The sequence below is a fragment of the Oratosquilla oratoria genome, chromosome 16, assembly GCF_046742065.1.
Source record: "Oratosquilla oratoria isolate Oo_2021 chromosome 16, ASM4674206v1, whole genome shotgun sequence".
NCBI lineage: Eukaryota > Metazoa > Arthropoda > Malacostraca > Stomatopoda > Squillidae > Oratosquilla > Oratosquilla oratoria.
The window spans coordinates 36,641,596-36,713,399 of record NC_134792.1 but is presented as its reverse complement, the minus strand read 5'-3'; the positions used below and the strand labels follow the sequence as shown (position 1 = coordinate 36,713,399).

The 71,804-nt window shown below is 42.6% G+C and overlaps 5 protein-coding genes across 16 annotated transcripts in view; 1 reads left to right on the top strand and 4 right to left on the bottom strand.

Annotated features, from left to right (window-relative positions):
- LOC143033901 (beclin-1-like protein) overlaps positions 1-15,109 on the bottom strand; it is a 21,026-nt gene extending 5,917 nt beyond the window's left edge. The window contains exons 1-8 of one of the 6 annotated variants that reach the window (XM_076199527.1): positions 14,955-15,104; positions 14,472-14,566; positions 10,749-10,874; positions 9,276-9,427; positions 8,947-9,159; positions 3,861-4,048; positions 2,484-2,757; positions 1,674-1,900 (exon numbers count right to left, since the gene is read on the bottom strand). In XM_076199527.1, coding sequence (XP_076055642.1) covers positions 1,674-1,900; positions 2,484-2,757; positions 3,861-4,048; positions 8,947-9,159; positions 9,276-9,427; positions 10,749-10,874; positions 14,472-14,550 — 1,259 coding nt within the window. In that variant the 5' untranslated portion in view covers positions 14,551-14,566; positions 14,955-15,104. The other 5 variants (XM_076199528.1, XM_076199529.1, XM_076199530.1 and 2 more) reach the window with 5 other exon arrangements.
- Positions 15,110-30,151: 15,042 nt separating this feature from the next.
- LOC143033898 (uncharacterized) lies at positions 30,152-31,727 on the bottom strand. Its single transcript, XM_076199518.1, has 3 exons — positions 31,321-31,727; positions 30,434-31,077; positions 30,152-30,283 (listed from the first exon to the last, which is right to left on the bottom strand). The coding sequence occupies exons 1-2, from the start codon at positions 31,725-31,727 to the stop codon at positions 30,543-30,545; spliced, it is 942 nt and encodes a 313-aa protein (XP_076055633.1). The 3' UTR covers positions 30,152-30,283; positions 30,434-30,542.
- A 41-nt stretch (positions 31,728-31,768) lies between these two features.
- On the bottom strand, positions 31,769-33,386 carry LOC143033897 (uncharacterized). The gene is made up of 2 exons (XM_076199517.1): positions 33,171-33,386; positions 31,769-33,043 (listed from the first exon to the last, which is right to left on the bottom strand). The coding sequence occupies exons 1-2, from the start codon at positions 33,174-33,176 to the stop codon at positions 31,769-31,771; spliced, it is 1,281 nt and encodes a 426-aa protein (XP_076055632.1). The 5' UTR covers positions 33,177-33,386.
- A 3,977-nt stretch (positions 33,387-37,363) lies between these two features.
- LOC143033896 (uncharacterized) lies at positions 37,364-47,319 on the top strand. 2 transcript variants are annotated; one of them, XM_076199516.1, is made up of 3 exons: positions 37,364-37,657; positions 43,073-43,164; positions 43,873-47,319. In XM_076199516.1, the coding sequence occupies exons 1-3, from the start codon at positions 37,628-37,630 to the stop codon at positions 44,159-44,161; spliced, it is 411 nt and encodes a 136-aa protein (XP_076055631.1). In that variant the 5' UTR covers positions 37,364-37,627; the 3' UTR covers positions 44,162-47,319. The 2 variants fall into 2 exon arrangements, with proteins under 2 accessions (XP_076055631.1, XP_076055630.1); XM_076199515.1 differs by having other exon boundaries at positions 37,381-37,657; positions 43,070-43,164; positions 43,873-47,317.
- Positions 47,320-51,906: 4,587 nt separating this feature from the next.
- LOC143033900 (beclin-1-like protein) lies at positions 51,907-67,662 on the bottom strand. Of its 6 annotated transcripts, none has more exons than XM_076199523.1 (9): positions 67,349-67,662; positions 65,872-65,992; positions 59,877-60,002; positions 57,956-58,107; positions 57,323-57,535; positions 56,151-56,338; positions 55,188-55,461; positions 54,379-54,605; positions 51,907-53,339 (listed from the first exon to the last, which is right to left on the bottom strand). In XM_076199523.1, exons 3-9 carry the CDS (start codon positions 59,983-59,985, stop codon positions 53,231-53,233), a joined length of 1,272 nt encoding a protein of 423 aa, XP_076055638.1. In that variant the 5' UTR covers positions 59,986-60,002; positions 65,872-65,992; positions 67,349-67,662; the 3' UTR covers positions 51,907-53,230. The 6 variants fall into 6 exon arrangements, with proteins under 6 accessions (XP_076055638.1, XP_076055636.1, XP_076055637.1 ...); XM_076199521.1 differs by having other exon boundaries at positions 67,402-67,662; XM_076199522.1 differs by having other exon boundaries at positions 67,431-67,662.
- Positions 67,663-71,804: the final 4,142 nt, after the last annotated feature.

The window sequence follows — 71,804 nt, the reverse complement described above, 5'->3', positions numbered from 1 at the left end:
GGAGAGTCTTAGACATGAGGCTGCAAATATGGTACACCAATGTAAGCAAAACAAAAGGAACAGAAAACAGGATGGCGAAAAAATAAATAAAAGTGGCCTATACTAATATAAACAGATTAATCTCAGAATTGAGTGAACTAAATGATTACCTGTCAGAAGAAAAACCAGACATAATGGGAATTGTGGAGACAAAATTAAGGGCTCCACTAGCACCAAATAGTGTTGGACATGGGTTATATAATTATTAGATTAAAAACAGAAATGAGAAACAAGGCAGAGGAATCTAGTTTTTGGCTAAGAAAATGTGACAAAGGTTACAGAGGGTGAAAACAATATGGAAATAATCATGATAAAAAATGAAGACAGTGACATGAAAAGTAGAAACTTTGTGGTGATTAATGTACCCCCAAAAATGGGCTCTTGAAAAGAGGGTGAACATTAAAAAATGTTAGGAGATACAAGGCATTCATTAAATGAGATGCTCAAGGATGGAAGTAACCTGGTACTTATGGGAGATTTTAACTGCAAGGTAATCTGTTGGAAAAAGATGACAGTGAAAGGTGGAGAGAATCTATGGGGAAATGTATTACTTGACATGACGTTAGAACACACAATGACATAATGGGTAATACCAGATATAGAAGTAATGAAGAACTATTGAGACTAGATTTAATATTTACAACCTGAAATTGTGGATAAGATTGAATAAGACACCATTTAGAAAGAGTGACCACATACTAAAAGAGGTTGAACTAAAGGAGGAAATACATATGTAGAGGTAAATGAGAAATACAGAAAAGGAAGACTGATGTACAACAAAACAGACTTTGGGAAACTGAAGAAATTATTTCAAAATGCATATTGGGAAAACTTTTTCAAATAAGAGACAATGTAATTTTTCTAGTTCCTCCCAAAGTCACAATCAATCAATCAATCCATACCCTCCTCCATTTTCAACAGCTCACTAAAATATTCACTTCCATTAACATCTGTTCATCTGCATCTTTTATCTTTTTCTCTCTACCTGACCCACCCCCATAAACTAGATATAAATACTATTGCATCTTTTTTTAAAGAAACTGTTAAAAAAAGTTCTAAACACTTGATGTTGCTTTTGTCTACTAAATAAAAACTATTTTACTGGTGGAACCAATGACAGGTACCTGCCATTGATGGTTATGCAAGACAAATGTCAGAGATAACCATTTCATTACTGCTCATCTTCAAATCCCATCAATGTTTCACCTCCATCCGGAGATGCAGCCCTAAGGTGATGGTACTTGGTGTCTGGACAAGGTCCAAGACCTCTACCAACTTTCTGTAGCTTCCCTACATTCTTTCAAGTAAGTAGAGCTGGTAACCAGCTACTGCTCCCCTCATGGCAGAGGAACTGATTTACACTTATATTACAAAGACAACAATCCAACAGTTCTTCCAAGAGGGATCTATGGGAGGGACCAAGGACCATTGCTGACTATTGTGAGGCTGTTGGGTTTACAGTCGATGAAATTCAAGCCAGCAATTATAATTAGTTTGCCAAGGAACCTCCAACAAACTATAATACATTTATACATTCTTCTATTACACATAGCAAGATATCCAAATAATTCAGAAGTGGGTATTCACCCACTAGTGAGTAGTACTGCTCTACATGGTATATTTACAATACTTACTTGATACAGCATGTGATTTCACTGCTAGAATCCTCAATGTATGCCTTGTTGACAACCTTGTATGGTAGATAGAAACGATCAGCCTGACCACCTTGTCCCTCTACATACTGCTGGAACTCTGACAGACATTCAAGGAAGGCCACCATAGCAGCATCATACTTGGCATTAACAAATAAACGGAAACTTCCATAGTTGTAGAGAGGTAAATTACCCGAGTTATCCAGTACCTGCAATAATTTATTAGTCAACTATTGATATTAATCTTAAAATAATGCAAATATAAATGGCGAGATATTCATGCCAGGAAAAAAAAATCTAACTTTAATGACTATGGCATGTTGTAAATGTACTAGCAGAAACTCAAGATTATAAAAGACAAGTTCATAAGAACAGTCAGCTTATGTGCCATTACTAACGAAGCAAAATGGCTACAACTGAGAGGACATCCTCACTTTTTTCACTACCATCACAATTGTTTATTTCACTTTTTGTGAAAATTACACCTTGTTTCTTCCCTAACACTACTGCCAATCCATCCATAATAGCCCATGTAAGGATTAATTATCTCAAGAACTGTTCATACAACCATACAGTGTGTGCAGACACAAGCAAGGAATTTGTTTAATGAATGACTTGCTGTCTTTGTCTGCAGACAAACATGAACACTGCTGGTTTGTCTACATAGATGGTGAGTCCATCACCAAACATATTTCTCATTTGTGTATACAGACACTGTATACTCATGTGGATGGAAATTTAATTTATAATACGTTTGTAACCCACAGATGAGTCTATAATGTTAAACCTTACCTCAATATATGACTGGTCTCCATATGGCACTAATTTGTACCTCTTGAAATTGAGACCAATTTTGCGTGCTAGAGAGGCAAGGAGCAATGTGGTTTGGCCCCAGGCAGCATTTATCTCATTCCATGAAACTGATGACGTAGGTAATCGGCCAAGTCGTAAGTTGTTAATGGTACCAAAGTGTCCTGAATACCATATGTGAAAAGTGGCATTGAAAACATTGGTATGTTTCAACTTTTCCAGTTGTGTCTGTGTATATGATAGCTGGCTCTTCAGGCTGTAAGAAAATCATGAAATATAGTTAAACAAAATGAATTTACCAAAAGACAATCAATTAATTGTTGCCTCAAGTTTCACAGACTGGAAACTCATAGCAGCTGGCAATGGTCCTTGGGCCCTGCCATCAATCTCTCTGGGAAGATAGCTTAGACTGATCTTTGCACTGTATTGGTGTGAGACTTTCTATGTCACTGGCTGAAGGCAGGAAGAGGGGAACAGTCACTGGATGTCGGCTTTTCTCGTGTCTAAAGGTGGAGTAAATACATGATGTGATCCCATGGGATGTACATAAGAGAGGTTCACCTCTCCACCACCTACCTCCAAGATTTATTATTTCTATATGGGGGTATAACCTCCAAGGGGCTGACTGTCAGTTTTTGGAATAGAGGCAATGTATCAATCAAATTTTACTGCTTTCTATTTCTTTCACCTCAGAGAGTTGACAACCAGCAACTCCCCTTCTCTTAAATGATGTTGACAGACCCAAATCCATCTATCTATACACTAAGAGCTTTTTACCCCTTATAAGGGGGGTAGCTAAATCAAAGGCACGTGCCTACTCCCACTCATTCCACTCCCATCCACCACCCTTTCCCCACTTTCATCTTGGCTCCCCATGGATGACGGATCATCACTGTATCCTGCCCGATGTCCTGGGTCAGAAGCAATGTAACAAGACACAGTACATCCACAGCAAGGCCATTTCATTTAATTAGTGATCCCCCTTCTCCATCCCCTCATGCAGAAAAAGAGAAGATGGGGAGAAATCCCTTTGGGCTGTGTCAAAATATAACTCACACATAAATATCCCCTAACTCCCCTACCCCTCCCTTCCTTGTATAACAGTATCATCTATACACAGTCACTCTCCACTCACCCCTATCTCCTGCCTTCTCCCTTCCTTGCTCAACAGACATCCCCCTCTTTCTCAATGCCCCCTTCCTCTAGCTACCATGAAGCCATGCAATTCTGGGCAAAGAAAATTAAGGCAATAATTAAAAGATTGAGGAAATCACAAGTACCAGTATTGATCCTTGTGCATTTCTACTTTTACTTTCTTAACACTTGAATATAATCAAAATTTTCCAAAATGATTCTCACCTATGGTTTTCCTCTTCCATGTGCATAACTTGACTCTTATGGGTGCAATATTCACGCCAGAAGCGCTCTTCTTCATTACGTAGTCTTGCTTGAACCTGCTGGTGCTCTGCAAGGACTTCCTGTGCTTTAGCTTGTTCCTTCTCTACCTGAGCTAATTCTGCTATCAAACGTTTCTCTTCTTCCTCAAGCTGATTAAAAAAGTGATGATAGAGATCATAAAGAAATTATGCATGCATCTATATAACTTAAGTAATTTTTCAAATAGTATTACTTGTCTTTTTTTAGGATGTGGTATACATATATATGCATGTGGGTGTGTATTTACCTAGTTGTATCTTGTGGGAAGGGGAGCTATGTTTGTGGTGTCCAGTCTCTGTATTTCGCAGTATCTAAATTGTTCTTAAATTTGTGTATGGTTTTTGGACACATTACCATTTCATCCAATTTGTTCCATACATCCACCATTCTGTGGGGAAAGCTGTTCTTTTCCAGGTCTTTTCTATAACTGTCTTTTTGGATTTCTTTCCATGTCCTCTTGTATTTCTCATATCCCAATTGAGTAAGACTTCTCTATCAAGGACTTCCATACCTCTCATATGTGTGTGTGCATGTGTATATATATATATGTCACATCCTTAGTGTGAATAGAATCCTGTGGTTGTGCTGTACAATGCCCTTGTGTGAATAAAGTCTCCTGTTTGTAATTTTAGGGCATGCCTTGTGTGAATATATGTTATAAATTTGTATTGTATTTTATAATATTAATGTGTATATCTTAAAATATTAAGCATTGCGCAATACCCGTCTTTTGGAGTGTGCCTCATTACATATTATGAGATGATGCCAAGATCAGTAATGTACCATAACTTGGTGGGAAAGCCCACTCTGCTTCCCCATTGGCTGAAGATTTTTAAAATACCACTTTATATACGTTTTGCCATACTTGAAACATAAGCTCCCATTCCTGGGGTATAAAAGGGCAATGCAGAGAGTGACCTGGGTACAGAGACCAGAGAGACATAGAGAAGAGAAGAGAGATATCCAGAATGCAAACAGAACAAGGAGGACAAGAAAAGAAGCTGATGCCCAGGGCCCATCTGAATATATGTAGAAATTATTCTATATTCATCGATTACAACAACTCCCTTAAACAAGTCTTTTGGACCACAACTATTACCCGTCTCCACGTGAAGTGCACAGCCTTCATGTTTTCCTGAATTGTTTTGGACATCTGACTGCTGCTGGACTATGTGTGATTCAACATGCCCTCACTGTTATTTTCTCAATTACAAAACACCATCCAATATCTTACATGTCCTTGACTACCAGATACTTCACCTACTAGAAGAACTACCAGAAGCTTCCCCTACCAGAAATTACTGTACATAATCTTCACCTCAAAGTACCTATTTGTCCCCGACGACCATTGGTGCAACCTCACAACCAGATTCAAGACTTGTCTACACCATAATCAAGACTTTGTTTCACCAACCTGTTCTTAAGTGCACACCCGGCTACTCTACTGGGTAAATAAGTTTGTGTGTATATTCTATGTCACATTGCTTGGGTCAAATGCAATACAGTGAACAAAAGCTCTTCTACAGCAGGGCTCAACAGGCTTAACTGGTTCACCCTCTGCTTCATCATCTGGCATCCTCCCTCCTCTTCCATTCGAAACAATCTATGAAGCAGATGAGAAAATTCCTTCCTGTTACATCATCCCTTCATCCATTCACAACCTTCCCCTAATTACAGTGATCCCCCATTATTTGCAAGGGATATATTCCAAGACCCCTCGTGAATAGCAAAAAAAGCATTAAAAAGGCCTTAGAATATCCATTTTGATAGTATAAATCTTGTTTTAATGCTTTTATATTGTTTTATGATGTAAATGCATGTTAATGCTCCATATTTAAAGTTATCTTTTAAATATAATTATAAATTTTATATTAACCACTTCAGTACAAATCAAATTCTTGTGTGTAGCATCGGCTGCCATATGAACAATGCATCACACTACTCACATTATAAAATATAAAGTCACTGCTGTATTACTCATTCTCTTTTACTCTGAGTAATAATAAACACAGAAAACATGATCAAACCAGTTCACAGAATCCAGGGGTAACTCATGTATAACTAAAAAAATATATATAATCAAGATCCTGGTGCTGGCATCCTTGTATACCCAATCATGCCTCATGATGCCTACTTAGGTATCATCATACCAAAGTGGTTAAAATAAACCTGTCCTCACTAATAATGAAAGACTGGTTGAATATTGCACCCTGATTGGCTACTCTCAACTTTCCAGCCAATAGCATAGCCAGAAATATTGATCATAGAGATGTTGGCATCCCATACCACATCTCTATTGTTTATATTTAAATTTCATATTAGTTTACGTTCTGTGTATTATTTTGCTCAATGTATACATGGATGGGGTGGTGTAAGAGGTAAATGGAAGGGTAATGGGTCGGGGACTGGGGATCATTATGGAAATGGAGAAAAGTGGGAGCTAAGCCAGTTGCTGTTTGCTGATGTCACTGCACTTGTAGCAGGATCTGAGGAGCAATTAAGGAAGATAGTGACAGAATTTGGGAGGGTGTGCAAAAAAGAAGGAAGTTAAAGATAAATGTGGGTAAAAGAAAGATGATGAAATGTACAAGGGGAGAGGATGGTAGCAAATTGGAAGTGAGTATTAAGGGAGAGAGACTGGAGAAAATGTATAGCTTTAGATACTTGGGGGTGAATGTGGCAGGAAAGGGAGGAGTGGAAGTAGAGGTAGAATGTAGATTGAGAGAAGCAAGAAAATGCCTTTGGGGATTACAAAGTGTAATGAGAAATAGACATACAGGAATGGATATTAAGAGGAGATTGTAAGAAGGGGTGATTGTGCTGATAGCACTGTATGGGGCAGAAATATGGAACATATGAGAGGAAGAGTTTAGAAGAAAGAGTTTAAATGTGTTTGAGATGAAATGTCTGAGAAGTATGGTAGGGGTTACTAGGCTGGAGTGAAAAATGAGATGAGGAGGAGAGCAGGGGTAGAAAAGGAGTTGGGAGATTGGGTTGATTAAAGAGTATTGGGATGGTTTGGACACATGGAAAGAATAAGTGATGAAAGATTAGTAAAAAAAAAAAAAAAAAAAAAAAAAAAAGTGTGGAAGGTGATGGAGTGAACAGGAGGGTGGCAACCAAGGATGAGATGGATGGATGGGGTAGATGGGGTGTTGGGAAAGAGGGGCAAATTCTGTTGAGGAATGAAGGGAGAAGGCAGAAGATAGGGCTTAATGAAGAATAGTTGTGTATGAATGATGCTGTGATGCACAGAAGGGAGTGGGCAGGGGATGGGGGGGTTGATTAGGAAGTATGAGTGAATGATATTTTGAACCAGCCTGAAGGGATTTCTCCCTGTTTTCTCTTTTTTTTTGCATGAGGGGACAGAGAGGGGGGTCACAGATTAAATGAAGCAGCCTTGCTGTTGATGTGTTGTGTCTTGCTGCATTGCTTCTGCCCCAGGGCAGTAGGCAAGATGCAGGGATAATCTGTCATCCAGGAGCAGCCAAGAAAAGATGGAGGGAGGGGCGGTGAATGGAAGTACAGTATGTGGGGATGAAAGGGGCGGGAGTGGATTTATGCCTCACTTTGGCCTCCCTTGTGAGGGGGAAAAAAACCCCTTGGCATTTGTACGTATTTAGAAATCAAGTAATAAAAAACTCACAAGGATTACAAAGGCGGAGCATGCCGACAGGAGACCTTTTGGTTCATATCTAGGTCGGATGCGAAAAACAAATCATATTAATAATAAAACAATAAATAAATCTATAATAATGTAAATAACAAATAAAATACATAAATAAATGCATATGTATAGTTAGATAATAAACAAACAGGTAAATAGTAAATAATAATGAATTGACATATAACTAATTATAAATGAAAATCAGACAGACAAATGATAACAAAACAAAAACAAATAATATAAGATAAATTATAATCATTACAGCATCTTACTTAGGTATTTATCTAACTTATTATTATTATTATTGTTTTTATTTAAGGTTTCAAGTACTAATGCTGATATGCATTGGCCTTGCAGATAGGCAGGAGAATCACAAATACATGTTATTTAGGTTTGATGGGAAAAGCCACAGATATGTGGGGGTTCACTGCACCTGTAATTTATGCACACCCTCTTCCCTGACTAACGTTCCATTTGCATCAAAAGACCCTTTAACCATATCCATCTATCTCATTCTTGGTCTTTCTCTCAAGCTCACTCCCCATCTGCTTTCCACAATCTCTCTGCTAGTATTTCCTTATTCATTCTATATGTCCAAACTATATCAGGCACTCTTTGTTCTACCTTATGTGATAGTTCCCTTTCCATCTGTTCTCCACCTTACCTCCACATTTCTCATTCTTGTAACAACTATCATATTTATTTAACATTTTGTCATTTAAATAAAATAAAAATAATTCTTTCCTTAAAGGGAGAGCAATTCCCCATAAGCTTTGCTTCATGCTCTCCCTTTTCAACAAGTAATTTTTAAAAAAAATTGTATATATGTATGTATAAATTGTATTTTATTTTGTTGAATAAACCTTAACTAACTAAAATATTCAGTCTTCCTCTCCACCTTACATTCCAATTCTCTACTTCTTATAACACTGTGGGTACAATAAGTTTGTCCATTTATCTCCAATTTTTACTTATATTTCATGACAATGCATCCTAGACATTTGCTTACTCACCTTATTCTACAATTTATATAATGTCCTTTCTTCCATTAAAATCCCCAAATACTGTATTTAAAAATCTATATTTCCTCAAGCTTCTCACCCTTCACACTCACATTCAACATACTACCATCATTATTCTTTGCACATATCATCACTTTACTTTTGCTCACATTTACTTACAACTTTCTTCTCTCACATAGCCTTCCAAACTAAGTCACTATGTTATTCTTTCCTTATAATTCAATGTCATCCACAAATAACAACTGATTCACTTTCTGTCTTCTAAGATGCATATAACAAAAAGGAAAAAAGTCACAAATACAAGAAATGTACAATTTACCTTGCTAAGTTCCTCTTCCAACTGCACTACAGTCTGCTGATTCTGTGGTGAATCATTGAGAGTTTTGAGGAGTTGTGTGTACATATGTGCTTGTTTCTGTGTACGTGACAGGCTTGTATCCATAAGGTCCAACAGAGAATCAGTACATAGCTCACAGAGAGGATGGTCAACATCACTGTTGCAACTCACTAAGTCAAATAAGCCTGTTGCCACCTAAGACAGAATAAAATTCAAAGAATAAGTAATCTATTCTACCTGAAGAAATACTCTTTAAGTAATTTGTGGCATACTGATTAAAAAAAAAAATCCAATAAACAAGCACTTTCTACCTTCATTGGCTGGGTCTTCTCTACATCAGAGGAATCCCCAACAAGCATGAAGCCATGGGGCTGATGACCTGAGTCAAACAACTGTGGTGGACCAACATATTTGTTGACACAGGTGCTATCAAATTCAAGTTCTTCTTCTGGGTATATTGGCACTGTAAATACAAACGTTATATTAAACAGATACAAATGATAAAATCAGACATCTATATATATATAATAATTTGGTAAGAATACAAATAGCAGTTTAGAGGGAATGGAATATATAACTACTATTTCTAAGCAGCATGTGACATTTTTTTTAATCCCTTTCAGACTACACAAGTATAGGTTTTACATGGCTCCTCATATCACTCATATTACATGTCTAACACAACACAAAAGGCATGGAATAAATAACCCTGCACTATCTTATATTTATGCAATACACACAGCAGTACAATAATTCTCCAAGAGATTTGTGGGTTAACCAAGGGATTGCTGCCAAATATCTTAGGCCCAGAGGTGGGCATTGTTAACCAAAAAGTTAACTTTGTTAATCATCAATCCATTGATCAAAAAGTTAAATTCATTAATTGTTACTCTGTTAATTTAAGAAGAATGTAACAGAAGTTACCATTAATCCCTCACGCCACTGGCAGTAGCCATGATGCTGGCGTGCTTTCTTGGGAGATGATGGTAAAAATGAGCTTGATGAAGTACAGCTACTCGAATCTTAGGAAGCCTAAGCTTAGCTTTCCCCCTAAAAAGAACCTGACTTCACCCTCTACTAAAACTGTATGAACTTGGCAGTGAGTTCTCTTCATGTGCTGTTTGAGATTGTTCAGATTTGACATGTTATCCCTTAGTTAGAAGACTTGGGTAGGCACACCTTGCAGCTGAAAATCAATTTCTCTTCCCTTGAGAAAGAAGAAAGTAGTTCTTCATCTGGATTTTGAAATAAGATATGTTTTACAAAGCTTGATAACATGTAAATACAGCTGAAATTGAGATATTGTTGGAATATATATATATATACATTTATCAACCACAATTCACTTTAATTCTAAGCCATCAACATCAAGACACTTGAGGAGGCATACATGCAGAAATTGAAATGTGGTACAGCCAAGGACTCAAACCTGTGCTAGCATGTGATAAGTGATAAAGACTTAACCGATGGCATAGTTGTTTAAGTTAATAATTTTCAAAGTAACTTAAATGTTAATCTGTTGTTGAAATTGTTAACTTCATTAATTAATGATTAACAGATTAATGGAGTGGTACCCAGCTCTGCTTAGGTCCATGTAGTTTTGTAAGACTTGAAGCAACAGACTGATTAATCTATATTCACTAAGAGAGTAACGCCACTTCCAGATGCTAATATCTTTATTCACTTACAAATCCTGTACCTATGACTTTTATAAATCAATAATCACACAGTCCAGTCCCTTCCAACTGACAACTAAATATAATGAAATAATTAAATGTACTTACATGCAAGTTCTGCTAGAACATGTTCATTTAGAAGTAAGAAGCTTTGATCAAGTTGTAGGGGCTGGAGGCATCGTTGACATACAAAATTTGCTGTTACCCTTGGATCCATTTTCCATGTGGTGGTACCTGAAAAAATAAGAATTAAAATATATGAAAATGAAATTCAATTACTAAAATACTGCACTTTTAGATGAAAATTCACAAACACAGCTCCTATGTATGTGCCATTTAAAAAGTTAAAGTTCAGCAATGGAAGACAAAAAATATAAACTCTTTACTGATTTGATTTTTTGAAGTACGTTATCTGGTGGAGATGGAATCAGCCAGATGAATGGAATTTTTTTTTTAATTGTAATATATGTATGAGTCCTCTATAATAGTGTATTTAATTAGGGTTGTGCAATTGTTACCATTTTGATAAATGTTGGATTTGAATTCAATCAACCAGCCTTTCAGAATCCACTTCTGAACAGTTGATAGAACACAAGATTGTGATTTTTTTTTTCCTTAGCACCACTCAACTGCTCACCTATACAGATGACCTGACTATAATAATCCAGCACAGCAACTCCAAAATAGTTCCTAAGAATACCCAAATAGACTTAGACAAGCTGTAATAATGGCCTTCCCTCAGGGGGTCACTATTCACTTCAGACAACCATTAACCCCTTACCCGGCAACTTTTTTTTTTTTTTTGAGGAAACGTTTCATTTTAGGACAAAATTTTATTGATTTTTATAGTATTTTTCATACTGATTATGGAAATAACTTTTACTTTATCTATTACTAATATTTTACTTGAAATTTTATTTTGAAGATACTATTTCCGGCAAAAATGAGATCACTCGTCTTCCCTTTTCTTATTGTCTTTTTCCCAACTTTAGAATCAAAAGTAAAGGGAAATTACACATTCATTTTACTCTTTTTTTTATATCTTATTCTACAATTGATAATCCAGGATTTCTAGTGAATCAGAAGCATGGTGTGGGAGAAACCATGTTTTGTTCCGACACATCATGTAGATTTTTAATTGCATCAAAGCACGTTGTAATTGCTGTGCAACATGCCATTAGGTTGGGAATGGCCTCACAGAGGGCAATTACTTGTGGTGAGTCTGGCAGGTTTGAGGGTGTCAGCAGTGGGACGGCTTTTGGGTGTAACTGAGGGGGTGGTGGTGGTGTGTGTGCAGTCTGTGAGGTGGCCACCTGAGCACGCTTTTTACATCCGTGCCATACATTCACTCTGGGTTCATGACAGTGGGGGCATTTCCACATGGACAGATTGGGAGTGGGAAGCTGGTTGGCTGCAGAAACCCCATCAGTGTTGGTGGGCTGAGAGGGGGTATGATGAGGGCAAGTGCGGGAGGGGTGAGTACCTGCACACCACCCACACTTGTTAATGGAAGCAGTACAATACCGAGATATGTGTCCGACACCCCAGCATTTGAAGCACCAAGGCTCTTTATTTTTCATCTTTCGGAACTCACACGGTGGTAGGCAAGGAAGAAAGCTGAAGTGATATTCTGTAGGTGGCAGTTGGGAGAGGCTCCAGATGATAACAAGGTGGTTGATGGGTGTCCCATGTTGGTAGAAGTGGCACATGCTGTATATGCCCGGAAGGTTTTTCGCTTGGGATGGGTCAACACCGACAGGATAGTGGGTGATGAGATACATGGGAAATCTATGTGGTCTACTGATCGAGTCCTGAAGATCAAGCATTAAGGATAAGAAATTACCCTTCATGGTACTCTCAATGATCTCGGTACGTCTGCGTGAAACACATACATACCAAGAGGTGACACCAGACATTTTCACTTCAGCTAACTCCAGATCGAGCCTGAATGACTTGGTAATTTCAGCAAGCCAGCGAAGTTTCATATCCACGGTTGGGTTCTCACAGAAGATGAGTTTAACATAAGCAGTTCTGGGGACAAAAGCAGGGGAGGTATTGGCAACTAGGGGAAGTGAACTGTGGGTGACAGGGTGAGGGTGAGAGGGGGAGTTATTGGAAGCCGTGAGTTTGGAGTTCTCGTTGTGCTTGAATGACTTAAAAGCTGGAGAATAGGATTCGCTTGTGTTCAAATCTGGTACTCAGATTGCTTGGTGGTGTGGGTGTGGGTGGCAGCAGCGATGGCTGTGGTGGCAGTAGTGGTGGTGGCAGTGGTGGGCTGGGTAGCTGGGAGCAGTGGCTGCCATGGTGTGCTACCAACATGTTACTCGTGCACTGGCAACAAAGGCCAATGTTACTCAGTGATATCCTCATCCTCGCTGAGGGCAAGGTCGGCATCAATACCGGTAAGGGTGGCCAGTCTAGAATAAGCCATGTTGCCTCAGCAATATGGCACAATGTTAATGGGGCTGCAGTGACATGGGTATGACGTTAAGACATGTCATATTCCTTGAACTGTACATGTGCACACAGGTGGAGCAGTGGACAGAGGGGTTTTGGCCAAGGATAGGATTCTCTTATGGCAAATATTGACTAAGTCCTTTATCACTCAAAACTACTTATACCACAAGACTGATGTCTGGTGCTTACTGTTGTGCTCAGCTAAGGCTGGAAGACAGTAGCTCGCTGGATCTTCTATAATTTCTTTGAAATAGTAGGTCAATTGCAGTTGTGTTTATATTCACAGTCAGCAATGGCCCACCTAACACTAAAAATCAACACGAAAATAATATGGGATTTAATCAACCTAATGCTACAAAGCCCTCTGTGAGGGTTACAGTCCTAGCCTTCTGATAGGGAGGAGTTTGTAACATTAAACAAAATCAATCAAAGTCTTCAAACCCTACTCAACTACACCTCTGTAACACACTATCATGAAAATAGATACCCTACATACTACACAAAATAAAGCATGGGGAAAAACACAATGCACTAAAACTACCAACAGAACATCTGAGTACAGAAACCAAAATCCACCTCATGGAACAACACATTCATGAGCCTTCAACTGTATTCACCTACCTTGCTGCATCGCATGAGCATAACCAACTCAGTGCATAAAAAACTATACCTGTAGTTTATCACATATCTTCAACAACCTTCTATCTCCATGCAACAAAATCATACAAAAACACATTCATACTCAGATTACAACACATGCACTTCAAGAATGACCACTAAACTCCTAAATCCATTAAACCTCTCCAGACATTAGCTCAGAGAAAAATCCCTCCCATGAGAAGCATGAACTACACTAATACAACTGTATTCAGGTCACCATCCAACACTTAAACAATACCAACATACATTAGGCCTCACCACAGAAACTGCACCAAATACAACTATCATACAAGACATTGATCACCTTATCCTACACTGACCTACCCTTACTATACTCAGACAACATATTTCTACCTTAAGTGACTTATGGATTGATACAGTGGCTGTTGTCAGTTACCCAAGTCCAAGATCCATGGGTTCCTGCAAGAGAGATCTAGGGCAACAGATTGATTGATTCATCGTTTTGGCTTTTGAAAGATTTATATTTCCTAGGAAATATATTCTTTATATAGAATTACCCCCAACAAATAAAAATAGACCTATGTTTGTCACAAAACATAATTTGGTATGATAATCAAAACAGAGACAAGATTTTCCAAATCATCAAAAAGAAAGCCAAATGTATTGTAACTTTGGGGATGCATTGCATGCTAATATATAATGTTTCATTAATTCATGATTTTGCAGTAATCTACAGTAATGATGGGTTCATGCCTTGTTTGTGGGAATGTAAAACTTCTCCATGATCATAACTTCCAGTATAGAAGTTGGACCAATACTGTGGCGATCCCATTTATCTGGACCACTTGCTAAAACAAAACAAAATTGAGATTAATGACGACGGTATAGCTGTGTTGGTATCACTGTGTTTATATTGAGAGGGGTCCCTGGGGTGGAGAGTATATATAATCAGCCACTTTCATTGTCCGATTAGCTATCAGTGACAATCGGAAATGACGGTGATATCTTCGCCACAAATCAATATTCATCCAATTAGCATGCTCCTTTTACCTACCTTTTCTTCCGAATTATCAGTTCATATATGTTTATGTTCGTTATTTGTATGCATGCGATGTCAATACTAATACGATGGGATACGACGAACAAAAACGACGCACAAACAACTTGTCTTCAGTCACTACTTCCAATAACCAGTTACTTAATTCAACCCATCCCACTGCATCGATATACATTTACCTGCCTACAGTGAAATCTTTTATATCACCGCCACATCCATTAGTTCCTTTTAAAATGAAGAGTCATACGTTTTAGCCATTAAAAGTATATGTTAAGCTATTATCGCTCCTACGTCAGATGGTGTTTTGTATTCAGGCCTCGTTTGTTTACAAAGTCAGCTGATTACTAAATAATTTTGGCCTCTACGTCAGATGGTGTCTTGTCTTCAGGCTTCCATTGTTTACGAAGTCAGCTGATTACTTAAAATAAGATGAAAAAATAAACACATATTCAATTCATATTATCCTCAGTATAATCAGTATAAGATAAAATACACACACAAAAGTGGGAAGTGAACGTCAAAATAAAGAAATGTAGTGTAATGGAATTTGGAAAAAAGTAAATAAAGAATATCAGGACTGTTTGTCATATGTGTGCAACTGAAACGCGGGGGACGATGTTTGAATCTTTATTGTGACTTGGGCCACACCGGACGAGGCCGAAGTGCCTGCATGCACACTGCGTCGGGGGCGGAATCGAAGGGAGCCCGCGTACGAGGACGGCAGGTCCTCCACCGAGCAGAGAGGCAGCCTGGTGCTGTAGAAGCGCAACGCATCCGTCTGCAGTACCACTGGCAGGGCAGGATCGAAGGGCCCCAGCACGGGCGGCGACGATAGAGCTCGCCTGACTAAGGACAGGCGTGACGATACCTTGCTGTACCAATAAGTCAAGGTATTTCATCGCTTGAACCTGAAATGCGAACGGTATCGGCCTGGCCGTGTGGGCGGCGAGGGGCGCCGCGTCGGCTTGCAGGTCAGTTCTCACGAGGGTGGGGGAGAGAACCATTGTTTTTCCTAGGGGAGTGGTGCTGGGGTCGTCGTTGGAGACCAGCACGTCACTAAAATCCCGTAGGAAGTAGTCGCGAGTGGCGGCCGGTGAGCTGTCAATGGGCAATGTTAGCTCGGCGCACCTGTTCGCGTATGTCATCGCCAGGACAGGCTCCGGGAAGTCGAGTGGGACTATGGCCAAGCCGAAGGAGAGGAGGGGTGTTCGGACCTCCCCGTGAATCCGTATGGCGGCGTTGCGGTCCCTGTCTCCGACGTCGAGGTGGTCCGGAAGCGTTCCGTTGCGGGGGGCCAGGTAAGATATGTCGGCCGCGACGTCGGCGCCAATAGCGGCGTCTGTAGGCTGGCTCCGGATATCTCCAACGTGCCTAGCTGCCAAGTGCCTATCCCTGTGATGTCCGCACCTATGTCAGGCAGCACGGCGCGGGCGCTGACAGGTGGTGGAGGGCGGTCGGCCGGAAGCGTCCCGTTGCAGGGGGGACATGTGAGATATGTCGGCCGCGTCGTCTGCGCCGAGAGCGGCGGCTGTAGAGCTCTTGATATCTCCGACATGCCTAGGTGCTGAGGGCCTATCCCCGTGATGTCCGCACCTGTGTAAGGCAGCACGGCGCGGGCGCTGACAGGTGGCGGAGGGCGATGGGCCGGAAGGCACCAGGACGGCAGGTGCCAGCCTTTCTAAGAGAAGGAGGAGGGGAGGTGCGTCTGGCGGGGAACCCTTTACATGGCGACACGGAGCATGCGTGCAGATCCTACTGGGCGTCCGAAACGGTCACCATCAATGCATCCTGTGGGCGGCTGTGGCGTCGCCACCTTCTGTGGTGACGTAATTGCAACGAGGGAGCAGAGGTGGTGATACGGGCCCGTGCGAGTCAGCTGGGCTCCGCGCGGGTGGCATTCGCGGCGAGTCGGGCGAAGCAGGATAAAGGCCTTGTTCGCGCGGCCTGCGTAAGTGGCCTGGGCCCCGTGCAGGGTGATGTTCGAGGCTGGTAGGGCGAAGCAGTGGGATGAAGGCCTCTTTGTTTGCACCACTACGTGCGCGAAGGCGCGTCACTATCACACGATTTTTCACGGTCCCATGCATGCACACTGTGATCGGCACTGCACTCTCAGTCCAGCGTGTTCACTGTCCCCTATTGGTCTATTTCCGTCAGTGCTTCGTTCACATACACGCCACCGATTCAAGTATTGTCCCATGTTTCACTGTTGCATGCAATTGCGAGCATTATCCTACTCACTGCGTCATGTTTGTCATATGTGTGGAACTGAAATGCGGGGGACGATGTTTGAATCTTTATTGTGACGTAAGCGTACAGGAGTGAGAGCGTTGTATGCTCTTTGTATGGGAGACTGGTATAGACTGACGTGGGGGCAACGTCGTTCTCCTTACGCAGAAGGGAGACGATGCCACGCCGTACACATGTATGAATGAAGGCTTTGTGGCTGTAACAAAGAGTCCTTGTACTGGAAAGCGTCTGGTGGTTGGGGCACTCTACAACACACGGTACAACCCTACAGTGCCTTGCATGTGTCGAATGCCAGGGCACCTTATAGCACTACGCCACAAGGACAATGTTAAATCGTTATAAAGAAAGTAAGTTCCGAAAAGGACTTTGGAGTAATCATCACCAAGGACATGTCCCCAGACAGGCATAGCACAATAGTGAGAATATGTGAAAGGATTTTGAAAGATTGATGGACCAAATAGCTTGAAATGCTAAACATTCTGACAGAGAGCCAGTTTGGGTTCAAATCTGGAAGGCCATACGTGTCGAACCTTTTAAAATTTTACTCGAAAGTGACTGATGTACTGCAAGAGGGTTGGGTGGATTGTGTGTACTTCAACCTAGAGAAGGCATTAGATAAAGTACCTGATAGTCGACTTATGTGGAAATTGGGGCATGTTGAAGGTGTGGTGGACTCACCAGCGTAGTCAAGTTAACACGGATATGTTTACCGTTTTTATTATTTCGTCTCATCCATGACCGGCCACTACAAGAGGTGAACGCCAACTATCCCCAGGCGTAAGCCTGTAGTGTTTTGTTACCACAGTTGGTAAAGGTACTCGTCAGTGAAAGAATGGTATTAATCAAACTCCAATTCTCTCGAGACTTGTTTATTGACATTAAAATGCGTGGTATAAGCCAAGGTCTAAATATACAGGTCAGACCGTTTACATTCTTCTGCGCAGCTTCTGACGTCATTTGGCTGAGTCCATTTTCTCTTTGTGATACACTGAAGAAAACTGTGAAACGCCAAGGAAGACAGGAACTATAATATTTTATATTATATATATATATATTATATATCATATATATTATATATTCATATATATAGACAGGAACTATAATATTTTATATATATTTATATATATATTTTATATAATATTTGTCAGAATATAACTAATTGCGTGGAGCAGTGCGAGCGAAGGCAACGTCATATTTGAACGACGGACCAGCTTCAACTGACAGCTATAGGACCCGCTAACCCCACTTTGAGCAGCCAGGTGACGTTCACGGGCCCGCTGCGCCAACTCCCTCGAAATTCGGTCGGAAGTGGTTAGACCTTATATTCTTAGATTTTGGTATAAGAACATAACATAAGACATAAGAAATAAAGGAGACTGCAAAAGACCATAAGACCTACACTAGGCAGCTCCGTATCCATCACCACCTGTCGTCCCCATCCATAAAGTTGTCTAATCGTTTTTTAAAACAACTGATAGTTTCAGCGCTTACTACGTGGTTACTAAGTTTATTCCATTCATCGACCACCCTATTTGTAAACCAATTCTTGCCTATTACCTTCTTAAATCTAAATTTGTCCAGTTTATACCCATTACTGCGAGTCCTGCCCTGTTGTTTTATTATGATGACCTTGTTTGCATCACCCTTGTTATAGCCTTTGATCCACTTGAACACTTCTATTAGATCACCCCGCACTCTGCGTCTTTCCAGAGAGTGTAAGTTTAGGTGCCTAAGCCTCTCTTCGTAAGGCAAATTTCCGAGTCCTTGTATCATTTTGGTCATTCTTCTCTGTACTGATTCTAGTGAATTTATGTCCATTTTGTAGGACGGAGACCAAAACTGTACCGCATAGTCCAGGATGGGTCTAACTATTGCTAGATAGAGTTTAATAATTACCTCTGCACTACTATTTGTTACCGTCCTAGCAATGAAGCCTAATGCTCTGTTTGCTTTATTTCTGGCGCTAATGCACTGCTTCCTGGTTTTAAGGTCCGGACTCACCAGAACTCCCAAGTCCCTCTCGCACTCAGATTTTTCTAAAAACGTGTCATCTAAGTTGTATCTATTTTCGGGGTTGTGTAGCCCTACGTTTAACACGCTACACTTAGAGATATTGAAGTTCATTTGCCATTTCACCGACCATGTTAACAGTTTATCAAGATCATCCTGCAGAATCTGGGCGTCTTCTCCTGACCTAATTAGGCGTCCTATTTTAGTGTCGTCCGCAAACTTACTAACATCACTATTTAACCCATCGTCTAAGTCGTTTATATACATAATGAACAATAAGGGACCCAAAACCGAGCCCTGGGGGACACCGCTAGTAACATTGCCCCACCTAGATTTTATTCCATTTATGGTGACCCGCTGTTTTCTGTTACTAATCCAAGCTCTAATCCATTCTAACACTTTTCCTCCTATGCCATGGGCTTTGATTTTATTTAGTAGTCTCTGGTGTGGCACTTTGTCGAACGCTTTGCTAAAGTCAAGGTAAATAACATCGTAATTTTCATTGTTGTCTGACGCCTTATATACCTTAGTGTAAAAGGATAGAAGATTAGTCACGCATGACTTACCTTTGGAGAAACCATGCTGTGAATCACGAATTAAATTATGCCCTTCAATGTGTTCTCTGAGTCTATTTACTATTATTGATTCAAGCATCTTTCCTATAACCGACGTCAAACTGATTGGCCTGTAGTTGCATATGGTCGATCTATCTCCCTTCTTAAAAACAGGAACAACGTTTGCCTGCTTCCAAGCAGTTGGAACAGAACCAGTGTCTACCGATTTATTGAATATTTCAGTTAACCGGTCGCAGATTTCAAATCTACACTCCTTAAGCATTCTTGGAAAAATTTCGTCCGGACCCGGAGATTTTGTAGCTTTAAGTCTGTCAATCTGCTTGATAACTTCTTCTTTACTAATGCTGATATTAGTTAGGCTATTTTCTTCATCCCCTCTGAAAATCGGATCACAGTCAGGTACTTTATCTAACCTCTCATTAGTAAACACCGATAGAAAATAATTGTTAAACTCCTCACTCATTTTTTCTTCCGATTCTATCATGACATTTTCATCGTTTTTAATTGGTCCTATTCTTTCTTTATTTTTTGTTCTATAGAGGTGAAAGAAACCCTTTGGGTTGGATTTTGCTTGACTGGCAACCTTGATTTCATAATTACGTTTCGCTGAACGTGTATTCCTTTTAACCAGCTTTGCCATTTCGTTATATCTTGATCTAAGGTGTGATTCCCCGTTTTTTATTTTTACGTAAAGTCCTCTTTTAATTCCGATCTCATGTTTCAATCTGTCCGTCATCCATTTGGGAGTATTACTATTTTTTCGTATTGACTTTAGGGGGATAAATGTGTTTTGTGCATTAATAATTAGATCTGCCAGATTGCTGTACATCTCATCCAAAGTACTGACCTGATTTTTGGGCCGTCGCCCCGAATCGACCTGACCCAAGGCACGCGCATCACTCTCTTTGACCCAGACCTGACTTAAGGTATGCGTAGTTCTCTCTTTGACCCAGACCTGACCCAAGGTACGCGTATCCTCCTTGACCCACTTCTGATTATCAGCCCCGCAACGAGAATCAAGAATGTTTGAAACGTCCGGATTGTTTTTCGTATTCAATTTCAAATAGGTTTTTATATTGTCAAAGTTTGCTTTCCTGAAGTCTGGTACTTGAACGTTATTTGTACTTTTTATTTTTTCCCAAATAATATTAAATCTTATTTCTTGATGATCGCTAAAGCCTAGACTATCGCCCACTATTATGCTGCTAATTTGGTGCTCATTATTTGTTAGAATTAAGTCCAGGGTATTTTGTCCCCTCGTAGGATCGGTAATCATTTGTTTTAGGAAATTATCCTGCACCACATCTAGGAATTGTTTCGCTTCATGATCTCCTATTAAAGTTTCCCAGTCAATGTTTCTATAGTTAAAATCTCCCATGATTACAACGTTTTTGTACTGGGACGCTCTGTGAATTTCATGAATTAGGGAATCAGTCTGCTCAATGCTAAGGTTAGGAGGTCTATACAAGACGCCAATAATAACTTTCTTATTCTTGCCTATAATCTCTACCCAAATAGATTCCGTACAGTCCTCTTCCTTAATCGAATTGTTGATAATACAGTTTAATGTATTTTTAACGAAAAGTGCTACACCTCCCCCATTCCTGCCGACCCTATCCTTATGAAAAAACTTATATCCTTCTATTTCGATTTCCGGAAGGAAATGTTTATCAGCCATGTTGATCCAGGATTCAGTAATGGCTATAATATCGAAATTTTCTACGCATGCTTTACCTCGCAGCAAATCAATTTTGTTAATTATGCTCCTACTATTTGTATAGTAAACTTTAAGTTTATCTTCCCTCCACCTGCTTTGGTGATTTTTTGTACAGTCCTCTAAGTTGTTTCTATTTCCTAAACTATATTCCGATACTTTCCCCCCTACTCCCACATAATCTACCCGAAAAAACCCTGTAGGATGCCTACTTCTCGCTCAAGGGATTCAGCAAGGAGCCGAAAACCTTTGGGAGACAAGTGCACTCCGTCCCTTGTGTATAGGTGATTCTTACCATAAAAGCGGTCCCAGTTGTCGACAAATGCCCATCCATTAGCCTTACAATGTTTTGCCAGCCTGCAATTCATTGCAATAGCCCTGGAATGCCACATGCCTCCAACTCTACGCCTCGGAAGGATTCCACATACTACAGGAACACCTCCCCTATTTCTGATCTTGTCTAGCGCATCTCGGTACCGCGCAAATAATTCCTCACTCCCTACCTTACCTATATCATTTCCTCCGGCACTTAAGCAAACTACTGGGTCCTTTCCTTCCCCTACTAGACACTCTTCAATCCTATCTCTAACATCACCTATGCCCGCGCCGGGGAAACACACCTGCGTCCTATGCTTCCTATCTTTGTCGCAGAAAACCCTGTCTAAATACCTCACTTGACTGTCTCCTACTACCAAAATCTTACCTGTGGGCAGGGATCCAGCGTCTGCCCTTTTCTTCTTCTCTTGGATTTCATTAGTTCCTTCTTCCTGCAGATTTGCCAGCACTTGAAACGAGTTTTTGCATTTCAGTGGGGCTGGTGAGGAATTTTTTCCACTTTTCCGCATCTTATTTCTCACCGTATTCCATCCATGCTCATCGCTAATATTGCCTTCCGTATCATGGGCCTTCGAGCGGAGAACTCGATTCTCCTCCTTAAGGCACTTAACAGCATCCTCCAAGGCTTCAATTCTACTAAATAGAGATTGTACCTCTTCGGCGCTGAACACAGTGACACATTCACTCGCCATATCGCTAACTGAAGCAGCTACCCGGTTTGACCTGACCTGAGTGACGACTACTGCTCGAAACACAGAATTCTTTGTGCAAGAAGGATATAATACATACTTAGGGGCACCGCGAATAATTTGGTTTACGAATTATAACTTAGACATTATGGAATACTACTACTACTAACATTTACAGATATTTACATATAGATATGAGAGATATAAAAGTATTAATAAGATATATTTCTATAATCCAAGTTCTAGCGGGGTGACAATTATTAATACAGATATTTACTTATGGTGCGCGTATTCTACAGACAACGAATTCTTCAAGGCGTGACCTTGACTTCTGGCACCCTGTTGCCAGGTGGAACTTGTAGGTAGGATAGATAGGTGTGTATGTACATATATATATATATATATATATATATATATATATATATATAACAAAATAAATATAACATAAGGGAAATAGTTATATAGAAATGAACCTGCATGCAAAATTATTAGAGGTAACGTTATACAAAATACAGGAATGCTTCTGTCCTTATGGAATATAAATATGGCAACAGCGCAAAAACTGAATGCGTATATGGGGGTACTACTGCGCAGAACAACTATGTAATGACTGAACTACGTAGGTCTAACGACGCACGTAAGGCGATTACGTAATGACTACGCAGACTGCATACATAAAAATTAGAAAAGTGTTACGCTGTGCGATAATACCTGCATATTATTTAGAATGCACCTTCTGAAACAGACAATCTTGGAAAGGAGGGGGGAATGGCATTCTGGCAAATGGTGAAAGGGGTGCATGAGCCAAGCAATCTTCCAACCCTTGAACCAGAACTTAGCAAAATTCACTCTCTTCTGCAAATGACTTAACAAATATAAATCAGCATAAAAAATACAAAATTGTAGTGAACAACATCCAAGCCTACTTGAAAACTACAGCAATAGCTCATAATTAACAGAAGGGAAGCCTCGCCTCAGACAGTCATGAAAAAAAAAAATCCTACAGTAAAACTAAATGGCCAAATCTTTTAATTGGGAAATAACTCGAAAATTCTAGGCCTCACACTTGGTAATGTGAGGCACTGTCACAGAACTAACCGTTAAAACCAACAGGTTGATAAACCCACACCCACTAAAACTGCATCACAAACACATTTAGTCAACAGAAACTCTAATTTGTGATGTTTCTATTTAATTGCTTTAGTTGTTCTTTTTATTATTGTTAGGTTGTATTTCTTTTTTAAGTTATCCCTTTTATTTTAATTGAAGGAGGATAGCTCCTGTGTGTAGTTGGGAGTTGATGCTTTTTCCATAGCCTATGGGAACATGTGTTTTACTTAGTACCCCACACTAACAATCCCTAAACTATATAAAAAAAAAAATCCTGGTGGTCTGTCTTGCAGTATTTTGATATGAGTGTGAATCTGTTTTTATATGGAAGTGTTGTGTGGTGCAGATGGCAAGTTGTTGTAGATTTTTAGTTGTACGCTCTACGTGTATAGAGCGTATCGCCTCTAACCCACCGCCGCCGCCACTATGGTAATGCGTGGTTTTGTGTGGATAGACCTCGATACAAACACATAGGGTCTGTGTTCTCTTTGTTTCTAAAGTGTTTGGGGTCGAAGAGATGTAAATGTTAATACAAGGAAAAAGGAGATGAAATTTACTTTGGTTTACGTTGCATGGCTGTATGCGCCAAGGGTGGTAATGTGTGATCTCGTCTTCTGTGGTCCAGGAGGGAGAGTTTGACCATGCGTAACTCCTTGCTTACCGTTTCGGAGTGCAGTCACGTGCCCCTAACCCCGGCGACTTATGTTTCGGCAGTTTGGATCACGGGCGCAGGGTCTCGGCCAATCATCTCTCCAGATCAGCATCCACGTGACCTAGCCTTGCAGCTTGTGGGCGGAGTTCATGGCTGCCGCGCAGCTTGGGTCTGCTACTATACAAAGTACAGAGATCATTTTGCTCTTCTAAATCTCAACACAAAAGTGCCTTAGGGGTCAGTCCTCCCCACCCCCATTTTATACAATCTATTTACGAATGACCTGCTAAAGCCGGCTTACCCAGGCATACAGGCTTTTACTTTTTCATATGCGGACGACACTAATCACACCAACAGACACAAAACGCTGCAGAACATACTAGACAGGGAACTCGCATGGTAGCAACAGTGGGGCATTAAGACCAGCGCGTCGAAATGCAAAGCTGTATACTTCCGCTCCAAAACAACAGAACAATCACGAATACTCTTTAAAAAAAAATATCCAAGTGAAATGTTATGCATGTGTGCTGAGTAGCACACTGGACAGTGACTTTAACTGCCCCACACATTTGCAGACAGGTAGTGAGAACCAGGGCTGTGCTGGGAATGCTCAAGCGCTTCAAAACCGCAACATGATCCTCCAAGTGTCGATGGTACTTATCTTTAGTCAGGCCGTTCCTGGGCCAGTCCCCGGGGTTGAGCCAGATGACATGTCCCACAAACAACTACGACCATTTAAAGATTAAGAATGCCACAGTCCAATTCATCACAGGTTCGCGACGGAGCGACTTTAGTTTCTACACCTAGCTGCCAACATCCGTCCACTCAACCAACATAAACTTCACATGAGACACCTAGAAAGACTGCAGACCAAATACAAACACCTTATCCGACATATTACACCCAAACCTCACCGTATAATCGTAGACTATTTGTCAGTTGCGCCTCTCCCCTGTGCAGTATACACGAGAAATCGTGTATAGCCATGCCCTCTTTTATACACAACAATCATTTAATTTTCCTACAGACTTCTCTTCCCCTCACATAAAAACCGATCCGACCGGACGGCCTTTTCTAGGTAGTCTATAGTCCAACTGCTCTGTGGGGGACGAGCTTTCTCTTAGGGCTGTGGCCAGAACGGGAGGAAAAGTGAAACTTGGTCTAGGATCATAACCCTTTTTGTCACTTAAGGGTTACCAAATGCATGAATAAAATCATCTTACGGCAGCCATACTGAATGGGGAAGTACTACCCAGTGTGGGCGAAGGTGACGTAGGGAGTTGTTGACACTCGGTTTGGCTTGAGCGATTTATTCTATGGATACTTGTACAGCAGCCTAAAGACTGACATGGCGCCCCCCCCCCCCCACACACACACGTGGGGAGGACCGACCGCGAAGGCCTAGCGACGAGCTATTGAAATAGAAGGCAGACTGAATGGAATATCAGACGGTAACTGAGTCGGCCGTGGCTTGCCCGCTCAGGGCAGGCGGTATATATACCCAGGGCCGATCTGACGCCTTGACCAGACGCGACTGAATTGGGATGACCCATCCTATACTCGTTGCATTGAGAAATGGCCGTTAGGGTGGAGCACTGGGAGTCCCCCTGTGTTGCCACATATAATTATTCTATAATTTTATTTTATATTTTCATAATGTTGCCACATTATGTCTGTTGAGGAAGGAAGGGAGAGGACGGAAGACAGAGGTGAGTGGAGAATGGTTGTATATGGATGATGTTGTGACTGCATGAGGAGAAATGGGCGGGGAAGTGGGGGGTGGGGTAGTATGTGTGAGTAAATTTTGACGCAGCCCGAAGGGATTTCTCCCCGTCCTCGCCTTATATGCAAAGGGGGACGGAGAGGGGGGGTCGCCGATTAAATGAAGCGGCCTCGCTGTGGATGTACTGTGTCTTGCGACACTGCTTCTGACCCAGGGCGGTGGGCAGGGTGCAGGGATGACCCGTCATCCAGGAGGTGCTCAGATGAGAGGAAGGGTGGGAGGGGTGTGGAGTGTATTTAGGGATGAAATGGGTGGGAGTGTTTTTGTGCCTTTCCCTTTTTGGCTACCTCCCTTGGAAGGGGGAAAAAGCCTTGGTATATGTATGTATGTATGTACATATAATATTATAATTTTTTGTCACACACCACCACTGAGGTAAAAATCAATGTTTTCTTTACAAAGGTTTCGTTTCCTCGAGTCACAGACATGGCATATGAGGAAGAGAGAGCGACGTTGCTGCTACATCTATTCTCTGGCCCCGCCCCCCTCACACTTCATTACTGTGAGCCGTGCGGGCCGTGTTATCTGTGGAGATGTGGCAACACCGGGAAATCTCCTAACCCCGCCTTAGCGGTCACTTCTCGTTGCGCTGACTATAGCCTTAGAGCGTCGAGTCAGGTTAGACTACCACACAACTCCGTGTGCATCAACTTGCACCTACAAGCATACCGGTGCATGTGTACACCACACCAGTACGGGAATATCCATTTGAATAAACTACTATAACCCTTTCGTTTCCGAGGGGTTGTAACGGTTGTTGTTGTTGACGTTATTATGAACTGTGGTTTACCGGCATTTCTATTCTGAGATGTAGGAGAACGGGCCGCTGAAGCTATAAAATACCTTCCTTATCGATGGGGTGCCACGGAGATGAATAAAATAACCTGGCGGTAGCCCGAATAGTACGTAGAATGTCACCCGTTACGGAAGAGTATTATGTTTCGTTGAACCAAGGACCAAAGTCCAAAACAAAGAATACTTCTTTGTCGCGGCTAGTGCCGCTTAAATCGTTTTTATCGGCTTAAGAAACCTGCACAGCGAAGCTATATCGGTAATCCCCTACCACACTCCTGGCCAAATGGCCACTTCCGAAAGGGAGTGTGTGGTTGGACATTCCGCATAAATCATCGGAAATTTAAAATTCCCGGCTCTGTGCAGGTGGCGCAAGCGTCTACAACCCCACCTCCCCCTCCCTATCCCCTCCCTTCTTACTCGGCCGCACGGATTGAGCCGTCACTTCAATGAGAAATGAAGGCTTCGCCTGTGGGAGGAGGGAGGGACCCTAAATCTGTGCAGGTTTCTTAAGCCGATAAAAACGATTTAAGCGGCACTAGCCGCGACAAAGAAGTATTATCGGCTGAGAAGAAACCTGCACAGCGAAGCTATGCATGAGACGAGGATAGGTGGGAGGAGAAGGTGAAGCCCAAATTGTAGTCGAGGACAGGGCTCAAGCCGTTATTACGTGTGTCTCGTATGGGAGACTATTCATCTTATCATTCAGTAGAGGGGAGACAAAAAGCATCAAGTACTTATATCGATATCAATATCAATATATATATATATTCATTTATTTGTTTATTTTTTATAAAAATAATATTGTACAATTTACATAGTGCATAAATTCTATGTAGAATATTGTATCTTGCTCAGCGGTTCCTGGGCCTTCCCCTACCCCTCGGTCGCCCTTTGCCCCCCTTCTCTTGCGAAGAGAGGGGTGGAGCCGTTCCCATGGCGACACATGGGACAGGGGTGATCGAGTGGTAGAGATACCGTGTCCTGAAGGAAGTTGCTGATGCCCAGCCCCCAAGGTCCTGCACCCGTTCCACAGAGTGGGTGCGGAGAAACGCCAGCGATGCCGCGAGGCCTCTGATGTTGTGGGCGTGGGGGGCATGGCCCGGGTCGGCCTTCTCTATAACGCGGCAAAGTAAACGCGCCAGGGACCTCGGGGTTAGGGGGTTCCGAGATTTCGAATTGTAGAAGAGATGATCCTCGGACACCCCTTCCGTGCGTTCCACGTAGTCTTGAAACGCACGGACCGGGCACAGCGGGTGTGGGTTTCCTTCCTCCAGGAAGGATGGTATTCTGATCGGGCCAATCATGTCGTCCGCCTGCTCATTCTTGGCTAGGAATGTAGGTGATGGAGCGAGAGTTAGGGCAGAGCAGTCCTCCTCCAGTTTGGAGAAGGACTGGTGGCGGGTGATCGCCGCCAGCTGTGACGCCCTGTAACCCGTAGCCAGGGCGAGCAGGAAGACGGCACGTTGAAGGAAGTGTTCCTCCTCCATGATGGTCCCTTCGAACGTCAGGTACTGCAGAACACGATGCAAGGACCAGGCTAGGACCGGCTGACGTCTCGGCTCTCTCGAGGCGCGGATCCCCTTCATTAGAAGGTTTCGCGCCCTTTGCGGCACTGTGATGTTCATGCCGAAGTAGAGTGGATCAGCGAGGGCTGCGTAGTGAGCCAAGATTGTCGCCGGTGCCCTGTTGGTGGTGTCAGCTAGCCAAGACAGGAAGTCCAGAACTGTGCTAGCGGAGATGGTCACTATCGCGTGTCTCCGAAGGAAGTCCTGGAATCTCCGCCAGCAGGATTCATATTGCCGCACTGAGGATGGACGGTGAGCTCTCAGCATCTTGTCTACTGCCTCTGTAGAGAAGAGTTGGCCGAGAGCTCCCCGTAGAAACTCCAAGCGTGTAGTCGAAGTGACGCTTGGAGAGGTGCGGTAAGGCTGCTGGCCAGGCAGGCTGACCCTAGTAGAAGGGGAGAAGGGCACCACTTCATTAGCTCCCCGAACCACGGCTGAGCTGGCCAGTAGGGAGCTATCAGGAGGACCCGACCCTTGAAGGACCTGAGGGTCTGCACCACCTTCAGGAGGACCGTTGTCGCTGGAGGAGGAAATATGTAAACATACTTCCAGCGGTTCCAGTCCTCCGTGAAGGCGTCCGGGCCTCCTGCGCGTGTTCTGTGGTTGTAGGAGAGGAAGAGGGGGAGCTGGGTCGTGCTCGGGGAGGCAAATAGGTCCACCTCCGGGGTGCCGTAGCGGAGGGAGAGCGACTCGAACACTTGTGGACGTAGTTGCCACTCCACCGATGTCTCCCGGAACCTGGATAGAGCGTCCGCCCATTCGTTCTCCCGGCCCGGAACATACTTCGCCGAGAGAGAAATGGCCCTGCGTGATGCCTCGGCGAAGATGTCCTCCGACAGGGCTAGGAGTGGACCTGATCGGGCCGTACCTTGCCTCTGCACGCACTGTACTGCCGTCACATTGTCCATATCGAAGCGGACGCTCGTGTAGGAGATTTCGGGGTGCCGTTCGAGCTATTCTTTTACCACTATCAGCTCCCGAAGGTTGATATGTAGCGACCTTCTCTCTTCCGACCATCCCCCGCACGCTTGATGTCCCCAGCTCGACTGGAAGCCCCACCCTATGTCCGAGGCGTCCGTCGCTACTGTTATCCGAGGTGGGGGCGGGACCATGGGACTGACTGGCGTAGGACCCCTGGCCGAAGCCAGGGACGTAACAAGCTGTGGAGTGTTGAGGGTACCGGCCTGGGAAGGTCGCGCGGGAAGAGTGGGATGCTCCTGTTGACCTCTCGCGTTAGCCGTCGGTGTTTCAAGCGGCCCAGTGGAAGGGCCGGGGCCGCGAAGTTGAGGCAACCTAACAGGCCCTCCCACTGACGGCGGGAGAACGTTTGGGAGAAGAATGCCCTCCTGACACAGCGGAGTGTCCGAAGAGCGTTGTCTGGAGCCAGTGACAGGGAGGCGTTGATCGTGTCCCACTCGATCCCGAGCCAATGAAGTTTTTGTGTAGGGGTGAGGGTAGATTTGTCCCAGTTTACCTTGAAGCCCATCTCCGTCAAGATTCTTAAAGCCACCGAGACATTGGTTGATGCACCCTCCTCGGTGGGCGAATGTATCAACCAGTCGTCCAGGTACATGAGTGTGGAGACGCCTGCCTCCGCCAAGCGTGCGCCTACCACTCTCGCTAGCTTTGTGAAGACCCTCGGGGCAAGCGAGAGTCCGAAAGGGAGTCTGGTAAATTGATACGTCTCCCTCCCGACCTGGAACGCCAGGAACCGGCGAAATCGGGGGTGGATGGGGACATGCCAATATGCGTCCTGAAGGTCCAGGGACGCTAACCAGTCTCCCTCCCGGAGCACTGACCGAACCTGAGCCACCGACACCATCTTGAATCGCAGGGGTTTCAAAAATTTGTTCAGTGCGCTCAGGTCCATAACCAGTCTCGTTTTCCCTGGGTCTTTCTTTGGTACGGTAAAAAGACGGGACAGAAAGACCCGACCTGTCGCTGGTTCCACTATTCCTTTTTCCTTCATGTCTCTCACGTGGGGCAGCACTGAAGAGGACACCTTGGATGACGCGGGAGGGTGGCGTAGTGGCTGTGGGAGGAAAGAATAAGGAATCAGCTTATCGGTAGTAATGTGTATATCCCCCCCCCCCCAAGCCTGAAGGGCTGGGGCAAGTTACTATCCATACTATGTAAGAGTATCACCACAGTTCCCTCAGAGGATAAAGGTAAGGAGACCCACCGGGAGAGAGACCCAAGGCCAGGTGAGTCCCTGGCGGATGACCCTGGAGGCCCATCCGTGCGCAGGCCACGCGTGGTGCCAGCCCAGGAGACACCCCACTTGGGGGCCTTCAGAAGTTCTTGAACTTTTGCTGTTGTTGCTGCTGATGTTTTCGTTGGTTGGTGGTCCTCTGGGGTTGGGAGGAGGTGTGGTGTTGCGATTGTTGGCGCCGAAATGTCTGGGGCTGTTGCTGATGCGGGCGCTGGGTTATCCTCCCTGTGGGTGGTGGACGGTATGCCCGCTGTTGTTGTTGATGTTGTTGTTGTTGTTGTTGTTGTTGGCGCGCGTATGGGGGCGGGCGCCTGAATAGAGAGTGGGACCTGTAAGCAGGTAAGGGCCGAGGTCTCGGTTGGGATGGTTGTTGGATCTGGATGACGGTCGGGACCGTAGCGAAGACGCGGTCTGTCGCTTCCTGGTCGAACAGACCACGGGAAAGGGGAGCTGCTCTCACCACGCCCCGGCGAGCTATCTCCGGGGCCGACCGCGCTGCAGACTGACGAGCTGCCAAACGAGCCGCGGTGAAGGCCCTCGCTGCTGGGGGTAGGGCTGATGACGCCATGTTGGCTGTACCCTCTGCCACGGTAGAGAGTGCCGCCAGGGTGTCTCTGCATACATAAAACACGCGAATCAAATTAGTAGGGCGAGAAGGATCCCGATCCCCGGAGGGTGTAATAAAGTCACATCGCTCAATTGTAGAACGTATAACATATGCGAGGCCGAGGTCGTTTCCGAACGACCTCGTCCTTGGGTGCTAGTCAAGAGGCTCCGTCCTGGGTGAAGACGCTACCTGAGCGTCTCTCGCCAGGACAGGTCTGGACCCTCTGTATACATTGAAATATCCCACTCACCTCAATTCTTCCCGCGGGAAGTCCTCAAAGCTCGTGGCGAGCGTCGTCAGCCAGTTCCTCATCATCGCGATTGCCGTGACGGTCGAGATGGTAGAGGCAAGGTCTTGTCTGGTCGAGGCCTCCGTCGTCAGCAACTTAGTCTCCGGTTCACTAAGTTGATGGGGGAGGGCGGGGTCCCTGCCAGAGTGCCATAAGCAATCGCGCAGACCCTCCGGCGCGAAGGGTGGTGGCAGGACGACGGGGAATGATGAAGGGATATGCCGTCGAGGAGGAACCGTCTTGGGTTGGTCTTGGGCCCGCTCGAAGAGAGCAGGGATGTCTAAGGCCTTCTCTCCTTTCTCCTGCGGGAACCAGGCGTTTGGGGAGAGTGCTACCGCCGGTGAGTCCCCCGACCTGTCGACAAACATATGCCCATCAGGGTTTAAACGAGTGTTCTCCAGGAGAGCACCTAATGCGTCCAGAGTGTTAGAGGTGGAAATCCTGGAGGGCGTGGAGGCCGGGGCGGAGAGGGGTCGAATCTTATATAGAACCTAGCCCCCTCCGCGTCGTTGGCCCACTTTAGGATAACGTCATCTCTCCTCCTCCAGCCCTCCGGTAGCGAGTAGTCGGGAGACCAGGCCACTAGCTTGTGATCTTCTCCAAACGAGTACTCCCAGGACCGGGGAAGGTCACACCATGAGAAGGGGCGGAACTCAAAAGAGTCCGTCATGGTAGGAGGATAAGGAAAAGAACTGTAGTGGTCCTCCACCCCGTCCAACCCGACGGACGTCTGATTGGGGGGTTCCTCCTGAGAGGGGCCTTCTAGTCCTATACCTGTCGCCGGCACGGAGGGGCGGAGGGAAGGACCAGGAGGGAGAGTGGGAGGGGGGGCTAGAGCCGTAGGTTCAATAGGAGGTTGCTCTGGAGAGGGGTGCGTTATGATTTGCGCGGTCTGAAAGGCCGGATAATGTGATAGGGCCGATTCAAGGACGGGGCCTATCAGGGACGGAAGGAGGGCAGCCACTTGGGCGGCCAGAGTTCCCTCTCCCCTCGTGTCGTCCTCCGGCTCCCTGCCCTTGTGGGATTTACGGCGAGGAAAAGGAGAGCGAGGAAGGGAGGGTGAGTTGGGGGGAGAGGCTGTGGAGGGTGGGGACAAGCTGAGCGTCCTGGACCTCGGTGAGGCAGACCTCTTTTTCGAGCGAGATTTCCTGCCGGGTTCACGTGAGTGAACTAGGGAGGAAGACGAGTTCGTGGGGGTGCTTGACAAAGCAAGCCGTAAGGGTTTTAAGGACCCTTGATGTTCGGATGTATGGGGCTGCCGAGAGGCCTGAGGACGCTCGGGGACACCATACTCCGCAACATCAGACTCGTCCCCTTGTACTCCGAGAGGCCCAGGTTGTCCACCAACGGAAGTCTCGGAGACATAGGGAGACGGATGGCGAGGGCGAACGAGGCCCAATTCCACTCCTAACGCCGGATCCGCCCACACCAGGGGGGGGTCGTCAGCGGATTTCAATTTCCGAGCTCTGCGCCATGCCTCCCGAAGGTGTCCGAGGGCGGCTAGCTTGGAACGGGTTTTGGGAGGAGCAGCACGAATCTCCTCAACCCGCGCTTTGCACACAACGCAGGCTAGGGGGTTAAAGCCAGCTTGTGAGAAACAAGGGGCATGGCGGGAGCAGAGGTCGTGGTGGCCGTCTGACGAGATCCTGGCTGTGCAGCCGGATTCCACACACAAGCGTTTGGTCTGAAAATAGAATAATGATAATCATAGACGGGGTGTCCCAAAGGTGTCTGGACACAACACCAAAGGGGAAAAACTGCAGGAGAACTCCCTACGAGAACACAAGAGCACGAGCTGGAACCAGACTTACCGGCATGAAAGAAGGTGGGTTGTTGAGTGACCGACTCGTCTGGTTCCGCGATGCTAAGTGACGGCTCAATCCGTGCGGCCGAGTAAGAAGGGAGGGGATAGGGAGGGGGAGGTGGGGTTGTAGACGCTTGCGCCACCTGCACAGAGCCGGGAATTTTAAATTTCCGATGATTTATGCGGAATGTCCAACCACACACTCCCTTTCGGAAGTGGCCATTTGGCCAGGAGTGTGGTAGGGGATTACCGATATAGCTTCGCTGTGCAGGTTTCTTCTCAGCCGATAAAGGACAAGTTTTCGCGCTATTTTTTCAACCACAGAATCCCTCAGAGAGAAAAAAGTATACAGTACATACATACACACACACACACACACATATATATATATATATTATATATATATATATATAACAATTGAATAAACATAGAAATATGTAAAACGTCCTTTTTTTTTATAGGATAACAGCAACAACACCGTGTTGTACCTCAGGGTACCATGGATCATGTTCATAAAATATGCGTCGTGTATGAACTCTCCCGGATCGTCGCAAGGTTGAGGTCCGGGCGAGTGCTTCCCCGGCAAAGAAGAAATAAAATCACTGTTATGTTATAGGGGGTTCTATTAATAACCCTTCTGAGGGGGGGGGCGTAGGAAGAAAGACAAGAATGAGAGGAAAGTGTGAGTGGTGTGAGGGGTGAAAGGAGAGGAAGGACCTCGTATATCTGAGGACCTTACATTCCTTCCCACTGAAGACACCATTCGCCTTCGTCAGGTAATCTCTGGGGGGAGGTGAGCATTATGTCCGAAAACAAAGTCATTGTCAACGAACTCCTCTTGTATGTCGTCTGCTACAGCCGGAGGTTCCCGAGGAAGACCCTGGTGGTGAACGTCGTTCGCTTCTACTCGAGCGAAGCCATTCTTGAGGCAAAACACGGACTATGGGAGAGATCCCAGGAGACACTTGGAAGTGCTCTCGTTACCAGGAGGGAATCTGTCTACCGATCTGCAGAGGAGCGGAATGTACTGGACATCATTGAAGCTGTAGAACAGCTGCAGGAACTTGGGAAGGTTCCTGAGGTACTCGGGAAAGATTTGTACAATCTCCCACCACGTCCTTGTGAAGAGCTTTTGCCAGAATCTCTCGAAAATCGACTGGCTAATGTGGAACGTCGACTTGCGGCTTGCGAATTCGAACTAGTGCACTACACGAAACCCCACAATATAAAATTATAATGATCTCCATAATGAGAAAATATTATATAATTTTTGGTTTGTGGGTAAATTAAATTAATTCTGACCTCCATAGTTTTATTAGTAATAGTTCTCTAAATGCTACTTTTCTGTTTTAAATGCCCCAAATTCCTTTTGAAGTCTCTACCTTGGCTTGTTTATCTAAAATGAAAAACCCAACTAACTCAAAAGTTAGTACTTGATCCCTTACGTTAAATATATTTATCTAAGAATAAACTGTGCATTTATTTAATTGTATTTACACGATTGTTATTATGTACACTAAAATGTCTACATTTGAGGGATCCCATATCTGTCTCCAGCGATCAATTTTTTTAATCGTTTATGTGTTTATTCATTTATTCACTTATTTATTCATTCATATATTTGTTTATTTTTTACTAGACCATTTCCTCTTTTAGGTTGTTCCACAAATCGAGTCAACTGTAATATCATCATAATCTTCAGGTGGCTTTTCTTTACAGTTCTTCCTCTGTTTCTTGTTACTTTTCTGTTCCACACTAAGATATCTTCTCTGGTAATCTTGTCCACTCTCTTCACTGATTTGAACGTGGACTGTGTATACGCGTAGGTCACACCATCAACAATAGACCTGGCCAAATATGAGTTTAGAACTTTCATCCAATACATGATCCAAGACCGTGGTGTATCATCTATCTCTAGTTTTTCTAGGTTTTGATAATACGATGCCGTCCATGCTGGGAACTATTTTGGTTGATACCCTTTGTATTCTATCGATTTTTTATATCTTATTTGATCAGTACATATTATATCGAAACAAACATTATTTCTGAGCCATCAAAATCATGACAGACCATTTTATGTGTTTAGCAAAAGCTTAGGTTATTCCTGTAGATATACTTACTTTCTATGTAGGCCTGGACTTCCTGAAACTTATTCTTACACTGAGTGTATTGAAATACATTAATTTCAGAACTTTTATACTCAATAATTCAAAATGCTCTGCCGCTTCACTCGCCAACGTGCCCAATCGTGTGGCAACAACAAACTGATTTTCCGTATGGTGCATGTGCACTGCGCGAGGCGAAGGCTTCCCTTGTCCACGGCGTGTCACTCATAACTGCGGGAGCTGAAATCAGGTGCGGGCCGCCATATTTCTCTCTCTCTGTCTATCTATCTATCTATCTCTCTATCTCTCTCTCTCAATTCAGATGCGGGCCGCCATATTTCTCTCTCTCTCTCTCTCTCTCTCTCTCTATCTCTCTCTCTCTCTCTCGTGTGTGTGGTGGGTGTTTATGTCAGAGGAGCATGGAGGGGGTGGGGGGCTTGGGGCTTGCGGAACGGTTTCGGATATTACTCACATTGCCTTAACCAATCATCCAAAAACAATGTAACTATCATATGTTGATGGAGGTGGAAAAAGAAATCACGGGTCTACTTCCGAGTTTTTTAGTTTATTCCTAACCGGTTTCGCTCCATGCTTCCTCTGAGGAAGCATAGAGCGAAACCGGCCAGGAATAAACTCAAAAACTCGGAACTAGACCCGTGACTTCTTTTTCCACCTCCATCAATTTGTCACAATGTCCCAGCAACTATTATATATGTATTTTTTTTTTCTTTTGCGTAGCTATACACAAATCTTCCAAGGGAATGCAACTGCCTCCTCCTCTCCAGACTCTCATGCTACCACTATTTACACACACACACACACACACACACACACACACACACACACACACACACACACACACACACACACAAACTAGATGATGAGAGGTACAAAGACGGATCACTTCGAGCATAACTCCCCTTCCCGTATAATACAACTAGGGAGAGAGACTATCAATCAATTGTTGCTTCCAGTTTTATCGATCGAAACCCGCTGGCCCACAGTTGCTGGCAGTGGTACTCGGAGTCTCCGAACGACATCTCCGAGAACAAACAATAAACAGAAGTTTTGTGGAAGCGGGGCCAGGTGATTGGCAAGCAGGAGGAGGAAGTAAGCACTCGCCAGTTGTAAACTCTAGAGTTCTTCTTTTTTCTTGTCTTTTTTTTTCTCCGGTGGTACTTTGGTTGACCATCTCCACTGCACTTCGCCATCAACGCCTGTCACTGACTTCTTCCTACTGTCTCCCAAGTCCTTCTTCACAGTATCATTCTCTTGGGCAATCTCCTTCTTATTTTCCTATTCAATATAATTTTAATTTTTCTTTCATCTTCCATTCTCGCACAGTGCCCAATCTATTGCAGTTTCCTGATCCTGATATCTTCTAGAAAATTTCTCTACTGCTCTATTCATTTAGTGCAGCGAGTAAAGATATATTCCATCATCCATGGCCAATCCAGACACCAAGTGCCGGTCTCCTGGAACTGTACCTGAGTCTGGTGGAGTGTTGATTAGTGGCAGAAAAATGAGCATATCCAGTGTTCATCCTCCATGATACTGCTCAGTTAGTGGATACGTTATCTCCGAAATTGCCGTAATTCCCGAAGTTTTCTGAGGCCTTTAGTTTGGTTAGGTTAGGTTAGGTTGGGATAGGATAGATCTTACCAAGTACTGACTCGAATCTATAGAATACCGTTATATCAACGTCAATGCTGAGAGAACATGTTTACATCGCATTGACGGCATAATCTCGAGCGTTTGGATTGACCATTCTAGTTAATTCTTTTAGCATAACGTTCTACCCGTCTCATCATTGTATAGTAAAGGTCTTGCCCAACAAATTGCCTGAAGTTATTGAGAATAGTGGAAATCAAGAGGTTTTCAAGAAAAAGTAAAAACACACTTGTTCGCTGCATCTTACGACGTGCATGATACGATCATTACGGACGTATTTAGAGTAAGAATTCAATGAAGGTGGGGACCTGATAGTGTTGCATGTACGGCGATACGGGGCCCTGAAGAGAAACCAAAAGTAAAGAAAATAATTATAATAAAATTATAATAATAAAATCAAATCAAATAATATGTCAGCGGCCTGGCCGGTCGTGAACGAGAAAGAGGCTCAGAAGCAGTTCTGCGCGGAACTCGAGCATCGATCCACGGGTGTGGTACGCAATCCAGATCACACAGGCAGCGCCTATAACTGTCTAGTTGCTTAGTTGACGTGGTTGTGGTAGGAAGTGATGCTCTGGAGCGTGGTCTAGTGGTGAACAGAACAATAAATGCGAAAGAATGTGGCTGGTTCACTGAAGAAGTAAATGTATCGTCACCTCCAATATCAAAGGTGGGGCCGTTTATCCCTATGGACTGCGAAGCATCTTTGGATCAGCAGGTAGATCAATTTTATTGTTGTTGTTTTTATATGTAGGTATATCTGTTGAACTGGATGTTGCCCTAGTATTCCTACAAGTACTTATAAATCACACAAGTATCTGAATACCGTGGAAGTATTCGTGAAATTACATTACACTGGCATTGAAATAATATAACTAATCAGAGGGCAATTGTGTCATACATGAACGTACATTATTTCCATATAGACTTTTACTCCGTTCAGCCTGATTGTGTATTTTTTTGCTATAAATAGATAGTCGATATGATTGATAAGCCTTAGCCTTTTGGTTAGCACAACCAATTGATATGTTCATTCACTCTATCGCCACCTGATTTCATTCAGATTCAGGAAGCTCCTGGCCTCGTTTATTCTTATTACCGTTTTTCAGACTTATTCTCACCTTAACAGATTTAGGGGGGAAATCCTTAGCTGAATATAATCGTATGAGGTAAGCCAGAACCGAATTCTTAATTAAAGTAGACGAATCGATAAATATTTTTGCCTTATTTAGAGAAATGTCAGTTTGTCGATAAAATGTAACTTATTCCCATCACTTATATATCTCATACGCATTAATTGTACCTTATGTGATGCTCTATAGACTTTGTTCTGGCTAACACTAGACAATTTTATTCAGTTTCATGAACTGAGTGCAAATGGGATATATAACTTTCTTGATGAACCTGCCACAGTTACAGTAGGTACTAGTATTTACCTAGTTAAAAGTAGGTAATATATATATATATAATATATATATATATATATATATATATATATATATATATATATATATATATATATATATGTATGTATGTATGTGTGTATATATTCTTGCGTTGATTATTACACAGTATAGATATGTCATTACTAATGCTTCATTATGATAACTATGATCCCTTAATCTTAGTCTGGTGTCAGTCTGACTCAGATACACAGAGGTCAACGGGTAAGAGCGACACCCGCAAGCACAGCATTCTTTCCTGGCAGGTCCCTTCCCCGTCCTCGATTCTTCAGATATTTTCCAACGATTTGTCGGGTGACATCTTGAATTTTCAGTGACATTTTCACATTGTTGTTGCCCATAAATTCCACGTGCCATAATTATTGTATTATATGTGTTAAAAGGTAAATTAGGTTAAATTAGTGTAGATGATTATGATATCAGGATCAGAAGGCTGACTGCAAATTTGATCAAGATGATGTAGGTGAGTCATCAATAAAGATGGAAACGATAACTTGGGTGACGCTAAACGTAAAAGTAATCAAATAAATGTATATTATAGGCGTTCCTCGGTGCGTTCCGCTTTAGTTTGGCCGCGGTTAGCTCTCTCAAACTATTAAAGCAATATAGGGTGCCGGTATAGTATGTGACCTGCCTTTTGGATGTGGCCTACGAAATTTTTCTTTGGTGTAGTATGTTGCCTACCGGACTTTTATTTCGGTATGAACCTGTCTCTTATTAAGCTTTAATAGTTTGGGAGCGCTAACCACGGCCAAACTTAAGCAGAACGCACCGAGGAACTCGCCCAGCTCTGATTATAGGTAAGACGTTGTAAGGAGTTGTGAGGACTCAGTATCTTGTTTCAGACTTTTTTTTTTTTTTTCTTTTTTATCATTGGGTTACGGGCCCGCCGACGTTGGAAAACCCGAAATCAAAATAGAATGAAAACAGGCGAAATTCCCATTTTTTATTTCCGCCGAAGTGCCGATGAAAAAAAACAAAAAAAAAAAAACACTGTGGGTCTACTTTTTGTACAAAACATGCAAAGCTTGTTACGCACTGTAGCTTGTGTGCTCATCAGCTTGGCCAGTGATAAGGTATAAATGAAACCTTAAAAAAAATCCGACCTGACAACATGGCCTCCTAAAGGCTTTATAAAAACCAGTTGTTGGTTTATTTATTTTATTTATTATTTTATTTATTTTTCCCTCCGATCTAAGGGGAAGGATCCATTGTGAACGTAACCAAATGAAAAAAAAGTCTGTCCTTAGGCCTGTGTCACACTGTCCAGCGCCTTTATGAGTCATTGGACTCGAAAGGTTATGATGGGATCGTAACCAGAGGGGGGGGGGGGAGATGGAATCGTGATCAACAGCTATTTCCCTCCCGGAAGAGGGCTCAGAGCTCGCAAATGACCGACCTATGAGTAATGCGGCCAGATGATGGTCAAGTTAAATTAATTTAATAAAATGACGTGACCGTACCCACGGCTCTATATAACGATCACCGCCTTGCCCTACTATTATAACAATTTGTGTCTAATGATTCATAAGAAAGTCATTGCCAACAAGCCGCAACGGCGATGCCGGGCAGTGTGACATCGACCTTACGTCTTTTGTTCATTGGTGACGTAATCAGAAGCGTTCTGGTCTCGTACTCAGTAGTGGGTTCGAATCCTGCACTCCTCTCGAATTCACAGCAGTGACTGGAACCTTCCCCTTACAGTCCAAGCGCATACAGCACAGGTGACGGCTTCGGTCGCAGGTACTCAGCGCCTCGTGGCGTAGTAGGAGGGGTGGGGAGCGAAAGGTCACTTCTTCAGGCGCTTTGTACTTCTCATGAAGAACCTCGTTTCCGAGACACTGCAGCTGGCTTCACTTTATCTCCCTTCTAAGAAGAGGGCTGCTGCAACGTCTCCAATTGCAGCTTCTCCACCTCAAAGCTGCGCTACCTAGGTCCTACTCCAACCTGGAATCGCCACGACTGAAACAGTGACTGAAACTGGCATTACATTCGGTCAGTAACCAACTTCCCTCCCGCTACCTAACAATAACTTTATTCAGACAACTGACAATCAGTAGTCCTCCAGTACGTGACACCCGACCCCCCCAAAGCCTACACCTGTTCCTTGGGAGGAGGAGCCCTGTTGCTCCGAGGGCCGGCCCTGATCCTGGTTACCATCAAGCTACTTCATTCTAAGGGATTAGGCTCCAGTTCATCTCGATTGACCTCTTCCGTACCGATTATCACTTCTCCACTTTCTCTGGCCACTACTAAGCCTTATCGCATCCATCTCGAAGGCACCTTCTTTTCCAGAAGCGAAGAGGAAATGGATCATCAATGCTCAGCGTACGCCAGAGAGCGCGTCGCTTCACTCATACACTGACGTCATTCTCCACCATTTTTCGAAGGAAACCCCTATACAGCCACCCTTCCCATTCCAAACAACTTTCGGCAGTATCGGTCGACTTACCCCAGCAATAAATTCTTTGGAAGTTACCTTTAACAGTCTCCACTGCGTGGTCTCTTGTGAAAGCCACCCTGTAAGCAGGATCTACAACAGGGAGGTGTGCCACATGCCCATACAGCCGAAGTTGATGTTTACGAATTATGCTGGTAACAGGCCTTGGCTGAGTCTCACGGAGGAGTGTCTAGTTTGATACAAATTCATTTCAACAGTATCCCATTATTCATCAAAACCACATGGTACCAAAGACATCGAGAGACCTCTTCAAGTCATCATTCAATGCCCATGGCTCACAGCTTTACAGCAAGATAGGAAATACAAATAACTTGAAAATTCGAACCTTAGTCCTCTTGTACATCGACAGCGCAATATACTCTGGTTGAGAAAGGCAACAACACTATGGGCTATGCCAATCCTTTGATGGACTTTCTTACATGACTCACCACTGGTATGCACTACATTACTAAAGTATGTGAAGCTTTCCAAGACCCCAACGTCGCCACATGAATGAGCAGACCGAACTGTGTCTCACACTAAACCCCCATTCACATATGTCTTGTGCCAGGAAACCTGAAATCCCAGCGGCAGCGCCTCCCTGTGCAGTGACTCGAAGACTGTAGGCCTTCAACTATGACTTCCAACGATCTCGCAAAAAGTGCACCTTCATTGGCTAAAACAAAATCAATGAGCTTAGTCTTGGCAATGAATGCTACACTATGACAGTAACCCATGACTCTGTCCAATACCCAGTCCATGCAGTTGTTGAAAAGTGTTGAGATGAGGACACACTCAATTGATAGTAAAGAAGTTGGACACATATCCTTTACACTTTGCAGTATACTTGGTCCTAAAATACAAGCCAGACATCAGGTCAACAATCCCTACAGGAATCCCACAGATCTGCAGAAAATCATAAAACACTCCTCGATATACTGAACCTGAAGGTTTTGTGGAGGGGAACCCACGTTGCTAGCGTTTGATGATAATGACTTTGGGGGAGATACAAAAACAGGCAGGGACTACTCACAACACAAATGGAATCATCATGCAGAGTTCAACCACTGGTTATGATTGCCAAGGCAAAGGACCTGGATATGCAGGAAACACTCTCCTATAACCTACATCCATACCCACCATACTTAGCTTGACATGGAGGTTCCATCATCAAAACCAATAAGGCCAAGTTGGCTCGCCACATTGAAAGCCAGAGTCAGTCCAACAGTAGCCCTAACCCATCACCCAGCAATGCATGGATAGTATATGGTATGGCCCTTCTTCAGAATGAAATCTGTAAAACCATAGAACATTCAGTGTGCTACCACTCTGTTCTGTAATATAGTATGTGCGCAGGAGAGGAAAACTGTAGCCCGCTTTGGCTATGTGGTAGTGTTAGCATCGAGGAACCATGTGGAGATTTTGGCTTCTATTTTAATCCTGGCCACAGTATAGGATTTAGGAAAGGGTGGATCTACTCTTAGTAATGGCCCATGACTGCTGTTCACCACGGACCTGAGATGATGCATCAGCTTCCTCCAGGTATCATCACTACAGTGGCATACCATGGATACCGTCTCCTTCGTTCATGAATAATTTGTTTCTGACCACCTACAAGGTGTCTGAGCGAGTACCAGCCCTGCAAACCACGGAAAATGAAAGGGGAAAATGGAGTATATTCCATGTTTTTCACTGTACATCATGGAATGGAACCTATATATTCACAGAACAGAACCTATATATTCACAGAGCATGTCGTGTGCCATCATTCCGTTCTGTGGGCAGATATTCCGTTCGGTGTTCTGTGATATAGTATCCAGCTTCCATAGTTATCTGTGGGAAGGAACTGGACTGTTGTCTATGTTGTACTAGTGTGTCTGTTTCTTTGACACCAGCTAACTGGAGGTTGTTGGTTATCAACTCCCCATATGTGAAAAACTACAGGGTAGGGAGGTTGCAATTCAAGTTGATAGAGGGCCCCAGGGGTCATCCTGTCCAGAAGCTAATTACAGTACTCTTGGGGCTGCACCTCCAGATGGATGCGAAAGCAAGTTGTGAAGATGGAGAGCAGGGGGCTGATTTTCTTCAATATCCATCTCACAGGAGAACCACTGCCTGATGTCTACCATTAGTCCCATCATTAACTGTGATTTTTAACATGAAAAGTATGCCATGTTTTGTAAACCAATAATTACATTCTCTGAAACTAAGACATTTGTCCATGCAGAAGGCCATTGCTCCTCGGGACCGGGAGGAGTACGACAATTGGAGGTGCACCATCTTCACCCACCTGACTGATCGTGGCTCAAAAGCATTCCTCAAGTAAGTTACCCTCCAGCCTACCCTTCTATTCCTACTATATACAAAGGATTACAAAGGCAGAGCATACCGACAGGAGACCTTTTGGTCCATATGTAGGTTGGATGCAAAAAAAAATCTAAATGATAATAAATGAATAAATAAAAACTATAATAATGTAAATAACAAATAAAATACATAAATTAATGCATAGGTTTAGTTAAATAATAAACAAACAGATAAATAGTAAATAATAATAAATTGACATACAATTAATAATTAATGAGAATCAAACAGACAAATGATAACAAAACAAAAACAAATAATATAAAATAAATACCTCTTATTTCCTCTGAGTATAGTTTGTCTTTTTTATGTGGTTGATGTATGACTGGTCACCACAGGGTAGGGCATGGTGGCTGTATAAGGGCTTTGATAGATCTGAGAGCATGTGAGCATGTTCAAACCAAATCTATGTTGGTACTGTTTTAATGCTGGGTGGTGATATGAACTTAGATGCAGCTCCAGGAACTCAGTAACCTGGCATACAGAATAGGTGTTTTTTCCATCCTCATACAGTGGATATGTAGTTACCTTCTCCTGTATCCAAATTTCACATAATCCATTTTTCTATGTACAAGATGCCAGTGCTCACTCACTGGTCATATTTGATTTGATTCGTATACTGACATTCTATATTTATCTATTCATTTATATATATATTTTTTGCAGATATCTTGAAAACCTTGGAGATGGAAGCTGTCAGTATATGTACAGTTATGAATTTTGGTGTAGATGTGATGAAATGGAATTGACTGATATATACGACACATATATCAGTGACTCAAGTGAGAAGCAAGTGTGTGGAATTAAACCCTCAATGATACGAGACTTCTGCAAAGGAAAGGAAACAAAAGCTATAAGAGAACTTAAAGAAAGTATGAAACCACACTTAGATGAGAAATTTACAGATTTCAAAAAATACTTGGAAGAAAAATATGGTCATTTGTATAACAGGTGAAAGAATGCATTTTATGTGGACCCACATCTGCCTTCATCTCTGTGTACTTCTGTTGCCAGAGGTCCTGGCAAGGACTAAGAACATGGTGTGAAACCCATAGGGAAACAAGTGATGTCAACAATTTTAATTTCTAGTTTTTTCTTGCAACCAACATAAAAAATAACTTGTTTTAGCTTACTGAATATGCAGTGTAAAGTTTTGTGGTCTGATATATTTAGCTGCAACTAATTGAATAAGCAAGGTTAATCTATCCTTCCCTTTGTTTCCTGTTTAGTATTTTCTGTACATTTTACAAATACATGATGAAAATATATAGATTTCTCCATTGTTTCATTGTAAGTGCATTAATGGCTAGAATAATGACTGAAAAAAGAAGGTAGTGAATAATGATGACCCCATGCTCAGAAATCTGCTTGCTTACAGTGGTTGTAGAAGAATATCTTTGATTTATTTCAAAAGGATGAAGAACTAGATGTTTGTTGAATGGTGATCCCTTGTTAGGCTGTTTACTGTGTGGCCTCCATTTAACAAGTCATCCTCCAGTCTTCCTGGTCCATAAAAAATAAACTACCAATCCATTTCTTACCCTTTCAAAATCAACACCTGATATTCAACCACCAAGTTTTCATTTTACATTATACCTTAAGAAAGTGCAATGCGAGTGAGTGTATACATGTAAAGGTGGGTTTGACCCAGACAAATTAGGTCCAAGAGGAAGTCTGTGATTAGATAAGTGCACTTTATACTGAAATGTTCACTTATAGAAATTATATACCAAAACTTATTCAGTTATGCAAAGCAAGGCAGTGAAGGAAAATTTGTAAGTCAAATAGCAATTGATGATAGGTGAGGAGCATATAGTATGAAGCATGTAGCTGCAGCTGAAGCCCTTACCCTTGGCCTATGTATTTGGATTGTTGGGGCAGATAATAGTCACTGCTGGGAATTGCAGAATTAACCCTTCAATATCCAGGCTTACTTATAGATTTTGCTCTGACAAATACCAAATGATTATATTACAGTGGATTACAATGACAACCATGCCAACAGAAAACTTATCAGTCCATAGCAAGGATGAGTGGAGAATAACTTGTAGTTAAGCAAGTAATTAGGAAAAAGGTCAGTAAGTAATCATACAAACAGATTAATTGTTTGATGGCACAACATTTTGTTTAGGTGTCTATTAAATTCAATCTTAGAACTATCAACTGTACTATGTAACTATCTTGGCACAAACTGTATCTCCTTCATTGCACAGCTGTCAGTCAGTCTCTGACCTGTGCAAGGTCTTGATTGGTCAAGACGCATTTTAAGGTAAAAGTAAGTGCATCTACTTTTCAGCTGAATGATGTACTGGATTTGCCAAACCAAAATTTATTTATTTCATTATGGTATTAAAAGGAGCTGAGATATAACTTGAATTCTTTGAGTGATAATTACAATGTGCTTTCATGGATTGCAGTAAAATAAGTTCTGTAGTTGCTTCTAAATGTAGACAAGCAAGGACCATTTTGAAGGTCATTATATTTTCACATTTTCCTTGACTTTAGATTTGTTGCAGGAGAAAATGCAGAAATGGATGGAGTGAATTTGAGAACTAAAATAAGGTGGATGGGCAAGGTGAAGGGGCTTTAAATGCATATGAAATGTCTACTGAGCAGGGAAGAGAGAGTTCAAGAGATAGGAGTAAGTGGAAGGAGACTGAATGGATGAAAAGATGGTACAGCCTGAAGGAATGTTTCTTATCTGCTTTATGAATTATTTTGAATAGGTGAGGAGGGGGTTGCCATGCATGAAGCCATGGACGTAAACAAGTTCTGGCTGCCAGACTCTGCTGTAGAGAGTTGTGCCTTGTTTTGCCATTGACCTGAGTGGTGTGGAAGGGGAGAGGGATGATCTCTCTTCCATGAGGTATCAAAATAGAAAAGGTGATAGGAATTTTTAAATGTAGCAGGTGTATGCTTTGACTCAACTACTCTAATTATAACAGGAAAAGGACCTTTAGCATATGTATGACTATGATATGGTAACTAAAGACTTCCCTTCACCCTTCAACCCAACCAGTTTCCAAAGTTTGCTAACAATCTTGAGATACATATCCTCTGCATACTGATAGTCCTGTATTAACCATTAACATAGTAGGCATGCTTGGGGCTGCAAAGTATGAGGGGCTTCACATTTTTTCAGTGTTGGGTTTATAGTGGGTCATGGTACAAATGTAACAGCTGAACCAGGGACTACAGAAATCTATCATAATTTCTATTTCTAATTACACAAACGCGCATATATATATATATATATGGGGGCCCTATTATTCATTCAGTGCATGGGGCCTCTGAATATCTTAACCTTGCCCTAGGTGCTGACTGCATAGGTTTTGAAAAACACCCAAAGGTTTTTCTCGACTGAAAGTAAGATCTGAGCCTGAGAAGGGCTCTCTTTTATAAAAGGTCGTATACAAAATGAAGTCCAACCCTATGCTGAATAAAAGCATCTGGTATTTATCAAAATTAATTTTTTTAAAGCACATCACTATGGTGAAAGGGGCCATCTATCTTTTATGGTGAGGATGGTGCACTGTTTAGATATGTTCTTGCTAATGCCAGAATTTTTTTTTCAACTGAAGATGGCCATGTGAATGAAAGGGTCTAGCATGTAACCTCTATTTGTCTTTGGTTTACCTTTCAGTTGAACAAAATTATCTGATAGATGCCAGAGCAAAAATAATTATCAACGCCACCTTGTTGAAGGGATTTATTTGTAATACCTCTATGTCCACTAGTTTGATATGTTCCTGCTTTCCAGTGGGAATGTGAAAATCAAAGCTATTTTTTCATATTGGTGTAACACTTCTGTCTGCATAAGGAATAAGCTAACTTATAAAAAAAAAAAAAAAAAAAAAAAGTCACTTAAAGAGGTGCAAAATTTGGAAGAAATGTTTAACTAGCAACCAATGTGCACATAAAAGAGAAAACAAAAATGGAAGTTTCTTATTGTCCTTTGGTTACTTTTGACCCTAATTTCTTAGGTAGAGCTACAAGTGGTGGTTCTTTTAAATGGACATCGCGGAACCATCTCCCATATGGAGATGTTTCTTTAAAACTTCTCAATATCCTTAACCCCATCGAGGTACACATGACGTGCCTTCCATGGCAAACAGCATAAAGTCAATGCATCTGAAAATAGCCTCGTACTTCCCAAACACTAAAGTGTATGATAATAAAAAGAATGTGAATTTCAACACAATTATCAAAGGTTTATTTATCAAAGTATGACAATTTTAGCCTTAACTTTAAAAAACTACACTCAAGTGTGTGTGTGTGTATGTGTGTATTATTGTATCACAGCAGCCACTGCCTTAGAGTAAATAAGATTTCATATATATATATACATACATACATACATACACACACATGAACACAAAAAGTCTATGCATCTGAAAATAGCCTCATACTTCCCAAACAGTACAAGTGTATGATAATAAAAAGAATGTGAATTTCAACACAATTATCAAAGGTTTATTTATCAAAGTATGACAATTTGAGCCTTAACTTAAAAAAAACTACCACTTGAGTGTGTGTTTGTGAGTGTATGTGTGTTATTTTATCACAGTAGCCATTGCCTTAGAGTAAATAAGACTTGTATACATATACATATATATATATATATATATAATATATACATAATATATATATATATATATATATATATATACATATATATATATATATATATAATATATACATAATATATATATATAATACATAAATAAGAGAAAGGCTTACGGAAGTGGATACCTTTAGGTGTTTAAGGTTGCATGTGGCAGGAAAGGAAGGAGTGGAGGTGGAGGTAGAATGTAGATTGAGAGAAGTGAGTAAATGCCTTGGGGGATTATAAAGTGTAAACAGACACTTGGAAATGGATGCTGAGAGGAGATTGTATGAAGGGGTAACTGTGCTGACAGCACTGTATGGGGCAGATACATGGAACATAAGAGAGACAGTGTTTAAATATGTTTGAGATGAAATGTCAGAAGTATGATTGGGGCTGCTAGGCTGGATAGAGTGAAAAATGAGGTGGAGAGGAGGAGAGTGGGGGTGGAAAAGAAGATTGGAGATAGGGTTGATGAAAGACTATTGGGATGGTTTGTATATATTGAAAGAATGAGTGAAGAGTGATTAGTAAAAGAAGTGTGGAAGGCAGAGGTGGGTGGAGTGAAAATGAGGGGGCAACTGAGGATGAGATGAATGGATGGGATGAAAGGGGCATTGAGAAAGAGGGTCATGTCCGTTGAGAAAGGGAGAAGGCAGAAGATAGGGGTGACTGGAGAATGGCTGTATATGGATGATACTGTGATGCATAGAAGGGAGTGGTTATGTGTAAATGATCATTTTATGCAGCCTGAAGGAATTTCTCCCCATCTTCAAAGTTCATGCATGAGGGGACAAGGGGGGGGGGGGATTGCTGATTAAATGAAGTAGCCTTCCTGTGGATGTGCTGTACCTTTCTGCATTGCTTCTGAGCTAGGATGATAGGCAAGATACAGAAATGACCCATAATCCAGGAGGAACTATGATGAGAGGGATGGAGGGGTGTGGAATGGGTGGGGATGAAATAGGTGCGAGTGGAATCATGCTTTTTGATTTTGGCTACTTCCCTGGTAAGGGGGAAAAGCCCTTGGTATGTGTGTGTGTGTGTGTGTGTGTGTGTGTGTGTATATATATTATATATTATATATACATATATATTATGAATTGACACCCACTATTTCTATACAAGGTGTGGATAAAATGCACACTACTATGTATATATATATTACAACAAAGACAATGCAAAGGAAGTTATAGCTGACACTGTTGGCTATGAGTCTTAAACAATAATTCATTCACTTTATATGTAAATGTTTAATCTGAGTCCAACAGCTATAAACATGTCTTTTGTAAAAAAAAAATTGCTACAAAGTCCTCTATAAAGGGCACCATCATGACTCCTGTTAGGAGGAGCTTTGCAACGTCGAACAGAATCACATTTAACTCATATTTACTAGAACTTGTTGGAAAAATAAAATAATTTCTTTAAAATAGAATAAATAAATATAAGGAGAATACACATTCAATTCAATTCTTTAGTGGAAAAATTATTTCATGGTAATACTGAATGAAAAATTGTACATACATACATACATATACCAAGGCTTTTTCCCCCTTCCAAGGGAGGTAGCCAAAAAGGGAAAGGCATAAAAACACTCCCACCCATTTCATCCCTAAATACACTCCACACCCCTCCCACCCTTCCTCTCATCTGAGCACCTCCTGGATGACGGGTCATCCCTGCACCCTGCCCACCGCCCTGGGTCAGAAGCAGTGTCGCAAGACACAGTACATCCACAGCAAGGCCGCTTCATTTAATCGGCGACCCCCCCTCTCCGTCCCCCTTTGCATATAAGGAGAGGACGGGGAGAAATCCCTTCGGGCTGCGTCAAAATTTACTCACACATACTACCCCACCCCCCCACCCCCCCCGCCCATTCCTCCTCATGCAGTCACAACATCATCCATATACAACCATTCTCCACTCACCTCTGTCTTCCGTCCTCTCCCTTCCTTCCTCAACAGACATTCCCCTCTTCCCCAAAGCCCCCTTCACCCCATCCATCCACCTCATCCTAGGACGTCCCCTCATGTTCACTCCCTCCACATCTGCCTTCCATACCTCTTTTACTAGTCTTTCTTCACTCATTCTTTCCATGTGTCCAAACCATCCTAATATTCTTTCATCAACCCTATCTCCCAAATCCTTTTTCACCCCTGTTCTCCTCCTCACCTCCTCATTTCTCACTCTATCTAGCCTAGTAACCCCCACCATACTTCTCAGACACCTCATCTCAAACACATTCAAACTCCTTCTCTCTTCTTCTCTTATGTTCCACGTTTCTGCCCCATACAATGCTGTTGGCACAATCACTCCTTCATACAGTCTCCTCTTCGCATCCATTCCCAAATGTCTATTTCTCATTACACTCTTTAAACCACCAAGGCATTTACTCGCTTCTCTCAATCTACATTCTACCTCCACCTTCACTCCACCTTTTCCTGCTACACTTGCACCCAAGTATCTAAAACTATCCACTTCCTCCAGTCGCTCTCCCTTAATGTTCACTTCCAGTCTACTGCCACTTTCACCCCTTGTACATCTCATCACCTTACTTTTACCCACATTTATCTTTAGCTTTCTTCTATCACATACTCTCCCAAACTCTGCCACCAGCTTCCTCAATCCCTCCTCTGACCCTGCCACAAGCGCAGTGTCGTCTGCAAACAACAGCTGGCTCACCTCCCCACTTTTCTCCATTTTCTTTAACCATCTCCAATCCCTGACTCACTACCCTAGCATTCACCTCTCGCACCACCCCATCCATGTATAAGTTGAACAGCCAGGGCGACATAACACATCCTTGACGAAGTCCCACCTTTACTTCAAACCACTCACTCTCTCCATTTCCAATCCTAACACATGCTCTACTACTCACATAAAAACTCTTGACAGCTCCCAAAAGCTTTCCTCCTATCCCATAAATCTGCATAACCTCCCACAGTGCCTTTCTGTCTACCCTATCATAAGCCTTTTCCAGATCCATAAAAGCCCAAAAAACATCCTTCCCCTTTCCTATAGCTTTCTCACATATCTGTCTTACCACAAAGATCTGATCTACACAACCTCTACCCGTCCTAAATCCACACTGTTCCTCACCAATTACTCCTTCTGTTCCTCTCCTAATCCTCTCAATTAAGATTCTCCCATAAGCCTTCCCTACTACACTCAACAGGCTAATCCCTCTGAAATTACTACATTCACACTTGTCCCCTTTTCCCTTGTAAAGAGGAACTATACAGGCACTACTCCAGTCCTCCGGTACTCTACCCTCTCTCCAGCAAACATTAAATAATCTCACCAACCAGTCCACCATCACTGAACCTCCCTTTTTCAGACATTCTGCATGACATCCATCCAGACCAGGTGCCTTACCTGCTTTCATCATCTTTACAACTGCCTTCACCTCATCCTTCCTTATTTCTCCTCCATTCTCCTCACTCATCACTCTCATTTTCTTCGTATTTCCCACTGCAGCTATCTTTCCCTCCCTATCCTCCTTCACATTCAGCAACTCCCTAAAATATTCTGCCCATCTTCCCCTCACTGCCATCTCTTCCATTATCAACTCTCCATCTGTACCTTTTACCTTTTCTTCCCTACTTGATTCACCTCCTCTTCCTCTCTTAATTTCTTTCCAAAACATCTTTTTATTACTTTCAAAATTTTCTGTCATACTCCTACCCCATTTCACATCTGCTCTCCTCTTTGCCTCCTTTACCTTTTGCTTTACTTCTCTTTTCTTTTCTTTGTACGTCTCATATGACTCCCCTGTCCTCTTTTGTAACCAATCTGTGAATGCTCGCTTCTTCTCTTCTACAACCTTCTTTGTTTCCTCATCCCACCATTCACTACCCTTTCTTCTATTTCCTCCTGTCCTTCTTGTTCCACACACCATCCTTGCACACTTTAAGACTCCCTCCTTGAACCATCCCCATTCCTCCTCCACACCCATCTCTGCTCTATCCTTAACTCCCTCCCACTCCTCCTTCAGCTTCTTTTCGTACTCCTTCTCCTTTTCCTTTTCATTCAAGGAGTTCACTCTAAGAACCTCCCTACCTTTTGTCCCTTTCCTCCTTCTCCATCTATCCTCCACTCTCAACTTACCTTCCACCAAAAAATGGAAGTGAACAGTGTTGTAATTTTTCTATTTTGGAACTTATTTATGAAGAGTAGTTTTTCTATAAGGATATGAGAAGGCTCAGTTTTTACAATCAGTTTTGTATATTGGCAGTTTTAGCATGTGTAATTCACTTCAAGGTTTTTGGAGTTGCCTCAACCAGACTTTAGTTTCCGAAATTCTTAAAAAAAGAGTCATTTTTGGCCATCGTGAATGAAATTCAGTGTAGCGTTTGCTTGTGAACACAAAGCATCGACTTCATTTTAAAAATGAAAGGATGAGTGAATCTTTCCGCAGGTTGGCTCAGTGTGAAAGTGTGGCCCCACTTAAGTGACCACTAATATTGCACAAAGACAAGATAATCAGCTCTGCCAAATTCTGGAAGTGCACAAATGTTGACTGTAACCTTCCTCCCCTCCCCCCCCCCTTTCGTATCACTGCCCGTTTGTTGGCCAGATTCACTTTCAGCATATCAAGGTTGCAAGAGAGGTAGAATGCGACGGTGGCGAGCGTAGCAGGGCTGCGCTCCACCACCGATACCGTAGATGTGCTTCAGGCCAAGTATTCCTATCATCCGTTACAATGATGCTTTGGGAGCAATTTATACACAAACTTTTTTTTTTCTTTTCTTTTTTCCTTTTTTTTTCTTTTCTTTTTTCCATCTGGGGTATTGGCTGCTTGTTATTGTGGCAAAGTAGCATGCAGTCGATACTTTAGGGTCTATATGAAAAATTGTAGATGGAAAAAATTACTCAATAGAAATTTGGAAGTCATGAATCTCCTGCTAGAGAAAAATATATAAAGTAAGCAAGAAGAAATCCTTCTGGATTACATAATTCCCTCATCCAACCCACTCTCCATTCACATCAATCTTTTATCCTCTACGAGATCCACTTTGAATTTTGAGAATACATCAATTTTTGGCCAAGATATTAATTTTTTCTTTCCTTTCCAAAAAAGTGTCAAATTTATCCCGAACACCCTGTACACACATATAATGTGTATATACATATGCAAAACCCAATGACATTGGTGATTATGAAAAACCTGATTCATAAGAACAATGTATATGAGTATATATACAAACAATATACATGATCACTTCCTAATTAAATCTTTACATCCTAAATTAAGATAACAGATAATACAGCTACACAATTACGGTAGCTTTATGCTGTATACAAAACTGAATTAGGGATTAGGCCTGCAAATCCACAACACACCTTTATACAAATACTGACACGTCCTGTTCCTTCAGCAATTGCTACTTTGTGAGTATCTGCTGCTCAGTTCATGGCTCACGTATTTGAGAAGCCATCATACGAGATCCAAGTGAGACCCCACCTCAAATTTGTCAACACAAACTTGAGTGCCTTTGTCCATTCTTCTGCACTTGTAAATTGGACTCTGTAATTTTAAATGACAATATTAGTATATCAGTCTAATTGAGAATTTTATTCTTGTTTCTGTGTTTAAGTAATAAAAATGTTTCTTCTGGTTTTGTGTTTCAATACATACTGACCATTCTATTTCTATTGATTTTTTGTTTAGAAAAAATATACAAATAAATAAATAAATCTAAAAGAAAGTACAAACATGGTTGAATTTTATCAAGAAATAAGGAAACTGTAACGACACAAAACTGGTAAATATTAAAAAAATTATGTACACAGCTTCTTCTCCACTCCTGGCATAGAAACTGATTTATGAGCTCTGGGCTCTCATCCGGGAGGGAAATAGCTGTCAATCATGAGTCCAATACATGATCCAAGACCATGATGAATTACACTTATATAACAAAGACAACAATCTTCCCAGAAGGATCTATGTAAGGGAACAAGGACCATTGGTGACTATTGTGAGGCTATTGGGTTTACAGTCAATTAAATTCAAGCCAACAGTTATAATTAGTTTACCAAGGAATCTCCAACAAACTATAAGACATTTATACACTCTTCTACCAACAGCATACATACATACATACATATACCAAGGCTTTTTCCCCCTTTCAAGGGAGGTAGCCAAAAAGGGAAAGGCATAAAAACACTCCCACCCATTTCATCCCTAAATACACTCCACACCCCTCCCACCCTCCCTCTCATCTGAGCACCTCCTGGATGACGGGTCATCCCTGCACCTTGCCCACCGCCCTGGGTCAGAAGCAGTGTCGCAAGACACAGCACATCCACAGCAAGGCCGCTTCATTTAATCGGCGACCCCCCCTCTCCGTCCCCCCTTGCATATAAGGAGAGGACGGGGAGAAATCCCTTCGGGCTGCGTCAAAATTTACTCACACATACTACCCCACCCCCCACCCCCCGCCCATTCCTCCTCATGCAATCACACATCATCCATATACCAACAGCATAGTAACAAAATAATTCAGAAATGGGTATTCATTCACTAGTTAGTACTATTGTTCTACATCCATATTTACAATACTTACTTGATACAGCAGGTGATTCCATTTTTAGAATCCTCAATGTATGCCTTGTTGACAACCTTGTACGGTAGACGGAAACGATTAGCCTGACTACCTTGTGTCTCTACATGGTGCTGGAACTCCGATAAACATTCAAGGAAGGCCACCATAGCAGCATCATACTTGGCATTAACAAATAAACGGAAACTGCCATAGTTGTAGAGAGGTAAATTACCCGAGTTATCCAGTACCTGCAAAAATTCATCCGTCAACTATTAACACTAATCCTAAAATAATGCATATATAAATGGTGAAAATTTCATGCCAGGAAAAAACAAATCTAATTTTTAATGACTTTAGTATGTTGTTAATGTACTAGTAGAAACTCAAGATTTATAAAATATGAGTTCACAGGAACAGTCAACTATGATTTTGATGGACATCCTCACACTATTCCTTATCATCACGATCATCTCTTTCACTTCCTGTAAAAATTACACCTTGTTTCTTCCCTAACACTACTACCAATCCATCCATAATGTAGCCCACCCAAGTATCAGGTATCTTAAGACCTGTTCATACAATCATACAGTGTGTGCAGACACAAGCAAGGAATCTGTTTAATGAATGACTTGCTGTCTTTGTCTGCAGACAAACATGAACACTGCTAGTTTGTTTACAGACAAGGATGTTGAGTCCATCACCAAACATATTTCTCACTTATGTATGCAGACACTGTACTCTCATGTTGTAGCTTTAGTTTATTATACTTTCTTCTCCAACTAAGTTTGTCACCCACAGATAAAAGATGAGTCTATAATGTTAAACCTTACCTCAATATATGACTGGTCTCCATATGGCACTAATTTGTACCTCTTAAAATTGAGACCAATCTTGCGTGCTAGAGAGGCAAGGAGCAATGTGGTTTGGCCCCAGGCAGCATTTATCTCATTCCATGAAACTGATGACGTAGGTAATCGGCCAAGTCGTAAGTTGTTAATGGTACCAAAGTGTCCTAAATGCCATATGTGGAAAGTGATATTGAAAACATTGGTATGTTTCAGCTTGTCCAATTGTTTCTGCGTATATACTAGCTGGCTCTTCAGGCTGTAAGAAATCATATAATATAGTTAAACAAAATGCATTTACTAAAAGACAATCAACTAATTGTTGCCTCAAGTTTCACAGACTGGAAACTCAGAGCAGCTGGCAATGGTCCTTGGGCCCTGCCATCAATCTCTCAGGGAAGATAGCTTAGACTGATCTTTGCATTGTATTGGTGTGAGACTTTCTATGTCACTAGCTGAAAGTAATAAGAGGGATGTAGTCATTGGGTGTCACCTCTTCTTGTGTCTAAAGGTGGAGTAAATACATGATGTAGTCCCATAGGATGTACGTAAGAGGGGATCACCTCTCCACAACCTACCTCCAAAACTTATTTCTTCTATATAGGGGTATAACATCCAAGGGGCTAACCGTCAGTTTTTGGAATAGAGGCAATATATCAATCAACTTTTACTGTTTTCTACTTCTTTCACATCAGAGAGTTGACAACCAGCAACTCTGCTTCTCTTTAATGATGATGAGACCCAAATTCATACAATATAGATAATGATCAATTCCTTCCTGGGAATCTCCAAAATTTCCTCTAGCTATTATGAAGCAAAGAAGCTTGAGGCAGCAACTGACTGAGTGAGGAATATCGCAGTTACCAGTATTGATCCTTATGCAGGTCGACCTTTACCTTCTTAACAGTTGAATAATCTATATCCAAACTAGTCCAAAATGATTCTTACCTATGATTTTCCTCTTCCATGTGCATAACTTGACTTTTATGGGTGCAATATTCCCGCCAGAAGCGCTCTTCTTCATTCCGTAGTCTTCCTTGAACCTGCTGGTGTTCTGCAAGGACTTCCTGTGCCTTAGCTTGTTCCTTCTCTACCTGAGCTAATTCTGCTATCAAGCGGTTCTCTTCTTCCTCAAGCTGATTAAAAAAGTGTATCAGCTGCATACTACTGAGCAACTTTTAACCTTACAATAATATGCAGCCAATACCCCATACAGGGTTTTTATTGCAATTTTTCTTATTTACAGTTTCAAGTACAAGTGCCATGATGCACTGGCATTGCGGATAAGCATTAGAATCATGAAAACATATTAGGTTCGATGGGAAAAGTCAAAGATATTTGGGGTCACAGATTGATGGGGGTTCACTGTACTTCTAACTTATGCACCCTCTCTTCCCTGACTGACTAACACTCCATTTCCATCCAAAGACCCCTTAAACTTATCCATCTATCTCATTCTTGGTCTTTCTCTCAAGCTAATTTCATCCACATCTGCTTTACACAATCTCAGCTAGTATTTTCTTATTCTGTATGCCCAAACTACATCAGGCACACTCTGTTCTACCCTATGTGACAGTTCCCTTTCCATCTATTCTCCACATTACCTCCACATTTCTCACTCTTGTAACAACTATCATATTTATTAAATATTTTGTCATACATTCAGTCTTCCTCTCTGCCTCACATTCCAATTCTCTACTTCATAGCAATGTGGGTACAATAAGTTTGTGTATTCATCTCCAATTTTTACCTATATTTCATGACAATGCATCCAAGGCATTTGCTTACTCACTTTATTCTATAATTTACACCCATGTCCATTCCTCTATTCAAAACCCCAAATACTTAAAAATCTATATTTCCTCACACCTCTCACCCTTCACACTCACATTCAACATGCTACCATCATCATTCTTTGCACACCTCATCACTTTACTTTTGCTCACATTTACTCACAACTTTCTTCTCTCACATATCCTTCCAAATTAAGTCACTATGTTATTCTTTCCTTATAATTCAATGTCGTCCACAATTAACAACTGATTCACTTTCTGTCTTCTATGATGCATATGATAGAAAAAGGGGGAAAATGTCAAGAATAGAAGAAATGTATGATTTACCTTGCTAAGTTCGTCTTCCAACTGTGCTACAGTCTGCTGATTCTGTGGTGAATCATTAAGAGTTTTGAGGAGTTGTGTGTACATATGCGCTTGTTTCTGTGTACGTGACAGGCTTGTATCCATAAGGTCCAACAGAGAATCAGTACATAGCTCACAGAGAGGATGGTCAACATCACTGTTGCAGCTCACTAAGTCAAATAAGCCTGTTGCCACCTAAGACAGAATAAAAATCAAAGAATAAGTAATATATACTAGCTGTGAAGAAATAACATTTAAGTAATTTGTGGCATACATACATAAATATAACAAGAGCTTTTCCCCCTTACAAGGGCAGTAGCCAAAGTCAAAAGGCATAAATCCATTCCCACCCATTTCATCCACACATACTCCACTCCCATTCACTATCCTTCCATCCCTCTTTTCTAGGCTCCTCCTGGATGACAGATCATCCCTGCACCTTGCCCACTGCTATCGGTCAGAAGCAATGCAGCAAGATACAGCACATCAACAGCAAGGCCACTTCATTTGATTGGTGATCCCCCACTCTCCATCCCCTCATTTGTGGCATACTGATGAAACAAAATAAAAATAAATAAATAAATAAATAAAATAAAATTAACAAGCACTTCCTACCTTCATTGGCTGGGTCTTCTCCACATCAGAGGAATCCCCAACAAACGTGAAGCCATGGGGCTGATGACCAGAGTCAAATAACTGTGGTGGACCAACATATTTGTTGACACAGGTGCTATCAAATTCAAGTTCTTCTTCTGGGTATATTGGCACTGTAAATACAAATACAGAATGTTATATCAGGAGAGGAACAGAGGGAGTAATTGGTGAGGAACAGTGTGGATTTAGGATGGGTAGAGGTTGTGTAGATCAGATTTTTGTGCTAAGACAGATATGTGAGAAAGCTATAGGAAAGGGGAAGGATGTTTTTTGGGCCTTTATGGACCTGGAAAAGGTTTAGGACAGGGTAGACAGAAAGGCACTGTGGGAGGTTTTGCGGATATATGGGATAGGAGAAAAGCTTCTAGGAGCTGTCAAGAGTTTTTATGAGAGTAGTAGAGCTTGTGTCAGGATTAGAAATGGAGAGAGTGAGTGGCTTGAGGTAAAGGTGGGACTTCGTCAAGGATGTGTTATGTCACCCTGGCTGTTCAACTTATACATGGTTGGGGTAGTGCGAGAGGTAAATGCAAGGGTAGTGGGTCAGGGATTGGAGATGGTTAAAGAAAATGGAGAAAAGTGGGAGGTGAGCCAGCTGTTGTTTGCAGACAACACTGCGCTTGTGGCAGGATCAGAGGAGGGATTGAGGAAGTTGGTGACAGAGTTTGGGAGAGTGTGTGATAGAAGAAAGCTGAAGATAAATGTGGGTAAAAGTAAGGTGATGAGATGTACAAGGGGTGAAAGTGGTAGCAGACTGGAAGTGAGCATTAAGGGAGAGCGACTGGAGGAAGTGGATAGTTTTAGATACTTGGGTGCAAATGTGGCAGGAAAAGGTGGAGTGAAGGTGGAGGTAGAATGTAGATTGAGAGAAGCGAGTAAATGTCTCGGTGGATTAAAAAGTGTAATGAGGAATAGACATTTGGGAATGGATGCTAAGAGGAGACTATATGAAAGAGTGATTGTGCCAACAGCACTGTATGGGGCAGAAACGTGGAACATAAGAGAAGAAGAGAGAAGGAGTTTGAATGTGTTTGAGATGAGGTGTCTGAGAAGTATGGTGGGGGTTACTAGGCTAGATAGAGTGAGAAATGAGGAGGTGAGGAGGAGAACAGGGGTGAAAAAGGATTTGGGAGATAGGGTTGATGAAAGAATATTAGGATGGTTTGGACACATGGAAAGAATGAGTGAAGAAAGACTAGTAAAAGAGGTATGGAAGGCAGATGTGGAGGGAGTGAACATGAGGGGACGTCCTAGGATGAGGTGGATGGATGGGGTGAAGGGGGCTTTGGGGAAGAGGGGAATGTCTGTTGAGGAAGGAAGGGAGAGGACGGAAGACAGAGGTGAGTGGAGAATGGTTGTATATGGATGATGTTGTGACTGCATGAGGAGGAATGGGCGGGGAAGTGGGGGGTGGGGTAGTATGTGTGAGTAAATTTTGACGCAGCCCGAAGGGATTTCTCCCCGTCCTCGCCTTATATTGCAAAGGGGGACGGAGAGGGGGGGTCGCCGATTAAATGAAGCGGCCTCGCTGTGGATGTACTGTGTCTTGCGACACTGCTTCTGACCCAGGGTGGTGGGCAGGGTGCAGGGATGACCCGTCATCCAGGAGGTGCTCAGATGAGAGGAAGGGTGGGAGGGGTGTGAGGTGTATTTAGGGATGAAATGGGTGGGAGTGTTTTTATGCCTTTCCCTTTTTGGCTACCTCCCTTGGAAGGGGGAAAAAGCCTTGGTATATGTATGTATGTAACAAATTAACATCACTAAACTAGATTCTAATACCTTTATTCACTTACAAATCTAGTGCCTATGATTTTTTTTTGTAATAAATCATAGTCAACCCTTCCAATTGAAAATTAAGTATAAGAAAATAATTAAATGTACTTACATGCAAGTTCTGCTAGAACATGTTCATTTAGAAGTAAGAAGCTTGGATCAATTTGTAGGGGCTGGAGGCATCGTTGACATACAAAACTTGCTGTTACTCTTGGATCCATCTTCCATGTGCTGTTACCTGAAAAAAAAAAATAATAAATGAATACATATACATATACCAAAGGGATTTTCCCCCCTTATAAGGGAGGTAGTCAAATAAATAAATAAATCAATCAATAAACAAATAAATAAATATATATGTATATATATAGAAGAAAGCTGAAGATAAATGTGGGTAAAAGTAAGGTGATGAGATGTACAAGGGGGTGAAAGTGGCAGTAGACTGGAAGTGAGCATTAAGGGAGAGCGACTGGAGGAAGTGGATAGTTTTAGATACTTGGGTGCAAATGTGGCAGGAAAAGGTGGAGTGAAGGTGGAGTTAGAATGCAGATTAAGAGAAGTGAGCAAATGCTTTGGTGGATTAAAAAGTGTAATGAGGAATAGACATTTGGGAATGGATGCTAAGAGGAGACTGTATGAAGGAGTGATTGTGCCAACAGCACTGTATGGAGCAGAAACATGGAACATAAGAGAGGAAGAGAGAAGGAGTTTGAATGTGTTTAATATAAGGTGTCTGAAAAGTATGATGGGGGTTACTAGGCTGGATAGAGTGAGAAATGAGGAGGTGAGGAGGAGAACAGGGGTGGAAAGGGAGTTGGGAGATAGGGTTGATGAAAGAGTATTAAGATAGTTTGGACACATGGAAAGAATGAGTGAAGAAAGACTAGTAAAAGAGGTATGGAAGGCAGATGTGGAGGGAGTGAACATGAGGGGACGTCCCCTAGGATGAGGTGGATGGATGGGGTGAAGAGGGCTTTGGGGAAGAAGGGAATGTCTGTTGAGGAAGGACGGGAGAGGACAGAAGACAGGAGTGAATGGAGAATAGTTGTATATGGATGATGTTGTGATGCATGAGGTGGAATGGGGTGGGTGGGTGAGGTAGTATGTGTGAGCAAAATTTGACACAGCCCGAAGGGATTTCTCCCCGTCTTCTCCTTTTATGCATGGGGGGACGGAGAGGGGGGGTCGCCGATGTAATGAAGCAGCCTTGCTGTGGATGTGCTGTGTCTTGCAACACTGCTTCTGACCCAGGGCAGTGGACAAGGTGCAGGGATGACCCATCATCCAGGAGGTACTAAGATGATAGGGAGGGTGGAGGGGTGCGGAATGTATTCAGGGATGGAATGGGTGGGAATGATTTTATGCCTTTTCCTCTTTGGCTACCTCCCTTGTAAGGGAGAAAAAGCCCTAGTATATGTATGTATGTATGTATGTATGTATGTATATGTGTATATGTGTATATATATATATATATATATATATATATATATATATATATATATATATATATATATATATATATATATATATACAGGTAAACGTCGACTTACGATGGCATTAGGTTTCGATAGAGCCATCGTAAGACGATCTCATCGTAAGTCGATCCCCACTCTGTTTCTGTGGTCACTGTACCTAGCCTAGCTGTATATTAACCACCAGAGATACTGAATATAGCCTATTAAACATGTACAGTAGTTTATTTAATTATTTTTATCCTTTTTACCATATTCAAACACTATAATATGTATTTTCAGTACGGGACTTAAATCTCGCGGGCAGCAGCCAATGCCAGCCGTACGACGTGACGTAATAATACTCGCATCATAAAATATAGTCACCGCTTATATTGATCGTTCTCTCTTTCACCCGCGAATTTTGAAAACCACAGAGAATGAATCATTTGAGAGAATGTAAAAACACAGGGGCGACTACAATAAATATAATCAAGACGCCGATATGGCAGCGTCGCGAATCCACTTGCTCCTCATGACGCCTACGTGTGCGGCACCGTATGGAAGGGGTTAAATTATCATATCGTCATCGTCGTCGTCGTCATCGTAAAGTCGAACAATCGTAAGTCGCGGCCATCGTAAGTCGACGTTTACCTGTATATCTACTATATATATATATATATATATACACACACACACATATATATATATATATATATATATACACACATACATACATATACCAAGGCTTTTTCCCCCATACAAAGGGGGTAGCCAAAAAGGAAAAGGCATAAAATCATTCCCACCCATTCCATCCCTGAATACACTCCACACCCCTCCACCCTCCCTCTTCCCTCTTATCTTAGCACCTCCTAGATGACGGGTCATCCCTGCACCTTGTCCACAGCCTTGGGTCAGAAGCAGTGTCACAAGACACAGCACATCCACAGCAAGGCCGCTTCATTAAATCGGCGACCCCCCTCTCCGTCCCCCCATGCATAAAAGGAGAATATGGGGAGAAATACCTTTGGGTTGTGTCAAATTTTGCTCACACATACTACCTCATCCCCTATCCCCCTGCCCATTCCACCTCATGCATCACAACTTCATCCATATACAACCATTCTCCATTCACCCCTGTCTTCTGTCCTCTCCCGTCCTTCCTCAACAGACATTCCCCTCTTACCCAAAGCCCTCTTCACCCCATCCATCCACCTCATCCTAGGATGTCCCTTCATGTTCACTCCCACCACATCTGCCTTCCATACCTCTTTTACTAGTCTTTCTTCACTCATTCTTTCATGTGTCCAAACCATCCTAATACTCTCTCATCAACCCTATCTCCCAACTCCCTTTCCACCCCTGTTCTCCTCCTCATTTCTCACTCTATCCAGCCTAGTAACCCCCATCATACTTCTCAGACACCTCATCTCAAACACATTCAAACTCCTTCTCTCTTCCTCTCTTATGTTCCATGTTTCTGCCCCATACAGTGCTGTTGGCACAATCTCTCCTTCATACAGTCTCCTCTTAGTATCCATTCCCAAATGTCTATTCCTCATTACACTTTTTAATCCACCAAGACATTTACTCGCTTCTCTCAATCTACATTCTACCTCCATCTTCACTCCACCTTTTCCTGCCACATTTGCACCCAAGTATCTAAAACTATCCACTTCCTCCAGTCGCTCTCCCTTCATGCTCACTTCCAGTCTACTGCCACTTTCACCCCTTGTACATCTCATCACCTTACTTTTACCCACATTTATCTTCAGCTTTCTTCTATCACACACTCTCCCAAACTCTGTCACCAACTTCCTCAATCCCTCCTCCAATCCTGCCACAAGCGCAGTGTCGTCTGCAAACAACAGCTGGCTCACCTCCCACTTTTCTCCATTTTCTTTAATCATCTCCAATCCCTGACCCACTACCATTGCATTTACCTCTCGCACTACCCCATCCATGTATAAGTTGAACAGCCAGGGCAACATAACGCATCCTTGACGAAGTCCCACCTTTACCTCGAACCACTCACTCTCTCCATTTCTAATCCTGACACAAGCTCTACTACTCTAATAAAAACTCTTGACATCTCCTAGAAGCTTTCCTCCTATCCCGTATATCTGCATAACCTCCCACGGTGCCTTTCTGTCTACCCTATCGTAAGCCTTTTCCAGATTCATAAAAGCGCAAAAGACATCCTTCCCCTTTCCTATAGCTTTCTCACATATCTGCCTTACCACAAAAATCTGATCTACACAACCTCTACCCGTCCTAAATCCACACTGTTCCTCACCAATTACTCCCTCTGTTCCTCTCCTAATCCTCTCAATCAAGATCCTCCCATAAGCCTTCCCAACCAGAATACACAAATCAGGTGTGGATGCTATATCTGGTCAAGGACTCAGAGGTGACTTGATACAGCCCTTTAAGATTCTAAAGGGAATTGACATCAAAAGTGACAAAATGTTCACACTGAATGAGAATAAGACAAAAAATGGCCTCAAACTGTCAGGAAAATGATTTAATTTGGAAGTGGGTAGAAACAACTTTGCCAACTATGTTGTTAATGAATGGAATAATCTTCCTGCAGAGGCAGTGCAATGTAGTTCAGTTCAAAGCTTTAAGATTTGTTTAGATAAACAACCAGGGCCCCAAAAAGGGGAGGGGGAGGGGGGGCAGGTCAGCACGCTTTGGGAGGCGGCACTTTTGGTGAAAAGAAGGTAGACCAAATTCTCCCTAATGTACTTTTAATGCATTTACCTAGTATTTACCTAGTTGTAATATACGGGAGGGGAGCTATGCTCGTGGTGACCCGTCTTTGTATCTCTCCGCATCAAGTTTCATCTTAAAATCTTGTATAGTGTTAGCACATACTGTTTTGTTGTCTAATTTGTTCCATGTATTTATTGCTCTGTGTGGGAAACTGTTCCTTTTCAAGTTTTTTCTATAACTATCCTTTTTCAATTTTTTTCCGTGTCCTCGTTTTACCGTTGTCCCACATTAATAGGTCGTTCCTGTCTAAAACTTCCATTCCTTTCATTATTCTGTAGATAGTTAGCAAATCTCCTCTTTCTCTTCTTTGTTCCAGAACTGGTAGGTTCAATTTGGATAGTCTTTGCTCATATGTTAGTTCGGCGAGTGTCGGTGCTAGTTTTGTTGTCGCTCTTTGTAATCTTTCTAGTTTCTTAATATTCTTTTTGGTACTGGGTGTCCAAAGTGATGCTGCGTACTCGAGTTTTGGTCTTATTAGTGTAGTAAGTATTTTCCTTATCATTTCTTCGTCCATATAGGTAAATGCCACTTTGATTGCTCTCAATAAGTTATAGGTTTCTCCGAACATCTTGTTTATATGCTTATCTGGTTTCATGTCCTTTCTAATCATCACTCCAAGATCTTTTTCATAGTTAGTTTTATTTATTTTTTCTTCCCCAATTCTGTAATCTTTTGATATTCTATTTTTACTCTTTCCAAATTCCATTATGCTGCATTTCTTAATATTGAATTTTACTTCCCACTTTTGAGTCCAATTCCATATTGTGTCCAGATCTTGTTGCAATGAGTTGCAGTCCTCTTCCGTTTTTACCTTCTTAAGTAATTTTGCATCATCTGCAAAAAATGTATATAGCACTCCACGCCTTCATTCATGCCATTAACGTATACAGCGAACATGATCGGTGCCAGTACTGATCCTTGCGGGACCCCGCTTTTTACTTCTTCCCAGTTGGAGAATTTTTCTCTAATTACAACTCTCATTTTCCTCCCAATCAGAAAGTCTTTCATCCATTCCAATAATTTTCCTCTGATGCCACCTTTTGACTCTATCTTATTTATTAGTTTCCTATGAGGTACCTTATCAAATGCCTTTTGCAGGTCCAGAAAAGCACAGTCTGCCCATCCATCTCTTTCTTCTATTATGTCTACTAATCTTGAGTAAAAGCAAATCAGATTTGTTGTACAGGATCTCCCTTGTCTAAATCCAAATTGATTTGGGTTCAGTATAGATTTTTCTTCCAGGTACTTAACCCATCTGTTTTTGATCACTCTTTCACAAATTTTTGCTATTGTGCTTGTTAGTGAGACCGGTCTGTAGTTAGATGGATCTTCCTTATCACCTCCCTTATAAATTGGTACAATGTTTGCTTTTTTCCAGTCCAATGGTACTTTTCCTTCTTTAATTGATGATTTAATTATATCATATATTTTGTCAGTTAATTCTTCCATGATTTATTTATCATGAGTTGTGTGCACGAATGATGTGTGTATAAACATTGTTTTGAGGATGAATGTTACATGTGAATTGTGCTAGTGACCATCAGATGTGGAAGGTGGTGGTAGTGGTGGTGTGTGTGTGTGTGGGGGAGGGTGGCAGCACTTTTTGGCTCGCCCAGGGACGGCACTTACCCTTGTCGGGGCCCTGTAAACACCTAAGGAAGATGCTGTAATGCCTGCCATTTATTTTACATTATCTATTTGTTTATTATTTGTCTGCTTATTATTTGCTTGATTATCATATATTATTATCTGTCAATTTATTATTATTTACTATTTACCTGTTTATTATTTCATTTTACCTCTTTATTTATCTTATTTATATTATCATAATTCTAATAAATTTCTTAATTTATTATTATTATAATTTTTTTCACATCTGACCTAGTTATGGACCAAAAGTTCTCCTGCTGGCATGCTCCTCCTTTATAATCCTTTGTAAAGAACTCCTTCTGTAACAGGATGGTCAATAACTGGAACCTCCTTCCCTCTAGTGCAATAGCATCTGAAACGGTTAAAGAATTTGAACACAACTTGGACAGAGTATGGAAGGGTCAGGAGCTATATTTCAATTATAAGGCAAAGATACAATATCAACAAATTTCTGGATATGCCAACACCACTGCTGCCATGATAGTAGCAGAGACTTCTGAGCTGGATGTACAGGCCTGATAAAAGCCTCTTCTGGGACAACTACTATGAGTAACTGTGAGTAATATAAAAATATACCAGCAGCATATCAAACATCTTCAACATCCTTTATCTCCACACAACAAAATCATACAAAACACATTCATACTCTGATTAAAACACAAGCACTTCAAGAATGACCACTAAATACCTTAATCCATCAAACCTCTTCAGATATTAACCCAGAGAAAAATCCTGCCCATGAGAAGCACAAACAACTACATTCAGGTTACCATCCAACACTTAAACAATATCAACATACAATAGGCCTGACCACAGAAACTGCAACAAATACAACTATCACACAAGACATTGATAACTTTATCTTACACTCAGCACTGACCTACCCTTCCTGTACCCAGATAATACATCTCTACCTTGAATGACTTGTGGATTGATAAAGGGTCTGTTGCCAGTTACCTGTGATCCATAGGCCTCCTACACGAGAGATCTAGTGCAACAGATTGATTGATACATCTTTTTTGTTTTTGAAAGATCTAATTTCCTTGGAAATGTTTTCTTAACATAGAATTACCCCTAACAAATAAAAATAGACCCTTGTTCATTGCAAAACATTAACAATTTGATATGATAATCAAAACCGAGGACAATAATGAATATTTGCCAAATCATTAAAAAGAAAGCCAAATGTATTGTAACTTTGGGAATGCATTGCATCCTTAAAATATAGTGTTTCATTAACTCATAATTTTGCAGTAACCTACAATGGGTTCATGCCTTGTATGTGGGAATGTAAAACTACACCATGATAATGCCTTCCAGAATAGAAGTTGGCCCAATAATGTGGAGATGCCATTAATCTGGACCATTCGCCTAAACAAAACAAAATTGAGATTAACTACGAAGGTTAGCTGTGTTAACATCATTGTTTTTTCATTGAAGGGGTACCAGGGGTGGAGGGTGTAAATAATCAGCCACTTTCATTGCCCCATGGTGATATCTTCGCCACAAATCATTATTCATTCAGTAAGCGAGTTCCTCTTACCCACCTTTTCTTCTGAATACTTAATGCATGCGATGTAAATACTAAAATGACGGGATACGACGTACAAAAACAATGCACAAGCCACAAACAACTTAGCCTTTGTTACTTTCAATAACCAGTTACTGAGTTAGTTTAACCCATCTCACTACATCAATATAACTTTACCAGTCTACAGTGGAATCCTTGTTACTATTTACCACCACCATGTCCACTAGTACCTTTTAAAACGAAGAATCATATGTTTTACCTTCGGGCTTGGTTTGTTTACGAAGTCAGCTGATTTCCTAAGTAGTCACTAAAAAAAAATATCGGTAAGAAATCGTACGCAAATGGACGTAAGTAAACGCTGAACTCTGACACAATGTTCAAAAGACTTGGAAACTGTTGGTACGCCTTCGAATGGAATTCGTATCACATTCATAAAGCTTCACAGTGGACAGAAACCATAAGTAGCTAGTGTAGTTTGGCTATTTGACGAAACATGCCAGTCAAGCACAGCAGAAAAGGTGATAGAGCGAAACACTTTCGGAGCAGTGAGGTATTCTTATTAATAACGATGCTTTCTCAATAAAAATCTGATCCACGCAATTCATACCTTTCCTAAACCAAATCTGTGGGTCTGAATATAAGACGAAATATACATACCTACACACACGCACACAAAATTTGTGCAGAGGGCATGAATCATACGTTTGGCAACGCGGGATGCCCCAGCTGAGGGCAAGCAGGGTTAGTAATCAAGAGACTTCCAAAGCAAGGCCTGATCGAGGGTAGTCGTTTTTTACTCCTTCTGTAGGATTTTTGTCGATCACTTACCTGATTTCTGTGGAAAACCCGTTCCTTCGGTTGCTTCTGCTTCACTCTTTAATCCCCCTTCATTCGAACCACACTTCTATTACTCCCTATCCTAGCTTACCTAACACTGTTGTCTATTAGTAAACTTAATCCTAGCACAGTTCCACTTACTTCCTCTCGTTTCACACGCACACACACACACTGGGGTCCCCGACGCTCTCGTGTACCAGCGGCATTCCCGCCTCACTCTGACTTTTTGACCCCGTGCCGGGGGTGCCAACTGGGCACCCCCATCCGTACCACATTCACACCACACACCCCTTTGGTCTCGAGATCAACCTATTCTTCGTCTTCTTCATCTCATCCATTTCCTACTTCGTAGTCCTGCAGCCATCTAGGGGGATGTCTGTCACGATGGGGCTTCCTGGGTGCCGCTCCCTCGTTCACTACCACGTCGTGGCTCTCTTCCTCATTTTCTCCGACACTCACCACACGACGAAGATCCAAGATATGTCGCGGCACTCACTCGACAGAGATGTTACGCGAATTTACCTCCGTTACGTTCACCCTTATCCACTGTGAAGTGCACTTACCATCCTTTGGCCTCGCCCATACCTGCTTTCCCACTTGCACTGAGGCGGGGCCTTCTTCAGTATTTGTTGGTAGCCCCGGCCCAATCCGGGAATGTCGCCAATCATATTTAAATAAGGCTCTCTGTGACCTGACCTAGGGGACACATTAAACCAGAAGACTGCCTCTATGGGTGGTATTAGCGACCTCTTGGCGATGGACTTGATCGTACGATGGTGTCGTTCTAATATTCCATTTCCACTCGGCCGGTAAGCATACCGAAAGAAACGTCTAATACTCCGCTTGTCCAGCATTTCTTTCAGCGCCCCCGACCGAAATGCAGTGCTATTATCCATCAGGACTTCATCCACTGGACACCCGTTCCAGAAATACGTCATTCATCACCCGTGCAACTTCCTCTCCCGTCTCCGTCTTCAGCTCCCGCCAGACGGCGAAGCGTCCCGGGCCGCAGCAAACCGTCGATAAGTGCATGCCCCCGTCGATATTGGGTTACATCAACCGCCAGCCTCCTCCAGTTCTCTTCTACGCTAAGTTTCCCCGCCGCGTGCGGTCTGGGGCGGGGTCTATTGACTGACATCGGACGCACGTTCACACCGCTCGCCGGACTTCTTCCTTCGTTATATTTGGGTCAACTTTCCTTGCCAAGAACAATGACCTATCGGCACCTAGATGATGAGTTCCATGCAACTCATTCGCGCAGAGGGACCATGCAACGCACACTTCAAACTTCTCCTCGTCTTGTTCTTCCGGTACTTTAGACCAGGTTTTCTTCACTCTGGTTAGCGCATCCGCTTTGTTCATTCCCGACGGCACCTGGGTCACGCTCATCTTCACGCTGAACTCGTCTATTAACTCCCTCAGGATCCCAAGACGCCGCTTCACAATGACCTCTGCAGCCCCTTTCGTGCGTATTCTCTTCTCAGCCGTCAGCACTGAGTTCATCCACCCCGCTACTGTGGCTGAGTCAGTCCTGATTTCGATCTCACGTAACCACCCTTTCAAATTGACTCCTTTTATAACCGCGTCCAACTCCGATACATTGTGATGATAGTCTTCCTCTTTTTGCTGCCACGCTCCGTCTTCGACCACCACGCCTCTTATCTTCAAGACAACGCCGGTTGCTATACTGCTAGCATCGCACCACACTACACCTGGGCCCCGTTGTGGTTCGTTCCATTGTCTTCTCACTGGATCATCACATATCATCCGTTATACGACGTTATCTATCATCGCGAGCGTACCCTCATCACCCTTCTCTCCCCAATCCTTCGACCCTGACCGCCTCTTAATATAACTGCACGCTACACGGAGCCAGCCGGCGATCGGGTAGTGACCCACCAATTTGCCACACAGGGAGAAGAGCTCCCGTCTACTCATCTCGTCCGTTACGTTCGGGATCTCGTTGCCTCTCCTGAACAGCAGGTTTCCGGTCCCGTCTCTCTAGTCGCAGTCCCAACACCATTCCTCCTTCCATCGGTTCCGGCTCCTTAGATACCAATCCGAACCAAGCTTAATACTCCACTACGCCCGACGCCGATACCACAGTATCACCCACCAGTATGTCATCGAGGTATGAGTACCTGCCCCTCTTCATCGTTTCAGTCTTCTCCAGTACTATCTTCAGGAGTCTATTCATGATCCTCGGGGCTGAGCACAGCCCAAACCCGTCTGGTAAAGCAATATGTTTTCCTTTATATCTTATTAGTTGGTATTTCCATAGCTTCTTCGCCATGTGAATTTGTAGGTAAGCCGCCTCCAGGTCTACAATCGTGGACGCCCCCCTCATTTGGCGCCATCTGTGTAGGGTCTCATTACATACGTCTACAAAATCATCGCTAGTATGACACCTCAAGAGCTGGTTCAGCTCTCGGAAATCCAACACCGGTCGCACTTTGTTCTTGGTTGGCTGGACCACTGCCATCATGGACAAGGTTCAACCCTCCGCTGGCTCCTCCCTGGGACTCAAAATTCCCTCATCAATCCATCGCTCTACTTCGAGGTCAAAGTCATCCCTCACCCCCTCTCTGAGAGTCTGTTTGCAGCAATCGATTTTGTTTTTCATTAAAGGTGAGCCTTTTTTCAGGCACCACTCTACCTCCCACTTCCGGCCACCAAATTTCGCTCGGAAATCTTCGTCCTCAATCGTGCAAGGCGCTGCCCTCTCGTCAGGTTCGAGCTTCGCGGTGACACTGCCCTCCATGGCCCTCACTGTCATTCCTGCGCCCATTTCCGTCCTCACACGGATCCTCCCTCTCCCTTTCGTACTCGAGTCGCGTATCGCTCCATTCCTCACTTGTCCGGCGATAAACGTGACTTCTCCAAGCTTAGTAATTGCATCCATTCCCAGCACCACGTCAATTCCCTCTATGACCGTTCTAATGACAAGCACTCTTAGTCGTATCGGAATGCCCTTCACCGTCATTTTAACTTCTTGGTCACTTTCGTTTTTTGTCTCCCTTACGTCGACTGTCATCAGGGCCATATCTCCCTGTCTGAATTCTTGAACCACGTTGTTCGTTTCAATCGTGGTTGAACAACCTGAATATATTAGTGCCCTCGCGTGTCTTCCTCTCAACCAGACATCCACAATCGGCATATGGCTGGACGGCGTCCTTACATTTCCTTGGTGGCTGCTTGCGTATTGGCCGCCCTTCACCTGTTTCTCTGCTTGCAGTGTCGAGCCATGTGTCCTGGCTCGTTACATGCTTAACAAATGAGCTCTGTCTCTCTACAGTTCCTCGTGAAGTGACCGTGTCGCCGACACACATTAACAACGGACCTTAGACGGCCCCCGCCATCCGCTGTGGTCATCCCTGGACTCCCCCATTTTCCCTTCTCCATCGTCATTGGGTTGGCATCTCGACCTGAGGTCTAATGGTGGCTGCTCTGGTGCTATGACCGCTAAAGGTCCATCCTTCTTTGTCCTCGTGAGACCTGCATTATAGTGATAAATTTCACTGCTATCCACAATATCCAAATTGATGGAAAGATTGGTAGCAGGAAGAATCACAACAAAATTACCTGCCTCCCCTAACCAATATGATTCAAAGAGAGAGCCACTCCACCAGCACTACTCACAACAATCTCCCATGAAGTGCTAAAAGGATTCAACAAGAAAGTCCCACCAGAAAGGACAGTTATGGTAGCCAATGACATAAATAAGACATTTAACAAGGTCCCTAGACACAATATCTAAATTGATAATAAAAGATGCATTCATAACAAAAACAAAAAA

What these genes read in the sequence shown, in the direction of transcription:
- LOC143033898 (XM_076199518.1), bottom strand. Translation starts at nt 31,727, where the DNA reads ATGTTTGTCGACAGGTCGGGGGACTCACCGGCGGTAGCACTCTCCCCA. An exon ending in TTCCCGCGGGAAGAATTGAG is followed by an intron (nt 31,078 to 31,320) that starts GTGAGTGGGATA and finishes TTATGTATGCAG; the next exon opens with AGACACCCTGGCGGCACTCT.
- LOC143033896 (XM_076199515.1), top strand. Translation starts at nt 37,628, where the DNA reads ATGGACTGCGAAGCATCTTTGGATCAGCAG. An exon ending in AAGCATCTTTGGATCAGCAG is followed by an intron (nt 37,658 to 43,069) that starts GTAGATCAATTT and finishes TTGTCCATGCAG; the next exon opens with AAGGCCATTGCTCCTCGGGA. An exon ending in GGCTCAAAAGCATTCCTCAA is followed by an intron (nt 43,165 to 43,872) that starts GTAAGTTACCCT and finishes TATTTTTTGCAG; the next exon opens with ATATCTTGAAAACCTTGGAG.
- LOC143033900 (XM_076199523.1), bottom strand. Translation starts at nt 59,985, where the DNA reads ATGGATCCAAGAGTAACAGCAAGTTTTGTATGTCAACGATGCCTCCAG. An exon ending in TGGAAGACGAACTTAGCAAG is followed by an intron (nt 56,339 to 57,322) that starts GTAAATCATACA and finishes TTTTTTAATCAG; the next exon opens with CTTGAGGAAGAAGAGAACCG. An exon ending in GGAATCACCTGCTGTATCAA is followed by an intron (nt 53,340 to 54,378) that starts GTAAGTATTGTA and finishes TTAAAATTACAG; the next exon opens with AGTCCAATTTACAAGTGCAG.